Raw genomic sequence first — 72,089 nt, forward strand, 5'->3', positions numbered from 1 at the left:
ACAAAGTAACCAAGCCAATCCCAAAATGGGTGATGCAATGTATAGTAAATGCAATGTGATGGGTAAAGGTATAGAAAGGAAAAGTTTTTCTGTGTAACTTTGGATGTGTGGTACGCCCTATACCCACTCCCTATGCTTGAGTCTGATCAACTCATTGTGGCTTTCCCGTGTACCAAATATAGATACCTGTGTGACAAAATCTGGAGTCGAACTGAATTCTTGGGAAGCCGAGTGGAAAGGGATCTTGGAGGGAATCCCAACATAGTGTGCCAGGACTTGGATCCATTCATCTGGAACAGGTAACGCATGGTTTATTATATGTGTAGCTTTGCTAGCAAGCAGCTTAGCAATGGTATTAGAAGGGTTCAAATCTGAGGAGGTTTCCAGGGTACCGGAGGAGTGGGTTAGATCTAAAGGAAGTCCCTGTGGACTCGCTGGGAATGATAGGGGGAGACTGGGACTGGATGGAAAAGGAACTCCAACAAATAGTATTAGACAAAAAATGGGGGGTGGGTGGAGAAGCATGTGATTAAACTGTAGTATAGAATTATTTCCTGAAGAGAAGTTCAGTAACATAAAGGGAATAGAGGAAGGTACTTTGGATCTCTATGTAAAAGAATGCTTGGCAAAGCACAACAAAGGTCTGTTAAATGTACTAAAACTTTAAAGAATAAGACCCATGGGCACCCATGGAGAGAACAGCAATTGTAACTAAAGAATGAGTGCAAAAAAAAAATAAACCAATACCCACAGCACACAACCCACAAAGATAAGCTCAGAGTCGCCAAGAGAAATCAGCCGAGAAATGTGTCACTTTGGGAGATAAGTAAGTGATTTAAGGAAAGAGAGTGAGGAGTTCAAGGGAGCATTTGTGAAGACATTAAAAACTTTACAGAGCACTGAAAGGATTAAGCAGGCTGGTGTAGTAAAGGTATTGGTGGTAACATTAAATAAAAAGGGAAAAAAGAATGCTTGGTTTGATGATAAAACCTGGTTATGGCAGTATAACTCAGAGTAGTCTCACCTGGTGAAACCCTGGTAGTCAAACACATTTTGCAAGGAGAAGTCAGATGGTGACGACCTATGAGCACTATGCTTTTATCCCCAGAATCCTTTACAGCCATTCTGAAGGAAAATGGGCCCCTTTCCCAAAGGAATGGTCTGTAAATAATCAATTGTAAATGACTGCTGTAGGCAGAGACAATCTGATTTGAATCATTTGACTATGGACAATTTAGTCAAAATCACTACAAGGAAATAAGGGATTTCCATTTGAACTTGGATGCTTCTGAATTTACAAGTAATGAATGTAGCCTAGGTTTAGTTATGTAAAAAGTAGTTAGAGAAACACCATGGGTACGAGCAAAATATTAAAAGAAACGCAAAATACATTTGTGTAATTATACAAGGTTTTAAGGAGTGTGACAGACCCAGACCAGTGGGGTACAGGAGTCTAGTAGAGGGCAAATCTACTGGTCACTGGATGAGTAGTTTTCTGTTCCCTGAGTGACCAGAGCAGGGGCTGCACTAGAGTAATCAGGAACCTGCTAGAACCAGTTCAGGCAGGCAGGCTAATTAGGACACCTGGAGCCAATTAAGAAGAAGCTGCTAGAATCAATTAAGGCAGGCTAATCAGGGCACCTGGGTTTTAAAAAGGAGCTCACTTCAATTTGTGGTGCGAGTGTGAGGAGCTGGGAGTAAGAGGCGCAAGGAGCTGAGAGTGAGAGCTGCTGGAGGACTGAGGGGCACAAGCGTTATCAGACACCAGGAGGAAGGTCCTGTGGTGAGAATAAGGAAGGTGTTTGGAGGAGGCCATGGGGAAGTAGCCCAGGGTGTTGTAGCTGTCATGCAGCTGTTACAGGAGGCACTATAGACAGCTGCAGTCCACAGGGCCCTGGGCTGGAACCCAGAGTAGAGTGTGGGTCCGGGTTCCCCCCAAACCTCCCAACTGACCTGGACTGTGGGTTCTCCCAGAGGGGAAGGTCTCTGGGCTGTTCCCCAACCCACATGGTGAATCTCTGAGGCAAGAAAATCTGCCAATAAGCGCAGGATCCACCAAGATAGAGGAGGAACTTTGTCACACTGGTGTCAAGAGTGGGATCTTGGGGTGCACAGCGTGGTGGAAGAAGGAGGGTGATTTAAACAAAAAAAAGAGACTAATTGCCTGCTGATGGTCCAGGCTGCTCAAGACCGAGCTATGTTGCGGGAACTGGTAAACCAGGTAAAGTCCTTTACAGAGCTGAATTGTGGCCATGATGGGACGCGGCTCATATGGGCCAGCCATTGGCTGCAGAAAATGACATGGGAGGATGATGTAGAGGCATACCTTCTGGCCTTTGAGAGGACAGCCCTACGGGAGGCCTGGCCTCGAGATCAGTGGTCTGGCATCCTTGCCTCATTCCTGTGTGGGGAGGCCCAGAAGACCTACCATGATCTGCCTGAAGAGGCTGCAGCAGACTACCCCCAGCTGAAAGCAGAGATCCTGGCCAGATCTGGGGTAACGACAGCAGTGCAGGCTCAGCAGTATCACGGTTGGCGGTATCAGGAAGACAAAACCCCGCGGTCCCAATTGTATGACCTCATCCATCTCGCACGAAAGTGGTTGCAAACAGAGTCCTGGAGTCCAGAAGAGATACTAGCGGTTCTGGTCATTGACCGATACGTGAGGGGACTACCACCAGACCTTCGTGCCTGGGTAAGCCAGAACGAACCCTCCACCTATGATGAGGTTGTCGCCCTGGTAGACAGGCGAAGGACAGCGAGGGAGCTGACCCGACCAGTTAAGGAAGAGGCACCCCGGCTTAAACTAGCAGCACCAAGCCCTAAAGTTCGAGTGACTGGGCCTCCAGGAGGGCCCAGGTGGAAAAAGAGAGAGGCTGAAGGCCCATCAGAGGCCACAAAGTGTTGGAGCACTGAGAGAGAAGAGGATCATGATGTTAGACTGCCCAAACTAAGAGACCGGGGAACGCCTAGGGCTCCATACAGATGTTATGCCTGCGGGGAATGGGGACACATAGCTGCACAGTGTCCCAATGCTGAGGAGCCTATGCAGTGTAACCTGGAGAACTGGGCAGATCCATGCTCCCTAATCCACCTTGTGGGGGTCTCACTGACCCCACATATATATACCAGACCAGTGAAACTAAATGGGGTAGGGACCACGGCACTGGTTGATTCGGGGAGTGCTATCACGCTTATCTCAGGGAAGCTCATGAAGTGTAGTCAGCTGCTGCAGGCTAAACATACGGGGATAACATGTGTCCATGGGACAGTTAGTTACTAACCCACCATCCCAGTAAAAATCGAGATCCAAGGGAACACTACTGAGGTAGCAGCAGGTGTAGTCCCTAAACTCCCATACCCGGTGCTCCCTGGAAGGGAGGGACTTCCCAGGGTTTGGAAACTTACTGCCAGTAGGGACTGGAGGAAGATGGGGACCCTAAAATTGATGAGGCATCCACAGCAGACTGTCAACCCTCAATCTTCTCTGAAATATCCCCAGATTTGTTCTCCACTCCCAGACAGGGTAGAAAGACAAAAAGGGAAAGAAGGGGAGCTAAGGCCTTGGGAACCCAAATACTGACCCAAAGCCAGAGGATCGCTCTTGTAGGTAGGCAGACCCGCGCAGCTGAAAAGGAGGTCACGCAGGAGGGAGAAGCACCTGAGTCTGACCCCCACCCTAATGCTTCTGAACCAGTAGAGGCAACAGAGACTGGGCCCCTAGATCTTGGGTAGATTAGCCCTGGGAGAGGAAATTTTGGACGGGACCAGGCAGAAGACCCAAGGTATGACAACATTAGGAAGGAGGTGACTGAAATAGATGGGGTCCCTGTGGAAGGAAAAACCCAGGGACCAGGACCCTACTTCATAATGAAGAAGGATCTCTTATACCAGGTTGCACCAGTACAGGGGCAGAAGGTACAGCAGATCCTAGTACCTCAAAAACACCAGAACGCTGTATTAAGTCTTGCTCATAGTCATCTTTTTGGGGGGCATTTGGGGGTAGAGAAGACCCTGGCACAAGTCCTACGACAATTCTTCTGGCCTGGAGTACATGAAGAAGTGCGGAGGTACTGTGCCTCCTGCCCGGAGTGTCAGCTGCACAGTCCCCATCCCGACTTCGGGGCACCTTTAGTACCCCTTCCCATCATAGAGGTCCCCTTCGAGGGAATAGCCATGGACCTAGCGGGACCCCTGGAGAAGACGGCTCGGGGCCACCAATATATACTTGTTGTTTTGGACTATGCTACTCGCTACCCAGAAGCCGTCCCCCTGCGGAACATGGCCTCTAAAACTATAGCCAAAGAGCTGGTGGGGATCTTTGCCCGAATGGGGCTACCGAAGGAGATATTAACCGACCAAGGAACCCCATTTATGTCAAAGCTAATAAAGGACCCCTGTACGCTTCTCCGTATACATACCCTGAGAACTTCGGTTTACCATCCGCAGACTGATGGGTTGGTAGAAAGGTTTAACCGAACCCTCAAGGCTATGATAAGGAAGGTGGTAAATCAGGATGGGAAGGATTGGGGCACCCTACTACCCTACTTTATGTTCGCTATCCGGGAGGTACCACAGGCCTCAACTGGGTTTTCCCCCTTCGAGTTATTATACGGGCGTCACATACTAGTGGCATACTAGATATCGCCAAAGAGATCTAGGAAGAGGAACCCAATGAGGGGAGAAATATAATAGAGCATGTAATGCAGATGCGAGACCGGATAGCCCGGGTTACCCCAATTGTACGTAGGGTGACCAGATGTCCCGATTTTATAGGGACAGTCCTGATTTGGGGGCTTTTTCTTATATAGGCGCCTATTACCCCCCCACCCCTTGTCCTGATTTTTTACACTTACTGTCTGGTCACCCTAATTGTACGGGAACATTTGGAGAAGGCACAAGAGGCCCAGCGAACCCATTACAATCGCCAAGCAAAAGTGCGACTGTTCCAACCAGGGGATCGGATTATGGTGTTGGTACCCATGGCAGAAAGCAAGCTTCTGGTCAAATGGCAGGGGCCCTATGAGGTGGTTGAACCCATGGGGGAAGTAACCTACAAGGTGCGGCAGCCAGGACGCAGAAAACAAGAACAGATTTATCACGTTAACCTTCTGAAACCCTGGCATGCAGAAGAGGCATGCACAACGGTCCAAAAAGACCTAACCCAGGACAACAAGCCTTCCAAAAAGGTGAGAGTGTCTCCCGATTTAACACCAGACCAGAAGAATGAGGTGTCTGAGATGATCTTCCGGAACCAAGATGTGTTCTCGACAAAACCGGGTGGAACAACCGAGACATATCACCACATTGTCATGAACCCTGGGGCCAGAGTAACAATGAGGCCCTATCAGTTGCCAGCGGCAAAAAGGGAGGAAATAAAAGCAGAAGTAAAAAAAATGCTGGAGTTGGGGATCATCGAAGAATCCCACAGTTAGTGGTCCAGCCCAATCGTGCTGGTGCCCAAACCTGATGGCACCACAAGATTTTGCAACGACTTCCGGCGACTAAACGAAGTATCCCAGTTCGACGCATACCCCATACCTCGCATAGATGAGCTAGTGGACCGTCTGGGTAATGCCCGGTACTTGACTACCTTAGACTTGACAAAGGGGTACTGACAGATTCCCCTTGCGGAAGACGCAAAGGAAAAGACTGTGTTCTCTACACCACAGGGTCTTTTTCAATATGCTGTCCTCCCTTTTGGACTACACGGGGCCCCAGCTACCTTCCAGCGCCTCATGGACAAGCTATTACGCCCGCATAACAGTTATGCTGCTACCTACTTGGATGATGTGGTCATTCATACCCCAGACTGGGAAACCCATCTGGAGAAGGTGGAGGCAGTCCTCAATACCTTCAGGCGAGCTGGCCTTACAGCAAACCCTGCCAAGTGCGCTGTAGGGTTTACAGAGGCCAAATATCTTGGCAACATTGTGGGAAAAGATCTGGTAAAACCCCAAGTGAACAAGTGAGAGGCCATCCAAAATTGGCCCTGACCAAGTCGCAAGAAACAAGTCCGGGCATTCCTCGCTGTGTTGGGGTATTACCGACGATTTATCCCTCACTTTGCTACAAGGGCAAGCTCCCTGACAGACCTAGTGAAAGCCCGTGGACCTGATCTGGTGAGATGGTCTGACGCAGCAGGGGAAGCATTCACAGACCTACGGACTGCCCTCTGCAATAACCCCGTACTGATAGCCCCTGATTTCACCAAGGAGTTTATCCTGCAGACGGATGCATCGGAAGTAGGGTTGGGGGCTGTTCTATCACAGATGGTCGGGGAGGAGGAACACCCAATTCTATACCTCAGTCGGAAACTCCTTCCAAGGGAACAAAAATATGCAGTGATGGAGAGAGAATGCCTCGCTGTAAAATGGGCCATGGAAACATTGCGCTACTACCTGCTCGGGCGCAGATTTGTCCTCGTGACCGACCATGCCCCTCTTCAATGGATGCAGCGGAACAAGGAGAAGAACACAAGGGTGACCAGATGGTTCTTATCCCTCCAACCTTTCCAGTTCTGTGTGCAACACAGAGCAGGGAGCCGTCATGGCAACGCCGATGGCTTGTCACGTGTGCACTGTCTGGCGTCCCAAGCTGCCCAACCCCTTGGCGTTGAGCAGGGGGGAGGGATATGTGACAGACCCAGACCAGTGGGGTACAGGAGTCTGGTAGAGGGCAAATCTACTGGTCACTGGATGAGTAGTTTTCTGTTCCCTGAGTGACAGGAACAGGGGCTGCACTAGAGTAATCAGGAACCTGCTAGAACCAGTTCAGGCAGGCAGGCTAATTAGGACACCTGGAGCCAATTAAGAAGAAACTGCTAGAATCAATTAAGGCAGGCTAATCAGGGCACCTGGGTTTTTAAAAAGGAGCTCACTTCAGTTTGTGGTGGGAGTGTGAGGAGCTGGGAGCAAGAGGCGCAAGGAGCTGAGAGTGAGAGGGTGTGCTGCTGGAGGACGGAGGAGCACAAGCGTTATCAGACTCCAGGAGGTGAGAATAAGGTAGGTGTTTGGAGGAGGCCATGGGGAAGTAGCCCAGGGAGTTGTAGCTGTCATGCAGCTATTACAGGAGGCACTATAGACAGCTGCAGTCCACAGGGCCCTGGGCTGGAACCCGGAGTAGAGGGCAGGCCTGGGTTCCCCCCAAACCTCCCAATTGACCTGGACTGTGGGTTCTCCCAGAGGGGAAGGTCTCTGGGCTGTTCCCCAACCCACATGGTGAATCTCTGAGGCAAGAAAATCCGCCAATAAGCTCAGGACCCACCAAGATAGAGGAGGAACTTTGTCACAGGAGATAAACAAACACTCCTGGCTTGTAAAACCTAATTTTGTATGTTTAAAATTAATTGGCTTTTAAAAGATTCCAGCAAAAATCCATTTGAATTTTTCAGTCAAAGTTGCAAAAACTGACAGACACTTTTTGAGCAGCTGCTAATGTTTCCCCAGCAGTCTTTGCTAAATTCTTGTTCTCGCTCCCCCCCTCCCCCTTCTCAAGCCAAACACAAGTAGTTGGTGTTATCTGGCTTTGTTATTCAGCATTTAGCCATTTGGGTACCTTAATACTTTTATGAAGTTCAACATCTTTAAAATAAGGACCAGAGGACATGGCTGTGGCGGGGGAAGGGAGACGTGTCACAAGAGTAGCAATAAAAAAAACGAGGAGTCCTTGTTGCACCTTAGAGACTAACAACTTTATTTGGGCATAAATTTCATGGGCTATAACCTACTTCATCAGATGCATGAAGTGAAAAATACAGGAGCGGGTATAAATACATGAAAGGATGAGGGTTGCTTTACCAAGTGTGAGGTCAGTCTAATGAGATAAATCAATTAACAGCAGGATACCAAGGGAGGAAAAATAACTTTTGAAGTGGTAAGAGAGTGGCCCATTACAGACAGTTGACAAGAAGGTGTGAGTAACTGTAGGGAGAAATTAGTATTGGGGAAATTAAGTTTAGGTTTTGTAATGACCCAATCACTCCCAGTCTTTAATCTGATGGTATCCAGTTTACAAATTAATTCCAGTTCTGCAGCTTCACATTGGAGTCTGTTTTTGAAGTTTTTTTGTTGTTGAAGGATTGCCACTTTTAGGTCTGTTATTGAATGACCAGAGATATCTCCTCATTTTTTTTGCTGATACAGACTAACACAGCTACCACTCTGAAAAGAGTAGCAATGTTAGGTACACTGAGCCTTATGGAAGCTCTGAGTAATTAGACAATCACTTTGATGGGGGTACATGGAAACTCTTTAAGCACTAAACAAACAGTTAGCCATATTCATTTTCACATGAAGTTTAACACAATTTCATGGCAAATAAAGGGTAAGGGTTGCACTAGGGAAGGAAGATACATTCCCATGAAAACAGGTAGTGTATATTGTAAAAAGAATAAAACAGATGTAAATAAGACATACTTTTTAATTAAGTATTATAGAGGCTCCAAAGAGGAGCCACAATAGATTGTTTCCTTTTTCACGTCTGTCCATTTGGAAGCAGAAACCAACACAGCACCAAGAAAGATCAGTGAATATTAGAAACGGAGCTTAACCATTAACAATCTTATTCAAAAGTAATGTTTAACTGTGATGTAAAATAAATGTTATTAGGAAGTAAAAACGTAGATGGTAGCATTTTGTAAATGGAAAAAGAATAATTGCATTAAAATTATGCAATTGTATAAAAGATTGAAATGCCCTAGATTGGAAACAAATCAACTAATCGCTTAAGGTTAAATCTATTACAAAAATATTGTTTAATAATATTAATGAGCAAGTGTTGCAGCCAGAATTAGCATCTAGAGTGTTGTACTTTGAAAATCAACAAAGCAAAGAATTCACTGATAAAGAGCTTTTAACTGTTTTATGTGTGAGGTTGTAAATGTTTTTTTTTTTAAATGTACAAGATCAAGTTAATATCCTATCATGAAAGGTACAAGGCAAAAAAAATGACATTTGCAGTATATGGGAAATATACTGGGGGGAGGGATAGCTCAGTGGTTTGAGCATTGGCCTGCTAAACCCAGGTTGTGAGCTCAATCCCTGAGGGGGCCACTTAGGGATGTGGCAGGGCTGGTGCAAGGAAGTGTCACACCCTATGCGAAACTTGCACGCCCCCCAGCCCTGTGGCAGCTTCCCTGCGCCCCCCCTGCAACATCTTCCCCCTCTCCCTCCCCCCCCCGGGGAGCCATGCGGCAGCTCTTCACCCCAGCTCACCTCTGCTCCACCTCCTCCCCGAGCACACCACCCCCACTCTAATTCTCCTCTTAGATTTGTGATGCCAAACAGCTGATTGGCACTGCAAGCCTGGGAAGCGGGAGAAATGGAGTGGCAACCGTATGCTCGGGGAGGAACACTGTAAAAAAAAAAAAAATTGGGGGCACCACTTTTTGGTGCCCCCAAATCTTGGTGCCCTAGGAACCGCCTAGTTCATCTTAATGGTAGCACTAGCCCTGGATGTGGGGCAAAATCAGTACTTGGTCCTGCTAGTGAAGGCAGGGGGCTGGTCTCAATGACCCTTCAGGGTCCCTTCCAGTTCTGAGATAGGTATATCTCCATATATTATATGCTATATAAAGTCAAAGAGGCTTTAAGTGACATAAAACAAGGAAAGTTGCCCTCTTTTATCTCCACAGAAAAGTTAAAAATTTGGTACAAGGGAAGTAATGCTAATTAGTACAGGGTATGAAAATTAACAAGGGTCCAACACCATGAAGTTCGTGGGGGGGAAAAAACCCCAAACCCGACCTTGGTCAGTGTGTTACCAGTGAAAGCACTAGAAAGCACTACAACTTATGGTATGGAAGACATTTGTTTTCTCTCCTCAGATACTGTTGCAAGAGAATGCAAGGTCTGGAAAGCTCCAGACTTGTACTGCTCTTTGCATTTGGGGACACTTACATGGACAGGTGTAATGTCTTACAGACAGAGTTGCCGACATATGCACTCTGGGGGAACAGTCTCCAAATTACACACTACAGGATGTTGGTAAAGTAAAAACTGACAGATATTGTGTGATGGATGAAAAGGACCACTTCTGGTATGGACTCGGGGAATGTTATTTTAATTGACCTATGTTCTGTGTCACACCTAAATTGGTAATAAATTGAAAGAGTTTTAGATTTTGTGCCAATTTTTCATAATATACTTAAAATAAAAGCAGAGTTAAAATGACAGACGATTGCTTTAAAGCTCATAATGTGGTATTACACTCTGGTGGACTATGCCAGAGGAAAACAACAAGGAGTCCGGTGGCACTTTAAAGACTAACAGATTTATTTGGGCATAAGCTTTCGTGGGTAAAAAACCCACTTCTTCAGATGCATCTGAAGTGCTCCTAAATTCCTTAGCTCCTAGCAAAATTCCAGCTCAAGTGACTTGGGAGAGGCAGAAATTGTTTGGGCCTCATCCCATGCAGAGGTTTAAACTTGATTGTAGAAATAAAATGCTTTAAAAATCTCTTGGCATCCACTGTGCATTTGTTCTGACACAGACGGGTTTCTGTCTCCTGAACCTGCAAAGTACAGTAATTAATAACACCTGGAACAGGCCTTGTTAAAGATTTAGGGAGGATTAAGTCTCCTGTGGAAATGAATAAGAGAGAAAAGAGAATCCCCATGGGGAAATAAGCAGTCAGGGGGATGTCTGCCTCTTCCTGGTGAATGAACATCATTTGCTTTTCATGTCCAAACCAGAAGCTTCCAAAGAATGATGGAAAGCAATTGTTGACATGCAAGAAGAAATATGGATTAAGTTTATAACTGTGTTTAGAGCATCAGGGGATGAATTAGCCTAATTGGTGTATTAGTCTCAGTTACACATAGTAATCACCACAGGCTGCTTCTGTTTTCATTAGAAATTTAATTAAGTTTATCAATGTTTGGCTTCTCCACCCCCATTTTCCAGCATCTCCACAAGCATTCTTTTGTTTAATCAATATTTTTTTAGGGAGGTGGGGAGGAAGCTCTTTTGACTATATTCCGTTTTTAAATTTTTTTCTTGGCGTGGTTCTGTACTTCAATCTCTGCTTATCTAAAATCCGTTGCAAAGTTGCTGCTCCAAACTCCAAAGTAAGCCTGTTGTTCCAGTCTGCACTTCTTGCTGGAGAAGGAATTGATGGTTTATGGAATGGAGAACAGAGCAGGTTGGGATATGTCACTACAGTCACCAGCTGACTCGGGCTCATGGGGCTTGGGTTGTTGGCCATAAAATTGTGGTGTAGACATTCAGGCTGAAGCCCAGGCTCTGGGACCTTCTCCCCATGGTTTTCCCATCATATCCATTTAGCTGGAAAGGACTTTGAGCTAGGGGCTGTCTCTCACTAGGTGTATATATATCATCTAGCCCAATGGGGCCTTGGTCTCAGTTGGTGCAACCATAATACAAATATTAAACTAAAATGGCCTCTTCCAATTGACCTATAGGAATGTGTGTTCAAGCTGAAACCAAAATGGGATACTTGTGTTAGAAATATGTCTCATAGCTCTGGCAGTGCCAGGTGTCCTCGAAGTGGGCATATATTACATTTATACTTACTTTAAGGCCCCTTTACATTGCCCTAGGGTGCAAAGAAGCCCCAGTGTGAATAAGCATCAGGACCATTGTGTGCATGCCCCTAGTTCTGGAATAGTCCAGCATATGCTTAGCACAGATCTGCAGGAGTGCATGGGTTTAAATCCTCAGATGGTTTAAATCCAAATCACTGGAGCTACACTGATTTACAGCAGCTAAGGAACTAGCTCATTTCCCCTCTCTTTTTGGGTGTTTTTAATGGAGTTACAGTGGCAGTGATGAATCAGGCTGTCTCCATTTTCATCCAGAAACTGGAAAGTCTCCATTGCTTAGAGTTATTCCTGGCTAATGGAAGGGCGCGCTCCATAAATGTTGCTTCCAAGTGTCACCGATGATATTTGTCTTTGCGCAGAGTCTGCAATGTGATGCAATTAAAAACAAACATCCCCCTATTTAGGAATCAGAGCACATGATGGATGGGCCCACGGCTCAGTGTTGCTCTGTAGAGGACTGGTAGCAGACTTAAGCTGGGTGATAGCGAGCTGCTGTCAGCTGGAGTACGCCATGCAACACTTAAAGTTACATCTTTCCATTCTCTGGAATCCAGTTTTGCCACATGCTGATGTTCAAAGATGGACCTTCCTCCAACGCAATCAGTGGGGACGTTAGCATCCCTGATATTTGTCTTGTTATCTCACCACTCTACCAATCTCATCTTACTTTATCAGCACAACTAAAAAAGAACACAAATATTCAGCATTGCTTAGTATTTGTCATTAGTGCAAGAGGCTACAACTTGCCCTGCTGCATTGTCTAAATTAATCCACTGAGGGATATTGAATCACTTAATCATGGCGGAAACGTACTGCTTTGGAAAGGCACGCTTTCCCTTCATTAGATTTAATATATTTCTCATTATACAAATCTGCCACTGCGACAATAAGTCTTGTTCATAAATCAGTTTGCCCTTTTGCTTTGCAGTCGCGGAGAACTTTCATCAAAGAAGACATAAATGGAACCTGTAAGACAGGAGGTCAGAGCAGTGCTAACCAGATATTAATATCTATTCATTAAGCTTATTTTAATAGCACATTTTAATAGCCTCTGTAAAACAATTATGGTCCCCTTCTTTTCTTCCCCCGTCTTCATGTTGGCATTTTCACACTGTAAAAAGAGAGAGAAAATAATTACATGGTTATTATTTATTGTTTGTTTTATGGTAGTGTCTAGAAGCCCCACTGTGCTAGGTGCTGTACATTAGAGATAGTCAATTTTTTTATTTTTCAGAATTTCATTAATGTTTCTTTATTAAACATTTGTGGAAATGTTTCAAAAATTAAAAAAAAAAAAATCAACGCAAACTTTTCAGCAGTTTCTGACCGGTTCTTCTCCAGATGTGCATATACAAATAAAATTGAAATTTGCTCATCACTTTTCCAGTGGGTTGTGTCTCTAGGTCTTTTGTTTTAAGACCACGAATCAGTTATTTACACAACATTGAGGGTCAATAGACTATGAATCAATGCACAATAAAATCACAAGCTGAAGCACCATGTTAGCATATGCAGTATTTACCTCCGAGATTATTCTGCCCTGGATAGTGCAAGGCTTTTAAAATTTTTAAGAAGCTGAGAAATTAATTTCTGACAAACACTGCAAAATACTTTGGGCAAAATAAGGGGATAAGCTCTGTCCTAAGTTATACCTATGCTGCTGCCGCCTCCTCTTTCTTCATTAAATTAGCATCCAGGAGCTCCTACAAAACATCAGGGCACTAGTGTACTAGGCCTGGTACACACACTTAGGCCTTGGCTACACTTACCAGCTAGTTCGACGGCTGGAAATCGAAGTTCTGGGTTCGACTTATCGCGTCTAGTCTGGACGCGATAAGTCGAACCCGGAAGTGCTTGCCGTCGACTGCGGTACTCCAGCTCGGCGAGAGGAGTACCGCGGAGTCGACGGGGGAGCCTGCCTGCCGCGTGTGGACCAAGGTAAGTTCGAACTAAGGTACTTCGACTTCAGCTACGTTATTCACGTAGCTGAAGTTGCGTACCTTAGTTCGAATTGGGGGGGGTAGTGTAGACCAAGCCTTAGTGTATACCTAGACTGCCACCACATCCAGAGAGGCCATCCTGCCTCCCTTCTCCTTGTCTTGCATTTCTCCTGAAGAAAATATATCTCATTATTTATCTCAACCTAGCTCTGTTATGCATGAGCAAAGATCTGGGCTGTCTCCTTTTTTTGTGACTCTTATTTCTAGATTTACTACACAGCTTCATCCATTCTCTCTCTCCCACACTCAGTACGGAGCATGTTTCCTTTTCAAGAGGGCTACACTCTAAGCCTGTACGGTGTTTGTATGTCTGACGAATTGCTCTGTTCCTCTGACGCAATCTCCTGTGTTATATCATTAGCCAATTAAGATGTAAGGGTTCAGAAAAACTCACTTCAGTGGGTGAATAGTCTCTGATTTTAATTATTTGGAGCGGCTTTGGTGGAGCTACACCTATGTTCCCCTTATTTTTCCCTCTTCTCCATAGGTTCCTGCATTAGGAACTTAGGAACTGCCAAAATGCATCAGACCAGGGATCCATTTAGTTCAGTACACTGCCTTTGACAGCTGCCAGCACTCCCTTAGTTAGAGCAAGGAATGCTGTCAGAAACATGGGATTCTCCTCCTGTTTCTGCTGCTGGCTCACGGTATGACTTTAAAGATTCATAGATTTTTAAAGGCCAGAAAGGATCATTGTGATGGCCAAGTTCTCCTATTGCAGCACACAGGCCAGAAAACTTTCTTTCATTAATTCCTGTTTCATGTTCAATAGCTGGGCTTGAACTAGAGCAGATCTTTTAGAAAAACATCCAATATTGATTTAAAAATTGCCAGTGATGGAGAGGCCAACACAACCCTTGGTAAGTTGTTTAACTGATTAATTACCCTCTCTGTTAAAAATGTATGCCTTCTTTCTAGTCTAAATTTGTCTAGCTTCAATGATCCAGCGACTGATTCTTGTTATACCTTTTCCTGCTAGACTGAAGAGCTCTCTATTATCAAATTTTTATTCCATATGTAAATACTTATAGACTGTGATGAAGTTGCACCTTAATCTTCTATTTGATGAGCTAAAGAGATTGAGCTCCTTGAAATTAATCTTCCCTGTGCCTTAGTTTCCAAGGGTAAGTGTCTAAGTGATTTAAGAGCCTAAATCCTATTTTTTTAATGGGATTTAAGCTCCTAACTTTCTTAGGTGCTTTCAGAAATGTTACCTCCAATAGGAATAATAATATTCATGCACCTCCCAAGGTGGGTTATCAAGTGTAATTAATTGTGAGCCACTCTGCAGTCCTTGGATGAAAGCTGCTTAGTAAATGCCCAAAAGTCATATAATTACAATGACTTATTTCCAGAAGACATCACAAACCAGATGTCCATTGCAGGTCAATGCAATACATTTATGACCATGTCTCTAGAGAGTCTTTGCACTGAGGGTATTTCTTAGGTACCAGTGGACAGACCTGAAATGATGACTCCTGGGAACAACCCAGAAGTCTAGCTACCTTATGTTTTTATACTGACACCCAACTCCATGGTATAGAAAATGCCAAATTACTTCTCCTAAGAGTCCTGGACAAGGGTGTATAATTGTGTTTGTGGCTGCGTTTTGATGTCCTACTATCATAGCTATTTTTGTCCTTTACAAATGTGGCAGCAATTTAGCAATCTATTAACTAGACTTTTTTTCTCATAACTATGTTGGCTGTTGGACGCATAATTCAAATTCACATATAAACCATGAGCTGTTTGCTTTAGCAAGAGCTATAATTTAAGCGTAACCTCAGTAGAAAGCCATTCAATGCCATATCCCTGTAAAGTGTAATTTAGTCTGGCTATGCAATCTTCCTCAGCACCATTCTAATATGGGAGCTTGTTTGCTAAATAATTCTCACAGAGTTTTGCTCTGAGCACTAGTTTTATGCAGAGTCGTCATCTTTCCCCCTCCCCGCTTCTCCCTGAAACACATAAACGTTGCCAAGGTAAATGAGCGCTCTTTGGAAAGCTATTACTGCCATGTAGTTTTCATTTGAAAATGTCACAATAAAGCAATGTTCTTTGATGCTGAGAAGTGTGCCAAGTTAGAGCATGATAAAAACAGCAAATAAAATAAAATAATACATCAGAAGAACTTGAAGGAGAAAAAAAATGACAATTTTTTTTAAGTCCAAGCTTCTTTCTTCTGTGCATGAGTCTGTCATTTGAGATCAGCCAGTTTTCTTCACTTCTACAACATGAGATGGGTCCAAGTGGTGAAATTTAGATTCTCAGTCAGATGCAACATCCCTAGAGTTTGGGGCAGTCCATTAGAAAGATAAACCCTGGGCTGTGAAGCTCATCTTTTAATCTGGATTCAAGGGCATTTGGGCCTGGTGGTCTGGATCAGTCCACTAGAGAGGGAGATCCTAGTTGTGAAACTCACATCCAAACCCACTTCCTGATATGAACTTCTGCATAATTTTGGAGAGGGGGGTTTAATCTGGTGTTCCAGTTCCAACTGTCTCTATAATTATAATCCCCATATTCCAACCATCTCTAATTATAATCCCCGGAGCCAGGATGTTTTCTGGGGAGCATCCCTGATTCTCTAACCTGCTCAGAATAGAAGGGAGATAAACTCTCATACTGAAGAGCATAATCCAACCTTTAACTGAGGGGCTTAAGGAGACGCTTTCCCTATCGGCTGGTTATTCCATAATTGCCCATTAGGGAGTTCCTTGAGTAGCTGATGTGGGTCACTGTTGGAGGCAGGATACGGTCTAAAATGGACCGTTGGTCTGATTCAATATGGAAATCTTGTGTTTCTGTGGTTACCTGTCCATCCAGAAACTAATTATGCTGACTTTCAGAGCATGGTGGGTGGCTCATCTATTGACCCAAACTTTAAATAACTACTGTTAATAATAAATAATAATTAATAACCCATAAATAAAGTTTAAGATGTAGCAAAGGAGAACACAGGTGTGTCTGTCACAAAAAGTTTATTTGTGCAAAGTAAAAGGGTAGTGAATTTGTATTTTTACTGAGTGGCAATTATGATTTCTGGTTGAGGAGCAGGGAAACCTTCAAAATGAATGAGATTGGGAATGTAGTTTGCTACAAACCATTGCCAAGAGAGGCATTACAACATTTTTTGCAGAAGGAATCTTCTTTTTAGCGTATGCACAATGTGTCTCAGGTGGCATGTGACCAGGATTCATCACCAAATTTGGTCCGCATCATTAGCTGCCCTGGCCTGGGCTGGGTATTGACGGGGAGCGCAACGTGAATGCCGATCAGGATGAATAGAAAACATCCATCACATGTGAGAAGAGATGTTAGTAATGTTGATTTATGCACTAATGGAAGATTAGATATTGTAGTGAGGAGAGTGGTATAAGAACCTGTTTAGAATAGAATAGAAAGTCTTAAAAGTGGAATTTAGAGCTAGATCATGAGCTGATGTAAATCTATGTAGCCTCGAGGAAATCAATGTAGCTACATCAAGTTACACTAGCTGGGGATATGGCCTTTAGAAAGGGGAAACGGCTCAGTAACTTGGATAAAACTGTGGAGCGAAGGGATGGGCAGATAAAGCAAGAGAATTTCCAACTCTAGAGTCAGTGAAAGGGATAGAAAGGAGGCCAGGCTGGAGATGTGGACTGAGCCCCAGCAGAGTAATCATAGCTGGCTCACCTTATTGAGGTGTTTTTAATTTAATTAATTAATTGGCTTTCATATAGGAAATCTGTTGTCTTGGTGCAATAGTCCCAGGGATGTATCATGCAGGTATCATCAGCGAACAATTACTGGCTCAGGGAGTGTTCAGGGAAATGATTTAATGAACCCTCACTGGTTCAGAGATTTAAGGAAAATGTAAGATACACCAGGTACCAAGAGAAAAGACAGTCTTCAAACGCTATTACAAGGAAGGTTTCAAATCAGTTGGTTCTGGAGCAACAGTACTCCGGTGCCTTAGGGCTAAAGCTATTTAGTCTTGGAGTGTCTCTACTCTTCTGGTCATATTAAACACCTTGAGATTGATGAAGAGCATTATATAAAAACTAGTTATTATTTATTATTATTTTATTATTACTGCTGTTGAAAGCCAAAGCTGAGGTGGCTCTTTGTAAGAGATGACCCTTATGTTCAAAATAAGTCTTGATCTATTCTTTTCTTGCGTAAGTGGGAAATTAATCAAAAGAAAGGGAACTATTTTTTTCACCTTTAATACTGAGGAAGCAACAAGGACTGCTCTATTCTCCCAGTTTCTGTAGATTGCACACTGTTACTCACAATCTGTTAGCAGTAGGTATAAGTCTGCAAAAAAGACTAGAGGGAACAACCTTGAAAATCTACTGCCAGTAGAAAGGGGAATGCAACTTAATGAAAGTACATCTGGGATTTAGAGCTGCTCACATATCTAGGCTGCCTGTTGAAAAGCATGGCATACCAAAGATCGCAGGAGCATGTTATCTTTTCCCCCAGTGCCCTGGGAAATCTGAGGATCATAAGAGCCCATTTTTACATCTGATGGCTCATGACCCTCGAAGATCTTTGCTCCCTGCTGTACACTGACACCAAAGATCCATAAAAGACCTGAACAATTCCTCAGGACAGATAGGGTAGTTCACTGCCTCTGAATCAAGCACTGTATGAGTTTCATCTGATGCTGCAAAATGGCTCAAAGCCTAACTTTGTGTCTCAGTTTTGCCTACCTACTTTTAGGTATAACTAGCCTCCACTGGCCCAGACTCTGTTATGGACATTTCAAATGGAAATAGGCATATTTGATCACTGTCCCTTCTTACCTTCCCAGCCAATGCACAAGTCATTAAAGCAGCACAATCTGCTCATCTCCAGTAGAGTTGGCTAGGGAATGCTTTTTTCCCCCCATGAAAATGAAAATGTTCTTCAAAATTTTCAGCAAAAAGTAGCTTTCCACTAAAATATTTGGGTTTTCATCAAAAAGAACTGGAAACTTTGGTTGTGAACAGAATTGTTGGTAAAAAGAACAGGATACAGACTAACACAGCTGCTACTCTGAGAATTGTTGGTGTTGTTTGACATATCTTCATGGAGAACAAATTTCCTTAATGAAAAATTTCTTTTTTGACAAAACTCCCACTTGCAGTGATAAAACTAGAGCAGTGTTGAGGATGGACGTTCTTTCATGAAGGATTTCATGGATTTGAGATAAAATGGAATCATTGCCTACTCATCCTATGCTCGGGAGACGGATCTGATGGATCAAATTGCAGACAAGGTATTAAAGACTTCATTCTCACATTCCTCATCTCTTTCCTATACACACAAGAATGTGTGTGTTTGGTGGTGGGGGGTGTCTTGTGAGGTCTGTGCCTAGGAATGAAGGTTATAATATGTGGATTCTGATTTTGGTGTTGCTCAGTTTTCCTAACAGTAAAAATGGGTGTCAATAGGACTTTGTGGTGATAGCAGTGGCACGTTGTGTGGCTTTGTTAATTAATGTTTTAAGCCCTTTGAGATCCTTGGATGGATGGAACTATACAAGTGCTAACTATCATTATGAGGTAGGAGGAAACAATAATAATATAAATTCCATTGGAAATTTATTCTACAGTTTACTGAATTGATGCAAAAAATAAGTTTGCGTATTTTCTATGAGCCTGTACTACCTTTCCAGTCTCCTGCCCACATTAAGTGACACCCATTTATATAACTCTCTGTCTCCATTCTGCTATGACAATGGGCAGGCGATTTTTGGATTACATATTCTTTAATGCCAAGGTGCGTAAATTATCTCATAGAGAGAGAGCAAAAATGCAAGGTTCTTTTGTTGGCTTGTTAATAGAAATATTAGACTTGATTGCCAGTTCTAAGCAGCTCATTGTGTTGAGATGAGAGTCTGTGTTCTTTTTCTTTGAGCCTATAGAGAAATTGCTCTCTCTTTCTCTGTGATTGGTTCTTGATTTGTCCTAGAGTTACAACTGGCTTGTTCCTTTAGCATTATGGTAGGTTTCCAGCTGTGCAGTTTAAGCAATCCATGGGATTTATCATCGTTAGAGACAGTTTTATATTTCTTCAATGCAGTTAGCTGTTCAGATGCTGGTGGTGCCATTTGTCTTATTTAATAGGGTTTTAGTCATGTGCATGAAACGTATATTTACCTCTAGTACAACACTTATTGGTGTTTCATGCTCCTCGCCATAGTTGTTGTGGTTGACTAGTTAGGATTTAATGCCAACCAATGCCAATATCTTAAAACTAAACTAAGGAATGATGCTGAGATAACTGTTGTGTCTCCAGATGGCATGATGGCTAGTAATGGCATCCATTATCATCACGGACATTAGGATAATGGTAGCGAATGAATATTTTACCTTGGCATTATTGGTAGTGAGTGATAATAAACTGTAGCAGGCAGAATATTTGGGTCCTGCTGATAAACTCATCTATCTTTTGTTTGTAGTGTTGTTGTAGCTGTGTTGGTCCCAGGATATTAGGGAGACAAGGTGGGGAAGGTAATATCTTTTATTGGACCAACTTCTGTTGGTGAAAGAGACAAGCTTTTGAGCTTACACAGAGTTCGTCGTCTTCTTCTTCTTCATCATGAGTTGATCCTGTCTGTTTTAGTTCATTCTAGCTATGTCTTCCCCCATGCCCCAGACACAAATACGCATGTGTATATAGAAAGGATCTAATTCTAATCTATTTTACACTGTCTTTTCACCAGTGTAACTGCACTGATGTCAATGGAGCGATCCTTGATTTACATTATTATAACAGCACGAATCTCATTAGAATTACTCCTTGTTCACATGGATGTAACTGATCTGGCCTCAAAGGATTTACACTTTGTGAGAGAAGAAAGGTCCAAAGAATGTCAGGACGTTATTTTTAAATGAGTCTCAACTCAGTCTCTTAGTGAGGCACAGCTCATAGCTTCAAGACATCTAACTGGCTTCCAAACCTTGGACACAATTGCTGGGGGCTGGGAAATTGGCATTATTAGTCTGTGTAAGCAATATGTCAATAGGACTTTGTGTGCAGTTCCGTCTTGGAGGTGAACTGGGAGGAGTGCCGAAGGGGGTGATAGTATGAAACCCAGACTTTCCTGACGACCACCATCAATTAAAAATCTCTAGGGTCATTAGGAGACCATGTGTTAAGTGAGAATGCAAGCAATCAGTATCTTGCTGAGGCACTAAGGAGCTTTCCCAGCAGTGACAAGGGATTCATTTGTGTGAAGCCCCATCAGTTCTAACTCCAGAAAGAAATAATTCTGCTGCTGAAATGTACTGAAGATGCAACATAGGTGGCTGGAGAACGGTCTTCATTTGTCACATTTATTTGTTAAAAGAAGGGGACATACTGACAGCACCCCCATTAAAGCAGTTCCTCTTATTTATTAGCCCTGCCAGCATCTTTGACTGAAAGCTTTGGGGCCTTTTTTTAAAGAACTTGTCTTTCCAAAGAAGACTAACAACAAATTGGTTTTGTTTGTTATTTGGCATATGAAAATTGGTTCTTTTGTTATAACTTGTCCAGCTTCATTGCCTGCTCACAAGACTGTTGTCTTGATTACCATTATTAATTTGTATGAAAGCAAAATCTAGAGGCCCCAACTGGGATTAATGCTGCATTGTGCCAGGTGCTGTGTGTACATGCAATAAGAGACAGTCACTGTCCGGAAGAGATGACCACTTACACAGACTATAGGTCGCGATGAGGGAGAACCATTATCCCTATTTCACAGAGGGAGAACTGAGGCACAGAGCGAATAAGGGTTTGTCTACATGGCGCAGCAACATGCACTAAAGGGTGTCATTTCTCAAGCTCACCAACATGTTGTGCGCTAAGTGACCCATTGGACCCTGCTTGCCTGCACTAAAGTTCCCTAGTGAGCATTAATGCAGGCCTGTATCACACAGCACTGTTACCACGCACCGGGGACCTTTTAGTGTGCACCAGCAGGGTCTACACAGGGAAGTAGTGCACAACATAGTGGTATGCTTTAGAAATCATACCCCTCTAGTGCACATTGCTGTTATGTGTAAACAAGCCCCAAGTGATTTGCCCAAGGTCACACAGAAAGTTTGTGGTAGAAATGGGAGCTGAACCTCTGTCTCTTCCATCCCCATTTGGGGCTTTAATTACAAGACCATAGTTCATAACTATGTATATTTCCTGTTAATTTGCATACAATGTTCTGTCAGAGCCCAGATTTCTGGCCTGGCATGGACAAATGTGCAGAGCAAGATGTGGGATACTGAGAGAACTTTTGTGAAACTGTCACTACATCAAGTGATTAGATTAGGATTGGATCAACGGTTCTGGGGAATCTCTTTCTGGCTGTTCTGTTAAATGTCAAATCACTTTACCACATCTGGTCCCTGTTTCCCCATCTATCCCCCATCTATCTGGGGTAGCGGGGCCGCGGGACTTGCCACACTCCGGCCGGGGTAGCGGGGCCGCGGGACTTGCTGCGCTCTGGCTGGGCGCGGGGCCCTCTAAGGCGCGGGCCCGATTTGGGGGAATCGGCCTAAAGCCAGCCCTGCTAAGGCATGTGTCTATTGAGTATATGTGTGAGCATGCATATAAGGACATGTATTCATGTAAGTGTGTAAGAGTAAGACCATTTGCAAGAGCAGGGTTGGTAACCATTCATGTGTTTGTATATGTGTTTGTATGGTACATATGTATGTACACAGGTGTGCTTGTGAGTATGTATGCAAATTAAGATGGGTGAGAGGGAAGTGCAGTAATTTAATTTATTCCACTGACATTTTTATGCCTCTAGACAGAAGAATGGATGTCAGATCGAAACAGTCTGGAAGTCTCAATAGCTGGTTATTGATCTTAAATTTCTTCTTGGTAAAAATAGGAATCAGCACATAATTGATAAAACAAACATACCCTGGGCAGCAAACAGCTTATTGATGATCTGCCTCTGATAAAGTCATGGAGATGACCTCATCGCCCTATTTCCCTGACTTGGGGGATTTCTCTGCTGCTGCCCTCGCTCGCTGAGAGCAGCGATACATTCATTTTGTGCTGGGGGGAGAATGCTCCAGTTGTGGGAGTTACCTGTTCAGCTCCATATATCTCTGTCATGTTACCTCTGCTAATTACCACAAGAGCCTTCTTGACAGCTATTATTACAGGCAATTTTATCCACACTGACATGGGAGACTGAAGCCTTATAAGCATTTAGGAGGAATTTTAGAAAATAGGTCATTTTGGGCTGTGCTTTAACTGGGTTCCCTGGGTACATGATCAGAGAGCAATTAGTGCTTTTAGAAAAATTAGCCTGAGAACTTTCACCTAGCCAGGTACCTGGAAGGAAAGTTCAATAGGAGACAACTTCAATTAGCAGTTGACCTAAGCCATGTTCTCATTCTCTTGTACAAATGGCAAAGTCTTATCCCATCCCTTTGCTGTATACAGGGCTTTGGACAACCAAATCCCATTAAAATGAATGGGAATTGACTGTCTAGATCTGCTTAGCCCTGTGTTCTGAAGGATCAGTGATCATGGTACTTTCTTGCTAGACCTGTTTCACAGAGCATCATACAGAAGACATATGCAAATACCCACCTGTTATTATTGAGCATATGAGTGTGCTCAGCAAGGTGCATTGGCAGGAAAAAAATGTGTAATATCCACCGCAGAAAGACATGAGATATTTCCATAGGGAATGTGATGCCTCCATGGTTTCTTTAGTCAGGTCCATTGTCAGTCCCCAGAGACAGGAAGTTGTAGAATCCATTGCAAGATATCTAGGAGTACTGAAAACCGAGGCAGTTTGTTCTAATGAATGCAATCCTGCTGTAGAGTCCCAGAAAGGGATTATCTCAAACCAAGAGCTACTGGCCACATTTCCAAAAACCTTTTGGGTTCTGGTCCATTCAAAGAAATCTGCAATGACTTGCTCTCCCTGCCTCTTCATTGGTTGTTGTATCCAGCTGTTGTCTATAGGCTTAGGGCTAGAGTACACTGGAAGCTCTACAGTGGTGCAGCTGCGCTGCTGTAGCGCGTGTGATGAAGGCGCTTTATGCCGATGGGAGAGAGCTCTCCCGTCGGTGTAATAAAACCACCTCTGCGAGAGGCGGTAGCTGTGTTGGTGGGAGAAGCTCTCCTGCCAATGTAGCGCTCTCCACACTTGTATGTAGGTCGGTGCAACTTACGTCACTCCGGGGGGTGGCTTATTCACATACCGACATAATCTGTAGTATAGACAAGCCCGCATTCTTCGATTGTTAGCTCTTCAAAGCCAGGACGTTGTGTCTGTCTGTTAGCAGTTTCTACTGCACCTAGAACAAAGGCACTACTGTAACAATACTAATACTAATGCTAATACTTCAATATTTCACTTCAATGAAACTTTGTTTGCACCATAAGCTATGCAAATGTTGTCAAAGTGTAAAAATGAACTAGACCCCCTCAGGTGTCTGTCAGAGGATGCTAAGATCCACCCAGGGCAGGGCTACTTGCTGCATTTGGAGTCTGATCCTCTCTGTCCATTTCTTAGCAGTGTGCTTTCCAGACATGGAGGCTGGTTGCTACATAGCCTGGTGCCATCTCAGCCATCTCTCTCTTTAGCCTCAGTGTTAAAAACAGCATATGGAAGGGGCATTTCGGCCTCTGGCTCTTCATAGTCAAACAAACAATGGATATATTGCTTCCACTCAACCCTCTCTTATTCTGGCTGCAGGTTTTATGTCAGGTCACATTTAATTTCTGATAATGTGGTAGGTTTATGTCTCATATCAGGGAGAGAGCAAAACAAACAACCCCCTCCCCCCCCCCCCAAAACACACAACTTTTTAAGATCTGTTGCCATCCTGATGGAAAATGACAAGCCCTAGAAAATATTTTCCAAGTGCCAATTACTCAAAGGACATGTAGATGCCACTACCATTAAGGTTAATAGCACTTGCGATGCTCCCGGACATTGTGGAACAATGCACTCCATGCTCTTCAATAAAACAATTAGTACCACCAAGCCAAGGTTGTATCCTCTGCTAAAGGATTAGGTCATTAACCTTCACAATGTCAATGTGTTCTCACTTTCAGATTCAACTTAATTAGTGTCCAAGGTAATATTTAAGAGCACACTTCACATCTCATTCTTTGTATGAATGTATTAGCTGATCATAAACTGAGCAGCCCTTAGAGGCTCTAAGGAATAAGAAAGCAGGGAGATGAAACATGCAGAAGGAGAGAGACACACAACAGTCTGAGCTAGGACAAGACACAGACACTTAAAGGTGTCCCTACAGATGAACAAGGGGAAGAGAGAAAATGGTGTATCAAAATCTACTCCCACTTGCAGTGGTATAAAATAGGAGTGAACTATTGACACCTATAGAGTTACACTATTAAAAAAGTCAGTGTAAGTAAGATCAAAATCAGGCCCAGAGTGTTATCACTTTAATATTAATAACACTTTGTTCAGCTGTAATATTGTCCACTAAAGGTTCTGCGAGCTCTCCATAAAACAGGAGAGAGGAAGGATGATCTTGTTCTGAAAGGACTGGCCAGACAGTAAGGTCATCTGAAGTCAATTCCTGGTTTGGCCATAGACTGCCTGGGTAACCTTGGGCAAGTCACTGAATAGTTCTGAGCCTCAGTTCCCCACCAGTAAAATGGAGATAATAATCCTTCACTTTACTCATCTTTTGTGTGTTTAGACTGTAAACTCTTTGGGGCAGACGTGGTGTACTTTGTGTTTCTACAGTGTCTAGCACAAAGTGGCCCTCATCTCAGTTCGGGCCTCTAGACACTTGTGCTATAATACTAATAGCTATTGATTAAGCCTCCCAAGACCTAGGCAGAGTAAATGAACAATATCCACCCTGTGGATGTGTTTAAGATGCCTGGTACTATAAATAATGTCAGGTATTTAGTCATTATCCCCCCCACCCCAGCATGTTCATAAATCTATTTTATAGCCCTTTAAAATGCCGGTGATACAAAATTCCATAGTGAAGCACCACCCCATATATGTCAGATGTGTTGGACTATGGGACATCACTCCAGTTTTACATTGCTGTAACTCTTGGTTTCATTGTGGTGATTCCGGTTTGCAGGTGGTGATGATCCCCAAGTAGACTCTAAAGGCCTGATTTTCATTTACACGAAGATTTGTTTACACTGCTCTGGCACATTAAAGTGGCCTTTACATGCATAAAAATTACATTTACACTCACTTTAAAACACTTTTACACTGCCAGAGAGGTGTAAAGGGGCCTTAATGTTAATGAGAATCAGGCCCTATATATCCAGAAATCAAACACTGGCATATCTCTGTGTACGAGTCCCCGCCTGGATAGAATTATGGAGCACATTCATGTTCAGAGCACTGTGCCAATATGATGTAGCTCATCCTGCCAGGGGGATGTTATCCACATTTTACAGAGAGGGAAACTTACGCAGAGACTCTAGGCCAGATCTTTGGCTGGTGTAAATCAGCATACCTCCATTACATAAATGGATTTAATCATAGAATAGAATCCTAGAATATCAGAGTTGGAAGGGACCTCAAGAGGTCATCTAGTCCAACCCTCTGCTCAAAGCAGGACCAATTCCCAGCTAAATCATCCCAGCCAGGGCTTTGTCAAGCCAGGCCTTAAAAACCTCCAAGGAAGGAGACTCCACCACCTCCCTAGGTAATTCATTCCAGTGTTTCACCACCCTCCCAGTGAAATAGTTTTTCCTGATATCCAACCTGGACCTCCCTGACTGCAACTTGAGACCATTGCTCCTTGTTCTGTCATCTGCCACCACTGAGAACAGCCGAGCTCCATCCTCTTTGGAACCCCCCTTCAGGTAGTTGAAGGCTGCTATCAAATCCCCCCTCATTCTTCTCTTCTGGAGACTAAACAATCCCAGTTCCCTCAGCCTCTCCTCATAAGTCATGTGCTCCAGACCCCTAAGCATTTTTGTTGCCCTCCGCTGGACTCTTTCCAATTTTTCCACATCCTTCTTGTAGTGTGGGGCCCAAAACTGGACACAGTATTCCAGATGAGGCCTCACCAATGTCGAATAAAGGGGAACGATCACATTCCTCGATCTGCTGGCAATGCCCCTACTTATACAGCCCAAAATGCCGTTAGCTTTCTTGGCAACAAGAGCACACTGTTGACTCATATCCAGCTTCTCGTCCACTGTGACCCCTACGTCCTTTTCTGCAGAACTGCTACCTAGCCATTCGGTCCCTAGTCTGTAGCAGTGCATGGGATTCTTCCGTCCTAAGTGCAGGACTCTGCACTTGTCCTTGTTGAACCTCATCAGGTTTTTTTCGGCCCAATCCTCTAATTTGTCTAGCTCCCTCTGTATCCGATCCCTACCCTCTAGTGTATCTACCACGCTTCCTAGTTTAGTGTCATCTGCAAACTTGCTGAGAGTGCAGTCCACATCATCCTCCAGATCATTAATAAAGATATTAAACAAAACCGGCCCCAGGACCGACCCTTGGGGCACTCCGCTTGAAACCGGCTGCCAACTAGACATGGAGCCATTGATCACTACCCGTTGAGCCCGATGATCTAGCCAGCTTTCTATCCACTGTACAGTCCATTCATCCAGCCCATACTTCTTTAACTTGGCGGCAAGAATACTGTGGGAGACCGTATCAAAAGCTTTGCTAAAGTCAAGGAATAACACATCCACTGCTTTCCCCTCATCCACAGAGCCAGTTATCTCATCATAGAAGGCAATTAGGTTAGTCAGGCACGACTTCCCCTTGGTGAATCCATGCTGACTGTTCCTGATCACTTTCCTCTCCTCTAAATGTTTCATAATTGATTCCTTGAGGACCTGCTCCATGATTTTTCCAGGGACTGAGGTGAAGCTGACTGGCCTGTAGTTCCCCGGATCCTCCTTCTTCCCTTTTTTAAAAATGGGCACTACATTAGCCTTTTTCCAGTCATCTGGGACCTCCCCTGATCGCCATGAGTTTTCAAAAATAATGGCTAATGGCTCTGCAATCTCACTCGCCAACTCCTTTAGCACCCTCGGATGCAGCGCATCCGGCCCCATGGACTTGTGCACGTCCAGTTTTTCTAAATCGTCCCGAACCACTTCTTTCTCCACAGAGGGCTGGTCACCTTCTCCCCATGCTGTACTGCCCAGTGCAGCAATCTGGGAGCTGACCTTGTGCGTGAAGATTTAGGGTGATTCAAACCAGGTAGGGAGCTAGCCCAGTGTGGTAAAAGCCAAAGGACCTGATTATCAGAGATGCTAAGCAGCAGGGCCGGCTCCAGGCACCAGCTTGGTAAGCAGGTGCTTGGGACGGCCACTCCGGAGAGGGACGGCAGGTCCAGCTATTCGGCGGCAATTTGGCGGACGGTCCCTCACTCCCGCTTGGAGCGAAGGACCTTCCGCCGAATTGCCGCCGCAGATCGCGATCGCAACTTTTTTTATTTTTTATTTATTTATTTATTTTGTTGGTTGCTTGGGGCGGCCAAAACCCTGGAGCCGGCCCTGCTAAGCAGCCAGAAGTGCAGCTGACTTCTATGGAAGGTAAGGGGAGTTCAATGCTTCTGAAAATTGGGCCACATTTCTTTAGATGCCTAAGCTAAGGTACGTCTAAAAATTGTTAACTTAAAGAACTTGTCCAAGGCTACCCAGGAGGCCTGATTCTCTGCTGCTTTGTACCTGGTGTCACCATTTATGCCTATGCAAAGTGAGTTTAAAATGCCACCACATAAGGTTTTGAACCCACTTTGCTCAGGTGGAAATGACTACAGAAAGTTCTAGGTAATATAGAAGGAAGTCGAGGGAGACCGTTTCTGGTCTGGGATTAGCAGTCAATTGTTCTGGCACCCAGTCTTTTGCTGAAGCTACTAGATCGTGCCTCTCAAATTCTCTTACTTGAACTACCAAGTGAAAGACTCTTTTCAAAATTCTAGTATAATCCTGATTTATTTTTTCCCTTAAAGGTAGACCTGAATAAAAAAATTGGATACTATCTCTTGGGATGCTATGAGTGCAAATTTGTGATAGAGGAGTCTACGTCCTGGGCGATGCAACTCATTGGAGCCCATGATGCTGGCAGTCAGGCAGACTTCACATCACACATCCACATCCAGTGTCCTATCCCTTTCCCCTTAATTGCCAGTCTTTCATTGTATGTGTCAAAATCACAAGTCTTCTCTTCGGCAGACAAGTACAATGCAGGCTGTGGTTTTATTTGTGTGTGTGTGTTTCCATAATACCCTCAGCAAAAGACATCTCATCAATCACAGCAGACAGAAACAAAGAAGAAAAATTGTCTATAATTTAGCACAGCAGAAAGATTAGAGATGATTTTACCAGGGTTTTCATTTTGTAATATCTCAGATAGATAGATTTCCAGCAACTTTTCATTTTCAGCATTGATTATTAATAGATATGCTTCCATGTTCTAATTCTGTATTTGTAGGTGTATTTAGGTTTGTTTGTCATGTTTTTTTAAAATGTCTCTAGCAACCACTGATGGGCTTGAGATGGTGGGTTATTAATTATTATTATTATTATTATTTTCTTTTTTACTATGACTACTACTGTTACTAGAGTAGCACCTTGAGGTCCCAACTAGGTATTGTAGAAACACCCTAGCAAGAGAGAGTCCCTGCTCCAGAGAGTCACAATCTAATGAATATACACAATTAGAAAGGAATTACTGTATTACCTACCCAGTCTTCTCACTGAATTTGATTTCCTGGATGACAGAAATACTATGAAGAGGGCAGATCGTGACCATGCTTATTAAGCTAGAATGTGAGTGTTTCCCTGTCCACATTCCCCCCACTGTACCACAAACACACTAAAAACCATTCAAATATAAACACAAATTCAAATGTCAAGATAGTCAGGTGCCTTTGGTAGTAGGAGGTGTCTCAGTGGAAAAGATCTATTAAATCGCATCAGGACCAGAGAAGGATTCCCACAATCTATCCTCCTCCACTCCCATTTTACATGTCCTGTTTACAGTGGGCATCTGGAGAGACTATTCCTCAGGTTAATAGAAACTCTCACTGGCAGGAAAAATTCCTTGAAATTCATTCTAAATCTTCCTTAGCTCAGTTACCCTCCTATAATGCCATTCCCCCTCCTACCCTCAGAGTTCCTTATCTCATGTTACCATATCAAAGTCACAGCTTTATTTCATGGTGAAATATTGTGAAGCAGCTTTATGATAAACATTGGCCAAGCCAAGCTTCTAACTGGTAAATTGGAACAAATCTGGTCCCAGGGTTAATGGGTATTTAGGCTGCTGGTGTGCTGAGACCACTGTCTATCACATTGACCTATATTATCTCATTGTTTCCTTGTACTCCCCTGTCTGTCTCCATCTGTTGTCTCTTGTTTTATACTTAGACTGTAAATTCTTTGGGACAGGGACCATCTTTTTGCCCTGTGTTTGTACAGTGCTTAACGAGTTTGTACAGGTTCAAAGAGATGCTTCAAAGCTTGCAGGCCCCGCAGCTCACAATTCATTGTTGGCTAATTCACACTTTCTCACACTGGTTAACTAGCAGCCAGAGCCTAATTTAGGCCACTGGGTGGCACCTGGAGAAGTAATAGGCCTAATTGGTGATCAAGCCCAGCTGTGTCCTTAGAAAGGAAAGTGCAGAGGGTAGTAGGGAAAAAAAAGCCAAGCAGGTGGAAGTTTCTTCTGTTGGACTGATGTGTGAGAGAAACCTGAGCTAGAGAATATTGAGTCTGATCCCTGGCAAGAAGCCTTGAGGGTGGAGGGTATGGGACCTAATTAGAGAACCTAGGAAGCTGAGGGTGTCAGGGAAGGCTCCTGGAGGCAGTGAAACCCTGGGTACAGATAGTGAAAGGGTGAGGGCTACAGGAAACTGTGATTCTCACTGTAGTGGAACTGAAAGGGGTTCAATCTGCAGCAGAGGGGGAGGGGGACAAGGGGTTCTCACCAGGGTGAGCCTGAGACAGGATTGGGGGAGTACTAGGAGCAGAGCAAGGATTTCTTTGAATGGTCTACATTGAAGGGTGATAACTGCTGGTCTTAACTCTCAGGCGGAGGGGCTGAACAGTCTGGAGCTTTAGGTCTTGTTTTATGTTGCAGTGAGACTGGAGTACCCTGAAAAGGGTGTAGAATTAAATCATGACCTGGCCAAGTTGCAAGAAGACCTAGGCCACCTGAGGGCTGGAGTCACTGTCAGCAGGAGGTGCTACAGAAAGAGAGCTGCCACATCTAGCCATGAGGGGGACACACCTGTGGTGAGTCTAATATTCTACACCCATATTCTCTCCTGATTTAGCACCTGTGACTGAAGCAGTCAGTAGGGTTCCATAGGCTATACCAGTAAGTCAAGGAAAAACTTCTCTTTGAGGCCTATGTGCTCAAAAGCCTCTGCTAATTTTGGTTTCCTCCATTGTTGGATGTCCAGCTTGATCTGTGTATCTACCCTGCTCAAATGCAACAAAATGTCTGTAGCTGTGAAATCTGGTGGCCTCACCTTCCTCTGTGTTGGAGACCCAGATTGTATTTATGTAGCCTTATGCCCTTAGAAGTCCTTCACTCTACTCTGATTTTTTTTTTTTTAAAGTGTCAAGCTGCTTGATCTCTCCTTGGGAGCAGGGTGCTCTGGCCTTTTTAATCGCCAGGGAGCAACCTGGTCCTCTTCTGGAGGGAAGCCGAGTGGGCAGGTACTGGGAATCAGCTGGCCCAGCTAAACAGCAGCTATTGATAGGGTCTGATTCTCTGCTGGTGGATATAGAAGGAGGGCCCTACCTGGTGGTGGGAAAAGCAGGTGAGAACTGAAAGTACTTCTGTGGCTGCACAGAACTGCAAGCCAAAGGGCCCCACAATCTCAGCGAAGAACAGGGCACTTGCAATTTATTCTACATTTCCTTTTGGCTTCTGTTTGAGAATTGAGCCCTGAGGAAAGGGACTATAAATGGAATGCGGCTTGGCTGACTGCTTGTTCCAGGCTGGTGGTCAAATCCACCAGCCTACAATTACCTTGCAAGGTATACTGTTTGATTTATTGTGTCTCCTGGGTCATGATATGCTTATGATGCAATATGTCACTCAAGATTTCATCCTGAATACAAGGGAATGGAAAGTCTCTTAAGGAGAAAAAGGTTGGGGCAAATCATCCCTGAATTTCTTATGCAATGTTTTAACAACATCCCCAAACTCCTGTTTCCCAGCCACGTGACAAAATCAGGCTTGCATGCACATCTGCCCTTTACTGTTTCTCCTGGGGTAATTAACCATTTTCCCACCAGCCCACTGAAATGGGCAGACCACTCCTTGGTCCATTGCTGGCCCAAGTCCCTGTTAAGGAGCAGGGGGGCAATGTTCTAATGTTGCAATGGAATTATCATGTAATTATATTGTGGTTTTGCTTTGGGTTGTATTAATTACCTTTTTGAATTCCTATAATTGGAACCTTGTGTATATGGTGTATTTTGAAACTAGCTGAAAGTGTGAGGGATTTCCTGGCCCTGCTTGCAAACCAGGGGACTCTGAGGGAAGCCCTGCGACGTAGGTCATCTACACTGTTTTAAAACCTGCAATAGTGAGTCTTAAAGCCCAGGTCTATAGAAATGGGCTTGCACTGTGGTATTAAACAGATGTGTGAACCCTCAGGCTTGGGCTCAGGGGGCTGGGTTTCGAAGCTGAAGCTCTGATCTGAGCCCAAACATCTAGACAGCTGTTTTCAGTGTCATAGAGTGAGCCTGACTCTGGAGACCTGTGATTTGAGACTTGCTGCTGTGGGGTTTAAAAGGCAATGTGGACCTACACTGAGTCAGCAGACAACCAGTCTGGAAAGAGCCAGCTTCAAGCAAGGTGGGGTGAGTTCTGCCTTAGGGAGAAACCAGGTTTTTCAATATGGTGGTTCTCTTTCTGAATTCTAAGAAATAAACTAGTGTGATACTGTGACTTTCCAGCAAGAGTATTCATGGTTTTATTTAACGTCTGTATGTATTCTGTGAACCTAACAAAGTACATGACTGATTTACTTATTACCCCCTTGCTGTTTGTAATTCACTGCTGGAATCCAAGTATAGTAATGACTCATTATTGAACTAATAATGATGTAACAAGGAGTCCGGTGGCACCTTAAAGACTAACTGGTTTATTTGGGCATAAGCTTTCATGGGTAAAAAACCACTTCTTATGCCCAAATAAATCTGTTAGCCTTTAAGGTGCCACTGGACTCGTTGTTTTTGTGGATACAGACTAACACAGCTACCCCCTAATAATCTAGTGAACTTCCTGCTTATGATGCTTAAAAATGGTATTAAAGCATGACTGCAGTTACAATTGCACTGTAACTTCAATGTAATCACAGTATCCTTGTTAAAGAAGGTCAAATTAATCCTTGGAATAACTCCTTTCTTAAATGGTGGTGTACCATAGATATCTGGCCTTGGGAGGTTCTTCTACAATGATTGGTAGCTCTGGAGATTCCTGGGTGTTGAGGGATGCTCAGTTCTCTGCCTTCTGAGGCATGCTGCCAGTTCGTTGTGTGTGTTTCTCTCTTTCTCCCCCCCCCCCCCTGTGATGCTTTAGGTCACAGTTGGTTTGTCCTCACCTTGCTTATATGGTCTGATCATGTCAGCTGGCTCCTGCCTGCTGTTCATCTCGGCAGCAATCAGCAGAGTGTCTGCATTCACTGACAACACACAAGCAAGCCTCTATTATGCTGCTTCATCTACTGTTTCTAGGAACAATTCCTTGCAGCACTGAGGATAGGGATTTATCTTCTGTTCTTTCCATTTCGGGTATAATGCATGGATCTTTTCATTGTGTTTTATAGCTGAAGATCCATATCAATAGAAGGATAGGGGGAGAGAACATGCAGAAAAGTGACTTGAACAGATTAAAAACCACAGGGCTCCTAATGTGTTACACCAGTTCCAGTTACGCTGACTTTGCTCTTATGCCCCCAAGTTAAAGGCCTCATTATTACCTGAAACAAGATTTCAATGGCTAATCAATAGTCCCAGGGGGCAGCAGCAACAGTTACAACTTTACCAGGGGGGAAAATGGAGCCAGATTCTCTGCTCGTATATCAGTTTAGCTTCATTGAAGCCAATAGAACTAAGCTGACTTATATCAGCTGAGGATCTGGTCCCTAGTATATAGATAAATAAATTTAGAGTCATTTGAGTGCAAGAAGAAAACAGCATGAACTGAGTGAGTCTGGGAGGGCGTGAGTAAATTCAGCAGAGCTGGCCAATCGGTTTCTATTGGCATAAATTGTAAAGAACAACCACCGCAATAACAAAACTCTCCACTATAAATCTGCTCCTTATTGCTTACAGCTTTAGGCTGACTTAAAATCAACTTTTATTAGCTCCATATTAGGGGATTGTTTCCTTTATAATTTGATTATTAGAATGGATCTTTGAAATCTGCATTTCCATATAGATAGAACTGCTTCTTATAACCCTGCCGCATTTCTAAAGAGGCGAAAGAATTCACGGGGGCTGATTGCTTCTGAAGGGGGACTGGCAGCAGCAGGGGATGGGTTGGAAGTAGAGGTACTTCTACCCTGGCATCAGGGCTACACAACAGACTGCATAATAAAATCATGGTAGAATTCATGAGGATATTGCTCATTCAGTTTTACTACTCTTTGCATTTCGCTAGTGTCTAGGTGCCCAAACTGAAATCAGCCCCCTTCTGCTAGGTGCTGTCTGCACACAGGTTGTAAGCTCTTTGGAGCAGAGACTTAACAGACAAGTCAGGAATAGGATGGGGAGAAAGGAAGTGGTGTCACCCCCAACAGAGAAAGACAGATGAAGTGATTTGCCCAAGCTCATAATGGAATCTAGCATTTCTAGTTCAGTGCTTCAAGCATAAGATCAACCTTTCCTTTCGAATGTGCTGTCGATGCTAATTAGAAACAATTGTGGTGCGAGTTTTGTCATGTAGGCACCTTACCCCGTGGGACCTGGAGAAGGACCATTCACTTGTTTTGAGTATAGAATAGCCATAGAACTAACAAGTTCTAGACACTGCTGACCTGAGCAGGCTCAAACCAATACCCCGGTGGGAAAATGTTCCGTAGCCCTTAGAGTACTACGAAACAGCACAGATTAAAGGATTCATGGTTCTGAAACACAGGCATGTTAGGATTTCACATGACCAGGGAAGGTGAAAGGCTGTATGTGCTGGGCAAGTGACAATTAACACTGGGTATTGAATGTCTGTGCTGGAAACTGGGGCTTCACTTGGTCAATGGGAACCTCAAGTTCAATCAGTCTGTGTTGAGATTCTTGGGATGAAAGCTCCTCCGTAGGAGGCCTGTGGCTATAGGGTAAGCAGAATATCAGTTTCCAGAAATACCTTGTAGATTCAAAAGTTTGGAATTTTGCCCTTAATTTGCACCAGTCTGGAAATCCAGTGACTTGTCTGTGAGAATGTGATGTGACTTGTGCAAAGAGTGCTGCACTGGGACTTATGAGACATGGGTTCAATTCCTAGTTCTGCCACAGGCCTGTGGGGTGACCTTGTCTCAGTTTCTTTATCTGTACAATGGTGATAATGGTACTGATTCACCTATTGTAAAATGCTGTGAGACGTGTTGCTGAAAAGCACCATGTAAGAGCTCGGCGTTGTGCCCTGGCTTTGGGGAGGATCACTTTCTTCCTATGGAGTCATAGCTACAAACATCTACCTTGAGAGCTTCAGTGTGATAAGTGGAAAATTTCTCCATTAGCAGAACAAAGGGAATCCCTTCCAGCCCTGATTTTTTTTTTTTTTTTTTATGGCCATGAAAACTTTGAATTGAATATGCAATAACAAGTAGGAAAAAATGGAGAAAATATAATCACATAAGAGTAGAATTACTCCAAATTTATTTTCCCCCAGCCTCTTCTTGCACTAATTTTGTATCTATTTGATGTTAGAGTGAATGGGTTTCAGGACAGAAGTTAATCCCAGGAAAATAAATCCACACAGTCAAAAATTGAAATTCAACTGAAAAAGGAAGTACATATATAAATGGAGTTGTGGTCCTGCATCTGTTCTCTTCAGGAATAAAATTTACTCCCTGTGCAGAGAGTCTAGGCAATGCTAACATTCCTCATAACTCTTGCTGAAGCCTTCAAAACATTTTGTGTGTGTGTGTGGGGGGGTGCTTAAGACTTTAGGACATCTGTCCAGGGGTAAATTTCACCTGGTGAATATTTAATGTACTAAGCACACATCTGCCTACTGTGTGGATGGGTTCTAATATAGACCCCCAAAGAGGGCAGGCCCTGCTCTGGAAAGTGCACAATATACAGGTCACACAGGTAGATGAACTGCTGTACTCTGTGCTGGTTAGGCCTCAGCTGGAGTACGTTGTCCAATTTTGGTCACTGCTGTATAGAAAGGAGGTGGAGAAACTGGAAAGGACCCAGAGGCGAGTGACACAAATGACCAAAGGGCTGGCATGCAAGTCATAGGAGCAAAGGCTGAAGAAATTTTAGTTTGTTGAATGTGGAAAAAAGGAGATTAAGGGGGGGGACATGATAGTGGTCTTCAAATACTTGAAAGGTTGCCATAATAAAGGTGGAGAAAAGTTGTTCTCTCTGCGAACAGAGGACAGGTCAAGGAGCAATGGAATCAAACTACAGCACAGCAGATTTAGATTAAATCTCAGAAAAAATGTCCCAACAGTAGGACAATGGAACAGACTGCCTAAGGAGATTGTAGATGCTTCTTCACTGGAGGCTTTCAAAAGGAGGCTGGATAGACATGTGTCTTGGATGGTTTAGACAGAACAAATCCTGCAACTTGTCTTCTGTCAAAGGGCAACCCTTGCCCTTTGCAATCTCTTCTAACCCTGTGAGTCTATGAAACAGACAAGAAGATATGAGGTAGTAAAGAGAGCAGCAGAACCATGGCACAGGAATGCAGTGGAAGCGGGATCACTATATCTGTGCTCACACAGCATGCATTTGTCATGCTGTCACTGATGCCCACTAATTACATACCTGGTACATGAGGAAGCCAGGCTGTTGTGTATGTTGCAGACTCAGGGGTATTCATAGATGTTGTTGATACAAATCCAATTTGAGACATTAGGCTCCAAGAGGTGTAAACAAGATGATGGGCTGTGCTAACAGCACAGGGACACCAAGGCTGCACCCCTGGCTTCGCTGGGTCAGAGACTGGAAGTGCTACCGAATCACAGGCTTGACTCTAGAAGGTTTCAGGACATCTTGCTATTCTCCTGCTTGCAGCTCATCTCCCCTCTGCGCGCCGCCCCTCACCTACGTTGTGGATGTCTGACAAAATACCCTGCATTATATACTCCCAGTGGAGTACTTGTAGTTGAAACATGCCTCACATTGACTTTTCATGTGCAATGGGAGTCTTGCGGTGCTGACACTTCACTGCATTGTAGCATCTAATATTCATTCCAGGTCTGCCGTTTGATTAAGATAGTGTGATTCAATGAGACATTATGTTGCTGCAAGCCATTGCAACCACAGGGCCATCTAAGAGGAGACCACAGCTAAATGGAACACTGGTCTGAAGAAACTGTTTGCAGGCTAGGCTGGAATAAATAGAAGTGTTGGAATAGACCAAGAGGGGACCAATTCATGTGAAAAATACGGAATTTGGCTCTCAGATGTAAAAATCTCAGCACCCTTATCTGTAAGAAAAGACAACTGAATCTGCAATAAAAACAGACTGCATAATAAACAGACCTATAGAACCCATACACAAACTGTTGGCTGCACAGCAGACTGCATGATAAAATGGTATAGGTATATTATCCTGGATTATTGCAGGTATAGCAGACGGTAATGTACAAGTATATTACATTCTCCCATGACTTGATCCTGGTAGTTGGGTCTCATAGTGGGTTACTGTGAAATGGATTGGATTTGATGCTTTCCTCCAATACTAGGTAGTGAAAGAATATTCAACTTCATGCCATCCCCAGCAGAAAGCTCTTAGCTCATCTAAGGGTCTGTTTCTAGCAAAGGCACTTTTTCTATTCAAAGCATCCCCATTTCCCCATCTTTGTGGCAAACAGACAAGTTTTATGTAGTTGCCTTCTCTGTGTTAAAGGGAATATTTTCCTCCAGGTCAAATGTCTGGGGGGTGTGGGGGGTGGAATAACTTTTTTTTTTTTTTGGTTACTTTAAAGCATGACATGAATATGGTGCATTGTGTGGATGCAGACCCCTGACCATACACAAGGAGAAGCAGAGAAATATTAATAGCCAATGATGGCAGATATTGTCCTATAAAAGGAAGCTGTGTTGGCAAGTGGATGTGCTGTAATAGATATCAGAGCAGGAAACTGGGAGTCAGGCCTCCTGGGCTCTATTCCCAGAATTGGAAGGCCAGTGGTTGGACCAGGGGATTCGGAGTCAGACTTCTGGGTTAGGGTCCTGGCTTTGGGAGTGAGTATTAGTGTTTAAAACAGGGGATTGAGAGTGAGGGCTCCTATTCTTGTATTCCTGGTTCTGGGAGTGAGTTGCCAAGCCTCCAGGATTGTCCTGGAATCTCCAGGAATTAAAGATTAACCTTTAATTAAAGATTGTCATGTGATATATCTCCATGAATTCATCCAACCAAAGTTGGCAACCCTAGGAGTGAGTGAAGTCCAGTGCTTATAGCAGCAGGTTTCAGGACTGAGCATCCAGGGTTCTAAATTCTGTACTGAATCTGCACTCTGTTCTGCACCTCATCACTGATTTGCTCTGTGATCAAGTCACTTTCTCTGTGTGTGCCTCATTTTTTCCATTTGTGAAATGGGTCTGATAATACTCCTCACCTTTCTTAGCATGTTATGAGACTTGTTCATTAATGATTGTAAAGCTACAGAAGTTGTTGCATTTTCAGAGGTGCTAAGCAACCCACAATGAAGTCGGGGAGTTGCAGGTATTGATCTCCTTCAAAAATCAGGCCAGCAATGTATTATTATGGTTGCAGCTTACCATATAGGGCAGGGGTTGGGGGTCACAAGGTTATTACATGTGGGAGGTGACACGAGCTATTAATCTCCACCCCAAACCCCGCTTTGCCTCCAGCATTTATAATGGTGTTAAATATATAAAAAAAGTGGTGTGTGGTGGTTTTTTTTTTTTTTTTTTTTTAAATTTATAAAGGGGGGTTGCACTCAGAGCCTTGCTATGTGAAAGGAGTCACCAGTACAGAAGTTTGAGAGCCACTGATATAGGGAGTGCCTATAGCAATGATGGTGAATACAGATCCAATCCTACCCTGCTGATGTCAATGGGGAGCAGGGTTGAGCCTTGACAGGCTGCAGTGACCCAGTTTGAGCAGGGTTGACTGAAAAATAGAGAGGAAACTAGCCTTTATCTCCTTTTTTCCTTAAGAACAGAGGCCTGATGGCCTCATTAGGCCATGAAATAGCTTAGCCTGTAACCCTAAACACCTAGGTTCAATTTCTAGTTTGGACCTTTGTTTCAGATCCTAAATACTATACTGATCTATTCTTGTTTATATACAGAATAGATTTCAAGTGAGAAGCTTTTCTTTGGCTGGGAGCTACACTGAAGCAGGAAAAATATTCTTTCAGATACTCAGCTGGTAACAATCCCCTGCAGAAACCGGATTTCTACTTGTGCTAGATCCAAAGGATTTCCGATCAGGAGATCACAGGAGAAAACAGAACAGCAATGACAGGGATAAGCCACAAGACTTTTATTCATTTGCAGCAAGGTTAGTGGCCCTAAGGCAAACATTACAAAAAAAACAGAGCACAAAGACAACACCAAGTGTTCTAGTCTCCTGTGTATTTCTGACAGGTTTGGCTAAACTTGAAGGGGGAACAATCCATACAAACGGGAAAGTGGAGGAGCTCAAAGAGAACAGGGCCCACTTCTGTTCTCGCATTCCCTTTTCCCCCAATAAATCAGCACTAGCTCCACTGAATTTAGTGGATTTATACCACTAAGTGAAACGAGTCTGGCTGGCGTATTGTCAGTTTGAAGGAGTACATATGTTTAGCTGTGTATTTTTATTTATTTTTTATTTTTTTACTCATCCCTGTAGTTGAAGGTACCAAGGCGTAGGGCATAACGAATTCTGATGTGTTCATACAACTATTGGTCCTGACTGGCATTCAGTTTAGGCATGTTATTTTGGAACCCAGTTGCTGTGCACAATATCTACCTACCCAGTAAAAACAAGGATGAGATTCTGGCTGGAGTTCCTAACCTGAAACGAGAGATAGTGTGGTGAGTCTTAAAATGCCAACACTCGGCCTGAGGGAGATAAAACAATCTAAACAGTCATAAAAGGCTATAGTGTTTAAGTCCTTCTTCTTTCCTCCCACTGCTCCCCCACAAGCCCATCATCTCCATGTACTGCCTGAATAGAATCTTATTTCCTTTGGGGCTCTGGCTGCAAAGAAAGCAAAACACTTAAGTGTGATATACTTGGAAACTTAAAATATACAAGTACCACCATCAGGCATTTTCAAAGCCGTGTAATTCTTATTACAGTGGCAATGGGGATTAGGTGACCTTAGCATTCATAAAACAGGAGAACAGTGCTGCTTGGCATTGTTGATAAATTATATAGCCAATTGCTTGACCACACTTTTGTTTCATTATGAAATGTACTTGAGACCAAATAACCACAGTCAGTCACGTTTATTAATATGGTACAGGGGAGAGGTTCTTCATAATACCAGTCTCCAAAGAACAGTCCCATGCAGCAATGTTACATTCACCTTTTGAAGGTGTGCTCCCCAAATTAAACACTTCAGCTGGTATTTATCATTTTACAAGTTACACATTTACATGTCATTAAAAATCCAACCTATCAGTTTGTTCAAGTTCGGTAACTTGTTCTGTTCCTTATCTTGGTTTTGGATACTATCATTCCAGGTAATAATCCATGAAGGTACTTCCCAAGATTGTACTAAGACAGGAAACTTGTTAAAAAAACAAAATTCATTCTATCTGCTTGTGCCAAATGCTTGCTTCAGCAAATGCAGTGATACTTCACATAAGTGAACAGGGTTGTGGTATAGGCCAGTTTAGACTGTATCACTGTTACAATAGTTGTTCTTAATGCACACTAACAACATTAAGCACCAATATGTATATGGTGCAAATATATCATGTGATATATTTGTCAACAGCAGAATCATTGATCCTGAGACCGGCTACCTTTTAGACTTAATTTTTACCAGTATCAAAACCTTCTGGTCTGCCCACCTGTCAGTGGGAAAGGCAAATGGTTAGATAGACCATCCAGAAAAGGGAGCAAAGCTATTGCTTGGAGGCTTTGGCTAGTAGTCCAATACTGTGTGTGTTAAACTATTAAGTGCTTAAAATTTCCCAAGAGGCATAGTCATTTTCTGCAGGAAGGGATTTGGGCAGGAACAGAGGGTGAGATGGTGCACTTGTCTGCTGGTATTTAGTGATCATGACTTACACTTGTCCTTGAAGGGATTCCAAAGTGAGAGAAGTGGTATCAGCTGTAACATTGCTGGCACTTTCTAAGTTTTAAGGACAATAAAAAGGAGGAGGGGTATTACTATCTAGGAACAAAAAAATACTGATAACACTGGTCTACAATTTTTGAGAAGTCGTCTGCTTCAGAGATAAAATGTGCTATTTATTTATTTTGATGTGCTGAATTCAAATATGGCAATTAAAACTGGCTACTGTTTCTAAGATATTTAAGATTTTACATTTTATGTCTATGTATATTGTGTAGATAGCAGAGTTTTAATCATAAACTGTAAACCTAGATCTTTTCATGTGTTTATGGTTGCTTTGCATGATATTTCACCTGTCCTGTTTATGTAACACTTTAAAAATCAGCAAAAGGGTTATATAAATAAAATTTATTATGAAACAAAAGGCAAAAAACTATTACGTACATAGTTTAGTCGTATTCAGTGTCTACTCGGCGCTTCTTGGCTTGTCTCTTGTATTCATTAAATGGAGCATCTCTTGTCACTGTCCAGCAATAGTCTGCAAGCATTGATGGGCTCCATTTGCCCTGATAGCATTTCTCCATTGTTGAAATGTCCTGGTGAAATCGCTCGCTGTGCTCATCGCTCACTGCTCCGCAGTTTGGTGGAAAAAATCTAGATGAGAGTGCAAAATATGTATCTTTAGTGACATGTTGCAACCAAGGCTTTTGTATGCCTTGAGGTTTTCCACCAACAACCTGTAGTTGTCTGCCTTGTTGTTTCTGAGAGAACTTATTGCCACTAACTGGAAGGCTTTCCATGCCGTCTTTTCCTTGCCACGCAGTGCCTGGTCAAATGCATCATCTTGAAGTTCACGAATCTGAGGACCAACAAAGACACCTCCCTTTATCTTAGCTTCACTTAACCTTGGAAATTTTCCACGGAGGTACTTGAAAGCTGCTTGTGTTTTGTCAATGGCCTTGACAAAGTTCTTCATCAGACCCAGCTTGATGTGTAAGGGTGGTAACAATCTTCCTTGATTCAACAAGTGGTGGCTGCTGAACACTTTTCCTCCCAGGCTCCAATGACTGTCGGAGGGGCCAATCTTTCTTGATGTAGTGGGAATCTCTTGCACGACTATCCCATTTGCAGAGAAAACAGCAGTACTTTGTGTATCCAGTCTGCAGACCAAGCAAGAGAGCAACAACCTTCAAATCGCCACAAAGCTGCCACTGATGTTGGTCATAGTTTATGCACCTCAAAAGTTGTTTCATGTTGTCATAGGTTTCCTTCATATGGACTGCATGACCAACTGGAATTGATGGCAAAACATTGCCATTATGCAGTAAAACAGCTTTAAGATTAGTCTTCGATGAATCAATGAACAGTCTCCACTCATCTGCATCGTGAACGATGTTGAGGGCTGCCATCACACCATCGATGTTGTTGCAGGCTACAAGATCACCTTCCATGAAGAAGAAGAATGGGACAAGATCCTTTTGACAGTCACGGAACATGGAAACCCTAACTTCACCTGCCAGGAGATTCCACTGCTGTAGTCTGGAGCCCAACAGCTCTGCCTTACTCTTGGGTAGTTCCAAATCCCTGACAAGGTCAATCAGTTCACCTTGTGTTATGAGGTGTGGTTCAGAGGAGGAGGATGGGAGAAAATGTGGGTCCTGTGACATTGATGGTTCAGGACCAGAAGTTTCATCCTCTTCCTCGTCTGACTCAAGTGAGAGTGATTCTGGTGCATCAGGAACCGTCAGTCCTTCTCCATGGGGTACTGGGCGTATAGCTGATGGAATGTTTGGATAATGCACAGTCCACTTTTTCTTCTTTGATACATCTTTCCCAACTGGAGGCACCATGCAGTAGCAATTGCTGGTATGATCAATTGGCGCTCTCCAAATCATTGGCACTGCAAAAGGCATAGATTTCCTTTTCCTGTTCAAGCACTGGCGAAGATTTGTTGCACAAGTGTTGCAGCATATGTGTGGGGCCCACCTCTTGTCCTGATCTCCAATTTTGCAGCCAAAATAAAGGTGATAGGCTTTCTTAACCATAGTGGTTATACTGCGCTCTTGGGATGCAAAAGTCACTTCACCACAAACATAGCAGAAGTTATCTGCACTGTTCATACAAGTCCGAGGCATCTTTGCTCACTTTGGCTAAACAGAAATGTCTCCCTTTGCAAAATCAAGCACTGACAAATAAGAGAGCACGACACTGTATGATTTCTAGAGCTGATATAGGGCAATTTGTTCAGCAGAGTGATGTGAGCTTCATTATGATTGCATCATCCATGACTTCTAGGAATAACATGATGCAATTCATATCATGTATGATGCAATACTAGCTTCAGATTGCATCATTCCTTGTTTTGCCTAAAAAGCAAGTACTGTCCAAACCCAGTCATAGATTTATTCATAGATCCAGTCAAAGATGTATTTTAGTCATTTCTGGTTTAAATTGAGATCCCTTCCCTTTATAACTCACTTATCCTCCGCCATTCCCAAGTCAAGGGTCGTATATACTGACCCAATAGCATATCTTGAAAACTAGAGCAAATCAACAATTTTAAGCATCATTTTTGTTCAGTGACCCAGAATTAGTAAAGTTTGACTACATTTATTTCAGAAGCATTTTGGCTGTAGAGCAGTGCAATGGCATTAGTCCATTACTAGATGGAAATGATAGAATTATCAATAATGCATAAAAGGCAGAAGTGTTCAATAAATATTTCTGTTCTGGAGGGGGAATAACATTCTCATATTATAACATTCCACTAGTGTCTTGGGAGGATGTTAAACTGAAGCTACTAAAGTAAGATTTTTAAAAATCAACAGGTCCACATAACTTGCAAGAGTTTTAGAAGAGTTGGCTGAAGAACTCACTGGATCTCTCCAAATGAGACTAGCTATGTCAACAGAAGTGCTCTTACGTCAGCATCTCTGTCTTCATTAGGAGTTTTGATGGCATAGTTATGTTGACTAGGGTGTGGTTCCCCTCCCCCCCCCCAATGCATGGCCGACATTGCTACGCTGACAACATTGTTTAATGTAGACAGAGCCTTCCACTCTTGTCACTGCATTGATTTTTAGTAGAATTTTCTCCTGTTTTGCTTCAGTGCAAAGACTTGTTGCTTGTAGAGTTGCACCGATTTAAGGCACACAGGTTTTGTATCAATTTAACTATGGTGGTTAGGGGTGTGATTTTCTATGAAATAGTTAAATTGGTACAATCTCTAAGTGTGGGCACAGTTATATGGGTATACAGCTCCCTGGTACTGGTACAGCTCATTCTTCTTCCTGTACAGGAATTGCTATACTGGTATAACTTTGCATCCACACTAGGAGGGGTTGTACCACTTCAACTATACTGGTACAATTTGCATGTGTAGACAAACCTTTAAGGTTTGATTTTGAAATTAATTTACTCAAACCAGTTCAAAAGGCTATGTGGCCACTCATTTCAGCTTAAGACAGGCTTTTAAAACAACTGATTAGGAACAAGCTTAAGGTAAACTGAAAGTTATACCACTTTAACTATGCCATTAAAGTGATATTGATTCCTCCTACTGTAGATGCAGATATATTGGTACAGTTTAGTCTTGTATGGAAAGGGAAACATGCTATATGTTATAAGGAATTTTTATTCTGGTATAACTGCATCCACAGGAGGGTTACTCTGGTATAACTATTCTGATTAAAAACCATCACACTCCTGATAGATATTCTGGTTTGGGAGGGTGGGGGGACGATGGACAGTAATATGTTTAGATCAGTCCCACCTGTTCACATAAACAAGTGCAAATACCTAACCTGGGGCATGTTGTATGTAGAGATGGTCTCAATGAGAGGCGAATCAGATCCTTTGATTCTTAGAATGTCAGTTCCACTGCTTAATGCTAGCTAATTTTAATCCAGAAGCTGCACCATTAATGCCCTTCAGAGATTTCAATGGTTCTGGCTGTCACCATAAACTATTCTTCAGCCACTATTGTCTCCTTCATTTGAAATTAATTCTTGTAATTATCTCAGCTTTTTCCCTTGGACTTCAGACCATGAGGACTCTCTCTGCAATTAGCTCCCCAATTAGAGGAGAGAGAAGTGTACTGGCTGACAGTCTGGATTATTATTTTTTTATGTACATCACTGTTTCATGACTGGAAATCACTTTAAGTAAAATGCCCTAAATACACTTAACCTTGTTTCATTTCAACTTAATAGGATAGTTTATTTTGTGCTTTAAACCTTTCACTAATGGAGTATTACTAATACCACAATTTTTGGAGGTTTGATGATTAATAAAAAGGATTTATCTTGGGAGAGCCTTTTGCATTTCACTCAGCGTGATTTAATTAATATTTGAACACAATTAGATACTGCTCTCAAAAAATCTTGTTATTCTAACCCCTAGACTAGAACAGGTCAAAAATCTAAGGGTTTTTCTTTTTTTTTTTTTTCCCCCTCAGGAAAAAAAAGTTTCCATTCTACAGGTTTTCAACATGAACAAGTGTTTTGGTTTTCAAGTGGTCATTGAACATTTTTAATTTTGGTGGTTTTTTCCACTTTTCCTTCCCCATTTTACCCTGGAAAACTGATACATATTTTTTTCTCCTCCAATCAAAACCAAATACAAAAATTGTGTGTGTGTGGGATATAAAACTAGAAACATCTTTAAAATAGATTTAAAAATTGCTTTCAAAAGTGGAGTGTAGCACACACTCAAAAGTCACTCCTGCTGTGCTTCTCCACTGCAATGTACAATACAGTCAGAGCCATTTGACATTTGGTGTATATAAAGCCCTCAGTGCAAGAGGCTTTAGATCAGGCCCAGTCAATGGAGAGACTCCCACAGACTTTGGATCAAGCCCTGTCTTCATAAGTCCCATCTTCCTCTAGCCAGGGTGTGAGTAGTTCCTGTGTGTTATCTAGCTCAGGTACTTGTATGGTTCCCATTGGCCCCATCTAAACACGTCACACCACCCTGCGAGGGCAATGCTATTATCCCCATTTTACAGATAGAGAATGAAGGCACAGAGGGATGTATACATGGCAAAAACCATAAAACCCACAGCAGCAATTCCCAGAAGCTGGCTTACAGACTTGAGCTCATGCTATAGCACTAATATGTTCTAGCTCAGGCTGAAATCTATGGAGAGGGGGACGGTTTCAGAACCCAACCTTTAGCCTCTGTGACTCTCTGCCACAGGGCTTCTTTTTGCATCATGTAGATGTACCCAGAGAAACTCTGACCTACCTTAGGTCGTGCAGGGAGCTGGGAATTGAATATGGTTGTCTTCTACCTTGCAAGGTGCCCTGACAACTAGATCAGTCTTGTCTGTTTTGCGTTCAGATCCATGATGCTGTTAGTACATGAGACGGGGTGGGGGGAAAGTCTGGAGCCAATTCTCCCTCCCCGTACAACCATTCTGATTTGGTAGCATTCTCCACCCACTTGGCCCCAGTGTGAATGGCTGTGTAAGGTGCAGAGCAACAGGGAACCTAGATGTCTGTAAAGAAGAATGGCCTGCTTGTTAGGGTGCCAGCTGTAGACTTACCGTTCAATTCCCTGCTCTGTCGCAGACTCCCTTTGTGATCTTGAGCAAGTCATTATACAGATGGAGAACTGAGACTATGAATACAATAGTACTTCCCTATCCATACATATTTGCGGGGGGGGAGGGGGGAGAATAAACAGAAGGCGGCACTCAGATACTACTGTAACGAGGGCCTTATAAAGATGGGGGGAAAACAATATGCCTCAGAAGTATGGGGCTGGCTAGAAGGTGCTGCTGACCTATTCCTCCCTGACATCTCTTCAGACACCAGATGTGATAAACTGTTCAATCCTACTCGATGCCCTTCTTCAGCCTTACACCATGGGAGGTTGAACTGGATACACTGAGCAGGGAGGACATAATGCTGCAGGTATTAGGACTGCAACATGGAGGCAGTCATTTCAGCTGTCAGAAAGAGTTCTCTGTACTTCTGGCAGGAGGAGATGGCTTCTTAAGCCAAAAATCCAACAATTAAGAACAAAGCAGAATGTTTCCACCTTCTCCAGCATAAATGACAGCCCTACAACTTCTTAACCCTCACAGAGTTGGATATTATGCACGGCACTATTCAACCTTTGACATGTCTGTTAAGACCGTCACCAAAAGTGTCAGGTGGTTGCAGTGGTGGTTTGTATGTTGTGGACTTTTGTCCTCCTAGGTACTAGAGGGAGATCTCTCTCCCCACAGCACTTTCTTCGCTGCAGGCCTCCAGAAAGCTCATCAGATGGTAATAAAACTCTTAATCACTAATGCTGTAGTCCAGAATCATTCATCTAGAGCTGAAAAGTTCTATATCCCAAGCCCCATTCTGTCCCCAAGATGTTCAATATTGCACATTTAATCGGTATGTGCGAAAAGCACATCTGAACAAATTCAAATACCTATTGGGTATTTATGGACCATTGTTAACTGCCAATCACAGAAACCCAGGGACCTACACGGGATGCTTCTCTGGGTTGTAGTATTCACACAGTTCAAAGCTGGTTTCTGAAAAAATTTGAGGGGGAGAAAAGGATTGGGGGAGGGGGCACGCTGATCCTTCAGAAGTGTCAGCTGTATTGACAATAGTTTGTCTGCTTCAGTGAATCATAACTTTTAAAGGTGTCTATTTCATGCCCAAAGGTGACTATACATTTTCTAATAAACAGGGCCGGCTCCAGGGTTTTGGCCGCCCTAAGCAGCCCAAAAAAAAAAAAGCCGCGGTCGCGATCTGCAGTGACAATTCGGCAGTAGGTCCTTCGCTCCCAATGGGAGTGAAGGACCGTCTGCTGCATTGCCGCCGAATAGCTGGACTTGCCGCCCCTCTCCCGAGCAGCCGCCCCGAGCACCTGCTTGCCAAGCTGGTGCCTGGAGTCGGCCCTGCTAATAAAAGCCACAGCCCTGTACTGAAGTTGTTCTACTAGGCACAGAGGAACATATGCTCAGCTGGCCTCTGAGTTTCAGAGCTCCATTGAAGTCAAAGGAAGTATTCCTATTTACACCAGCTGCAGATCTGGCCCCAAGTGACTAGAGGATGGGGTGGTCCTCCAGAAGCTCCAAGTTCTTTTTACTCTGTTAGAAAATTTGCGCCCAATTATTGCGAGTCCTAGTTCTGGGTTTTAAAAAGACCATCCTTTACCTGCAAGGATGGGATAGCAAGAGGGAGAAGGAGGGTATTTAGGATAGCAGATTCTGCACAGAAGAAGGCTCAGTAATACACATTGGAAAACAGTCTTAACTTTACATATAAAATGATAGGGTCTAAATTGGCTGTTACCACTCAAGAAAGATGTTGGAGTCATTGTGAATAGTTCTCTGAAAACATCCACTCACTATGCAGCGGCAGTCAAAGTGAACAGAACATTGAGAATCCTTAAGAAAGGGATAGAGAAGACAGAAAATATATTGCCTCTATATAAAATCCATGGTACTGCATGAAGATGTGGTTGCCCCATCTCAAAAAAGATGTATTGGAAAAGGCTTAGAAAAGGGCAACCAAAACGATTAGGGATATGGAACGGCTGCCATATGAGCAGAGATTAATAAGACTGGGACTTTTCAGCTTGGAAAAGAGATTGAGTTCTATACAATCATGACTGGTGTGGAGAAAGTAAATAAGTATTATTTCCTCCTCCTAACACAAGAACTAGGGGTCACCAAATGTTTTAAACTGGCTGCCTATTGATTTCAAACAAAAGGAAGTATTTTTTCACATAAGGCAGAGTCAACCTGTGGAACTCCCTGCCAGAGGATGTTATGAAGGCCAAGACTATAACAGGGTTAAAAAAATAACTAGATAAGTTCATGGAGGACAGGTCCATCAATGGCTACTAGCCGGGATGGTGTCCCTAGCCTCTGTTTGCCAGAAGCTGGGAATGGGTGATGGGATGGATCACTTGGTGATTATCTGTTCTGTTCATTCCCTTTGGGGCACCTGGCATTGGTCACTGTCAGAAGATAGGATACTGGGCTAGATGGACTTTTGGTCTGACCCAGTGTGGCCGCTCTTACGTTCTCAGATGGGACAAAGGAGGCCAGGGAGTGATGAATGGGCCCAATGGAGAAGGAAGAAAGCAAGACATTAGGTTACAATTTATCAGCAAGGTCTATGTCAAATCATCAGATTTCTTTTTCTGCCTCATCTGACAGAGAGAATAATAAGGAAAATCCTGACTTCAGTGTGGTACAGAGTCTTTGTCAAGCACAGTGCAGATGGAATCAGATCTACAGCATTAAACAAATATTTCCCCCCCCCCACACACACCCACACCCACACCCTACATCCCTCAGATTTTATAAGTAAATCCACCCCCCTCCCCATTTATTAGCCTCAAATAGATTTGAGCTCAGATGCAAAAGAGGCTTCATACTGAGACATGATATATAATTTACATAGTTTTTTTCCTGATGTGACATGGTAATTGTTGCAAAGAGCAGGGTCTGACTTTCAGGATTTATGGGGGAAAAAGTTACCTTCAAATCAAGTAGTTTATTAAATGTTTTAAAGGGGCTGTGGTGACTGCTGGTCTCAGGGAATGTTATGGAGAGACTTTCACCTCCTTGCTACTGGTCCAGATCTGGTATCCATTGCAAAACAGATTGGTGAACTCTCAGCATCAGCCAAATCAGCAAACTGATTTTAATCCTATTTCACGTAGATAGTCATCCAAATCAAAACTGGCACTAACAGCCTCTCTCATTGGCTGCAGCAGTAGTATACCCAGGGACTGAATGAGTCATGGAGACCAAACTCCACCTCTTGCCCTTTCAGGTCAGAGTTAGCATGCAGGGGAACTTCAACATCTCGCTGCCCATGCTGTATCTTTTCTATAGGGAAGAAAAAGAGGACTTCAGGTCACCAAACCTGCTAATCCCTCCCAGCACTAAATTCAGTTTTAAAAATAATTTTAGTAGCAGCAGCATTAGATTAGTGTGTAGAAACCCCACCTGAGATCAGGGCCACCTTGTGCCAGGTGTCACACCCCCAAATAGTAAGGGGCAGTCCATGCCCCACAGAGCTTACTCTAAATAGATAAAACGAAGGATTATGTTCATTTTACAGACTAGGAACTGAGGCAGTTTTTATGCAATTTGCCCAAGACCACAGAGGGATGGGGAGTCTGTGGTCCGAGTCAAAGTTCTTCCCCATCAAAGGCTCTTGCAGGAGACGTGGTTAAGTCACATCAGTGTCATAGCCAATGGTAGCGATGTGGCCAGCATCAAGTCTGACCGCCTTTGACTACCTTAACTCCATGGAGCTGATTTTTTTTTTTGCAGCTGGGTGAACTGGAGATGACCTTTCAGTGTGAGATTGACAGACTCAAGCTCACAGTGTTCAGGATAACACTCCGCCACCGCACCTCCTGGGAATTGAATCCCGATCTCCTGCATACCTGCCCGGTTTCTTAACCATGAGGTCAGCCATCCAGAACTGGAGAGAAGAACAAGAAGCAGGGAGGAGGTTACCGTATTCTCGGGTCCCTTTCTCTTTTGATTGTGCTATGAACATCTTTTAACAAGTGCAAACTCCCATCAGACTCCCTGCGGTCACTCTTCAGTGGAGATGACATCATTTAGATGAAGATCAATATCCCTAAATCCTGTGAAGATGCAGGTTGTAGCCCTTCTATTCTAAGGGAGTGTCTCACTTAAGGCTATGGTGCGTAGCTTGTGGTAAACTTCATCCGAGTCCATTTGGGATTGGGAAATACTAACTAACCAATAACTTTATCTCCAGATAGGGCAGGGGTGGCCAAACCATGTCTTTTTATAGTTAGTGTGGCTCATTCTCCTCCTACCAAATGAGGGGTGGTGAGCTCGGGACCTCTGCCTTGCAGCAGGGTGGTGGGGTAGGAGCTTCTGCCCAGCAGGAAGTGGGGTACTGGGGCTTCAGCCCTGTGGGGCCTGCTTGCCAGGGCTCGGGTTTCAGCAGGAGCGGGACTGAAACCCCAAGCGGCAGCAGGCACCTCCCAAGGGGCTGAAGCCCTGACCCCCAGCAGGTATGCCCCAGCTCAAATTTCTGAATATTGCTGTATGTGGCTCAGTAAGTTTGGTCAACCCAAGATAGGGGACATCCATTCCTCATTGTGATCGGTTGTTCATGTGTGTCCCCTTTAATTGCTTTGAATGAGAACAGCCTGGGCAACACTCGGCCACTTCTGCTGAGTGCCACTGCTTCATTTTTATCCCTATGTCGATGTCATATCGATCAGTTGCCTGAAACAGCGTTGCTCATAAAATCTGGTTCACTAAAGCTATCCTTACTGCAGCTGTTCTGATATTTAAAAAAAAAAAATCTTTCCACCAGTTAGTCAAGCTATGCTATCAATGTTACAGTGGAAATTACAGTCCCCAACCAAGGACCATTGTGTCTGGTGTTGTACAGTGACCATCTCTGTCACTGTTTACAACCCTAGTCCAGCCAGGCACTTAGACCTATGCTATATAGACAAGTCAGAATTATTATCTTGGTTTTCCCAGATGGGGGAACAGAGGGTAAGGGCTTTGCTCAAGGTCGCACAGAGCCAAGAAATGAAACCACATCTCCTGCAGTCCAGTCAGTGCCCTAGCCACGAGACCATCTTCCTTTATATTTATGTAGATTGCTGAATGGATGTGATGTCAACTCTGATTTGAAAGACTCCTGGGGTATGTCTACACAGCAATAAGACCTGCTACATGGTTGGCCAGGGTCAGCCAACTGGGCCTTTGGTTGCTGGGCTATAAGATTGCAGTATAGGGATTGTGGCGTGGGCTTGAGCCCATGTGAGGAGGAAGGGCTCAGATCCCAGCCCATGTCTACACTGCTATTTTCAGCCCGGCAGCCTGCCTCAACTGACCCAGATTCTGAGACTCTACAGCGAGGGTTTTATTGCAGTTTAGACCTACAGCTATTGTTGTCAAGCCACCAGAGGTGAGAGGACAGCAGCTTTCCCCTGCTCGCCCCCCTCCCCCCAAGCAAGGCCAGCGTGATGACATGGCTTAAGCTTTCCATAGCTAGGGGTGACCACGCCAGCCCTCCCAGGGGGCGCTACAAGTTGAAGTTATCAGCCACTCTGAGGATTCCACCCCAGTCAGTCTCAGCAGGTGCCCTAATAAATATTCCGCACTTGTCCAGAATAATTACTTGTGATAAAGGCCAAACATGTGATTCTGACAGGGATGTCCTTACAAGCTTAAGTGGCTTGTAAAACTGTCAGGGCAAATGCCTTTTTATATTTTGATACTTTAAGATGAGCTAACAAGTCAGGTAATCATCAAGGGAATCAGCTTGGATATTTCATTTGACAGCGACTCTGTTCACTGGACTTCCCTTCTCTCTCCCCCCTCCCCATCTTGCCTCTAGAGCAGCTATTTGATTAGGTTCTGGTGAGATTTCTCCAGTAAAACAAAGGGGTGAATGCCAATAGCTCTAGTAAATACAAGAGGTGTCAATTGAGTTCAGAATGAGTGATGTGCCCCTGTGCAGCTCCAGAAAATGCTGCATGGGGGGGGGGGGAGCACAGAAGATTGTGATAGGCAGATTCACCTTAAGTGGTTGTCTTTTTCCTTCTTCTGTAAATTTAGTGCTAGTGAAAGGCACCAGCTTGACAGCCCTTGAGACTGGAGTTTCATTTATTCCCAGAGCTGGGAGAGCACCGGTATCAGAGACAAACTTTCCCCAACACATAGCCTCAACCCTGCCTTGCAGGGGGCTCAACTCTGCAGCTAGGAGAGGCGTTTAGAATCCACCCCCATTGAGTCACTCAACTTCTCTGCTGGTGTGGCTGATAAGGGTTAGTCCCAGTGGGAGTGGTGGTTTTGGCACCACCCATCCCATCAGAAGTACACAGACCTGACAAACTTAGTTCACATTTCAGAGGGGTAGCCGTGTTAGATTGTATCAGCAAAAACAACAAGGAATTCGTGGCACCTTTGACACTAAAATTTATTTGGGCATAAGCTTTCATGGGCTAGATGCATCTGATGAAGTGGGTTCTAGACCATGAAAGCTTATGCCCAAATAAATGTTAGTCTTTAAGGTGCCACAAGGATTCCTCATTGCTTTTGAGTTCACATTGGCCATCAAACAGCTGTCAGAAGGAAACAGCTTCTATGCTGACCTGGGCTGGAACCAGAACTAGCCATACCACTCTTGAATGGGAGTTCTTTAAACCCAGCCAACAAACTATATGGGACTGTCAAGTTCTCTGGAGCAGCTCACAACACACTGAGTATCATCCGCAGTGCACACTGTCAAGAAACGGCACAAACCCCAAATTGATTGGCTGTTCTGTACTTACATTTCACCAACCAAATGTTAACTCCTCAAGCACTGTAACAACCTTAACATGGAATCAGACAGTCCCCAGGGACACAGCGGTTCATCTTGCCACCCAGGCAAGCTTGCCTTTTTTGATAAATGGTCCCTTCTGCCAACCCCGCCCCCCAATACTATTCAGGTTACTCCAGTCCCAAAGGACCAGTCTGTCACTTACCCCAGGTCAACTGCATCCTCGCTCTTTCAAACAATGCTTGTAACCAAAGATTAACTAAGGGCATGTCTACACTAGTGAGTAAACCAATGTGGCTGCACTGCTGTAAGATCACTCACGTAGTTGCTCTACGCTGACGGGAGAGAGCTCTTCTGTCGACATAAAACCACCTTCATGAGCGGCGGGAGAAGCTCTTCTGCTGACATAGCACTGTGCACAATACCACTTACGCTGGCAAAACTTATATTGCTCGGGGGCGGGGGGTGGCGGTGTCTTCCCCCTCCCCAACCCTGAATGACATCCATTTCACTGACATAAGTGATAGCGTAGACATGACCTAAGAAAAGAAATGAGTTATTTTAAGATTAATGCAGGTAGACACATAAACGAGACACTCTTAGGTTCCAAAAGAGAATAGTAGCTGCTCGAATATGCAAGCTGTGTTTTTTAGGGCTAATCGCAGCCGAACAGCTTCAGGATCCTTTGCCTATGCTTAGACGTTCTGCCCTCTGAATTCCAAGCAGGACAATGCTAATTTTCTTCTGCTGAGGCATTTCTCCCCTCCCCCCCGCTCCTTCCCTCAGATTTCAAACTGTGATGAGATGAGGGCTTGTGCATGTACCCTCTTCTTGGGTGTGGGAAAAACCAAAGTCTTTTCTCCATTCGTGTTCCACAATGGCTTGTCTGGTGTCTGTAGGCCTTGTTTTGTGGTGGAGAAGAGGACACGTCTTGTGATAAACTAGCATTTCATACTTGGTAATGCTTCTCCGCTAAAAGTGTAAAACCCTATAGTCAAACATATTCACAGAACAAACGCTTAAATATTTCCTTATAACATGGGATACAGATACTTATAAAATTAATACATGCAGCATCCTACAGGTATTCTATAAAGTCTAAATACTAAAACATTCTTAAACTCTTTTACCAATACTAACACAGGTAAGTCAGACTGGTTTCCAGCTATGCATTTGTCAGTGTTCAGTGAGGCCTACGGGCCTTGGCATAAGCTGGCATCTGGTCATTTGAAATAGGACCTTTTTTTTTTTTTTATTATTAAAGTGGAAAGTTATGCATCCGAAGAAATGGGCAGTAGCCCACGAAAGCTTATGCTCTAATAAATTTGTTAGTCTCTAAGGTGCCACAAGTACTCCTGTTCTTTTTGCGGATACAGACTAACACGGCTGCTACTCTGGAGCCTGTTATTAAAGTGGAGTACATCTTAATACTGAGTGTCACATGAGCAGTTCTTCTCTCATTCACCATTATCTGACCTCCCATTCTCTATCATGGGCCAGTCGCCTCCCATCCTCCACTGGGAAACAGCTCTTTGGCAGCTCTATTAATTGATTGCATGGAAGAGTTATACAGGGAAGTATTGAATATCTACTTTAGCTTCTTCTGTTATTTAGCAGCCAGAGGAAAAAAGGAGGAGTCAGCCCCATGTCATCAGCCTGCTCTGCACACCACCAGCAAGTGCTCTGCAGACTGCAGTTTGAAAACCTCCATTCTAAATTATAACTAAGTCACTGAGATCAGGATTATAACGAACAGGGAATCCGATACATCATGCAGAAATGCTCTGGCCCATGGCTTTATATTCTACCCAGCAACTAGCTCTTGTTATAGCACAGTATAAGACCATGCTAGGAAGCTGGGTTGATAGTGACTTTACTAGCCACAGATTTCTCTTTTATGTCCCTTGGCTTCCCTTATCTGTTTTCCATAGTTCCTAACTTCTGACTTATGTTAATATATAGTAACAATTTCCCCTTTCATTTGTTTTTATATATATATATATATAGATGCCTTCACTTACCCTCTAAATGAGGGTGGTGTTTTTTTTGAAACCAAAACAACAGTTTTCCTCAGTTGTGAGCCATGCTATATAGTGAACATGTTCTGATCCCTTTAAGCAGCCAGAAGTAGGGCAAGATGGGGAGAGACGATTGCTAGTGGAGAGCAAAGGGAAAAGTGTTTTTTGGAGAGACAAGTTCCTGATTCTCACTCTGTCCTGTGCACAGGACAACCATGCCCACCCCTCTGTGGGTCTCCCATACAGCTTTCTCTGTGGTGGAAGTGCCAAAGTCAGATAATCAGCTCAGCGCTAGTTGCACAGAATTGGAGGGAAAGGGGATATTTTTGAAGGAGGATCCTGGGGCACACATTAGACCAGAAATACCAGGGGATCTTGAATGCCCACACAAAATAGAAAGGCTAGGACCTCCATTCTTAGGGCTTGTTTGCAACATCAATCTCTCTGCGTTTTTACTATGTATGGATTTCTCAGGGGAGGAAGGGCTGAGTTGCTCTTTTAGAATTTCATCGGTGATTCCCATGGAGTCCAGAGACTTGGAATTTTTGTTTTTTGCAGGTTTGAGTAAATGTGACTAAGCATCCAAACACTTGAAGGCTTGTTGAAACTTATTCTAATTGATACTGTTCCACTATTTCTTAATGCTCACTGTTGTTGGGCCTATGTGTAAGTAGAATGTGTCCCAGACGGCTACAATCAGATCTGAGCCTGGTTTTGCCCTCCTCAAAGTTAACAGCATTTGAAACCAGGGATTTGATTCTGGCCTGACACTAGCTATAATCTTATAGGCTAGAAGTGAAGGGAAAGGCAAAGAAGAGAAACTGTCTCTAAGTCCAGCCTTAAAGGGAATTTTTCCTCATAGAAGTCCAGTGTCCAAATGTTCAGCACTAGTTGAATATAGCGAATTGAATTGTAAAACTAGTGTAAATCAGATTACATCAATGTAACTGACTTCAGTGGCATTGTTAGAGATTTACCCCAGTACAACTGAGGGTGCAGTTTTGCTCACACACTATCCATTGTGCAGTTAGTTCAGGTGTCTCAGGAATGCTTTCTTCCCACCCCCTGTTCTCACTGTGAGAAACACTAATTTAAATTCATGCTCATATGTCTTATGAACTATGAGTCAGAAGAATAAAAGCATTTAATGAAATTATTGTCTCCCCAAGCGTGGAAAGGGAAAAAGGGAAAAGCATAAAATGTTTTATGGGAAACCCTTTGAAAACGAGTCTCACTGCTGTAGCCACTTCTTTAGTAGAATGTGTAACTCAATATGTTCCTTTCTTGTGCACTGGTTCATAAAGAAGATGATTGCTAATGCTATTGATATTTCTCAGTTGAGCTATTCTGCAGCCATATACCGCCTCAGGCTATGATCTCACAAGCTGAGCAGCGTTGTCTCTTGGTTAGTACTTGGATGGGAGATCTCAAACAATCCCACCAATTCAAGTAAAATCTTCACAAGTACCTGGGTGATTTAGGAGTCTAAGCCCCATTGACTTTCCATAAGAACTGGGCTGCTAAGAGCCCAAGACTCTTGAAAATGGAACGTAGCCTCCTTATGCACTTAAAGATTTTTGCCTTTAGAGATTTAGTAGGTAGCCCTCTTTCTTCTGAAACAACACCGTTGTGATGACTGGAGCTATGCTGTGAGGCTGGAGATGCCAGTTTGTGATTAAGATAAGGACAGATAGGCGCCTACCTGTCAACTCCCCTATGTGCCTTTGAAAATGACCCCTCAAAATTCACTGACTTTAAAGAAATGTTAATATTATCCAGTTGGACTTCTGGAATAACAAAGACCACCGATGTTCACCTGTTAATTCCAGCAGCAGAAAGGCAATAAGCGACAAAGCTATGTTTCTAACCACATTTTGCAAATGTAGGGGTGATAGCCTTTCCGTTCTGGGTGATTACATTCCACACCCTGAAACTTCGTCTGCTGGGAAATATCTTTTATTTCCTGCCCCAGTGTTCTCTAGTGTGCTGCTGGGCATGTTCAGTAGAACCCACATTCCATTCCAGGTGGCTGCATTTGAGCCCGAATGAATTGATACTTGACTATAGAGATTGCAAAGAGTTTGGGGATGCTTCAGGATAAAAGGCACTATGGAAACATAAGGCATTTATTACTTATCCATATTGCCGCCATCATCATTATTACACAGTTTTTAAATTGCCTCTTGAAAATCATTTCTCTCTTCATTCTGCTGGCATATCTGTAAAGATACAAAGCACATAAATACAATAGATATTAGAGAAAACAAGCATCGAGAGACTTCCTCCTCCCTCCCCCCACTAACCAACTGGATTTAGTTTGAACTAAATTAGTCTCAAGAAACCAAAAGAAAGAAGCAAACCAATACCAAATAAGAAATTAAGAATAATTTCTTTAAAATTAATTCAATCTGTAAAGAAACTTAAACTGCAGATCCCAGTTCCCAAAGAAATCCAGAGGGGCTCTCAATATGAATAAGAATGCAGCATTTTCAGCTCCATGTTCTCAGCATATGAGGTGTGTGTGTGGGGAGGGGTTCAGTTAACCGCATTTGTACTTTGGCAATGCACATCATATATCTTTACATAATGCCAACATTTCTGGTGCCAAGGAAGCCCTCTAGGTCCTGTGAATATTTCATCCTGGAAATAAACTGCTTCTCCTGGACCCATTCTCCCTTAGATGGTGCATTCTATTTTGAGTAATACATCATCGGAGCAACTCATTCTGGTGATGAATTACTCGTACATGTTATCAGATGGGCCCGTTCTGATACTCGTGCATCATCTGGAGTACTGGACTAATATGTCAACAGAGTGAACTGTTGCTCTGATTATGCACCTCACACTCGTATATCATCATATGCACATGTTCTGCTAGAAGAGTGCAGTGAAGTCCCACTCCAAAGATTAGAGCCTCTAGCAGAAGAAAGCCAAGCTAGGGTCTGACTCAATACAATTACAGGCTGATATCCCATGTGAAACACTGGGAACAGCAAACTTGGCTTGTGAGGCACCAAGGAGGAACCTTGGGCCACGTTTTCAAAAGGCCTCAGCACCCAGCAGCTCTCATTGTTCTTCAGGATGCTGAGTGCTCTTTTAAATCTGCCTGCTTCATTTTGATGCCTACAGGAGAGCTGAGCTCTTTTGAAAATGTGACCTCTGGTGGCCAGATTTTCAAAAGTGTGCTGCATCCAGCAACTGCCATCTGGGAGCAAAGGAACCTGTATTGTGCTGAGCACCTTTGAAAAATATGCCCACTTGTGTTAAATCTCCGGCATGCTAGAAATACTAGGGCTTGGTGAGGCTTAAAAGTAGAGTTCGGCCTGAGATATTAATTTAATACCCACATCTGAACTTTTGCAGAGTTTGAGAGTGCACAGAGCCAGGTTTTTGGTTTGTCCCATTATGATAATAGCTTGAATTTCATTCAGAACCTTCACTAATCTGACAACTCTTCAGATCTGGAGTTTTCCTCCAGGCCCATCTCTATTTGGATGGTTCAGTTTTGTCATCAAACTGTTACAGACGTGAAGGCTCATGCTCTGCTTCTGGTCTTGCTTAATGATGTAACTATGTAGTTGGATTTGGTTCAGATAAGTATGCAAAATTTCAGTTGCTTCTGCAAAGCATATCTGAACTACCCACACCTCTTGAGTCTGCAAAATTGGTCTACAAATCTGTAAGGACAGACTTTCCCATGAGACTCTTGGCACTTCTGGGACCCAATCCAAGACCTGTTGAAATCAATGGAGACATTTCCAAAGGGCATAAAGTCAGGCACCTGGTCCTGGACAAAAATAGTGCAAGAATAGCTTATCTTGCCAATATTGCAGCACATCAAGTTTTCTTCCTAGCCAGAACCAACCCCCTACCTCCCACGTCCTTCAGAGAGAGAGAGAGAGAGAGCGTGCAATGATTAGCCAAACATTTCAGAATCTCAAGACTGGTTCAGTTTGAATTTGCTTCTGAAACTGGGGACAGCAGGGGGACTTGACTAGTTTGTCCATTCTAACTGTGACTGTAACAGCTTTGTGGATAACTTTAGGGACAATCCCTGTACATTCAGTGCAACCTTTCACAACTGCTGAAGGTGAATTTCAAAATAAGAAAATAGAGTAATATTTAAGGAAAAGAAAATCTGGACTGGAGTTATGCGTAGAAAACTCAAAAGTAAATAACAAGGATTAGCCTGAGGCACTGCACTATAATGCTGTAGGTGATGAAATACAAAAGATAAGATTATGATTGGAGAAGAGTTTCGATGTATTTTTAATAATGTGGAAACATTTGGATGAAGGCAGAGAAGATAGATGAGTTTAGACACTGCTTCCTATAGATGTCTCATAGGTCAAACTGGGGAGCAATCCATGGAAGTGCTGGGCCGTATCTGATGACCCAAGCAGAGGAGGTGCATTAAAAAGGCATCCCTGCCAGACCCTTTCATGTAAAGTTATGAAGGAATTTTGCCGAGATTTCTAATCTGCTGCACGCCAGTCCATCTTCAGGCAGGGGGAGCGGAGAGACAAACAAATGAGGGAAGCTACTGTAATTGTAGACTGAAGGCACAGATGCTGGATATATAAAATACACTCAGGTGCTTCAGAGTGTATACATCTAGGCTAATGCAATGATTTCTGTTGGGAGAGGGTTCTCCTTTGCGGGGTGTCGAACAACAGTGCTGTGTGGCACGTACCTGCTTTTAGCATGAATGCCTGGAGTTCAAATCCAGCAAATAGGTGTAACTGATGTGGAAGCATGAGGGATCCTTTGGTCTCAGCAAAAGGCTGGCAATCCAGAATGATTGAGGAATTCCAGTCCCAATGGAAGATCATCTCCATGTAACCCAGAGCAGATCACTTGATGTCCTTATGCCTCATCCAAATCAGTCTGAAAATTAGGCTAGATGGTTGGAATCTCAGTGAACCAGATGCTTTCCATGTTGTGCTTCCCCTGGGAAATAAATCACATACAAATTATAGGCTTACAGTTTAGTGCGATTATACTTACTCATGGCTGCATGGTATGTCAGGTTTTTTGCAGGCCGTGGCCCCAGCAGACTTTCTGCTCAGCAGCAAGGCTAGAACTCAGGAATTTGGTCCCAAAATAACAAACTCCGTAGTGCCACTTGAACTAAAAACAAACCTTCAGCGTCTGTCCACTTAAAGGGTCACGGGATCATATCCACCTGAGTAGTTCTGACAGTCCATCCAGGAGAGGGCAGCAGGTACACATGCACACTAATGCAGTATAGAGTGCTTTTGTGTATATTCTCACTGCTTTACAAATAGCATTTATAGAGCGAAAGCAGCACTAGTTGCTTTTGGAAGTACTTGCACTTTCTAAAAGGAGATTGCTGTGTGTGGTGTGACTGCCTGTGTGTTTTTTGGGGGAGGGGAGGTGAAGTTGCAAGTCTGTGTGACTGTGCTGGGATGACTGTGTGTGTTTGGGGAGTGAGATTCTGTGTGTGTGTGTGTGTGTGTGTGTGTGTGTGTGAGAGAGAGAGAGAGAGAGAGAGAGAGACTGGGAGGAGTGTGAACAGGAATGTGATTTGTAGAGATGTATATAATTGGGTGTGAGATGTGACTGTGTATGTATGTGTCCCCCTAAGAAGGCAGAAATGAGTCACAAGTGATTAATTTGAACCAAAATGTTGATTCTGACAATATAGAACCTCCATTCCCTTGAAAATGTGGTGCCTGATTATTGCCAACTTTGCTGATGACACGTTTAATGCGTCAGACTGATTTATGAATAAAAGAGTCGTGGAAAGTGCAGGAGCCCAATACATTGCATAGAAAGTTTGACTTCAGTAATTACCAGCCCACTTCTGCTCAAAATGCTTAGAAAAGGAATGTGGCACTCCAAGAGGATGTCACTTTTGTCTAAACATTAATATTTAACCCCAATGTAGTTCAGCTCTTGCCAATTATTCTGCTCCTATAACACTGTGCTGCTCTCTCATCTGGTAATTCTGTTATAATAGTCAAAGAAGCCACATCTGGCAGTGGACTATACCTCAAAACACCATGAAAAGCCAAAGAACCCACACATTAAAATATAAAAGTACTGTGTGTGTGTGTGTGTGTGTGTGTGTGAGAGAGAGAGATATTTCCCTGGTAAAGCTCAGTACTAGCTCAGCCACTCTGATTCCTACTTTTTTGCCTACTTGGACTGTATGTGATCTAAGATGATCTAGTGACTTATCCAGAGGTATGCAGCTAAAATTATCCTTTGGCTGAATTAGGGCTGGAACTCCCAAATCAGTCTGATTTCCCTAGCTCTTTACTGAAATTTCTAGGTCAATCAGGCCTCATGCTATCCCAGAAGTTAGAGACAGAACTAAAAGTGATGTAATCTGTTCTACCCACTGGTGCAGGATTATTCCCTACCATATATTCTCAAGTGCTTTGTCCAGGCAAGTTTTTAAATTACTCACTTCTTCTGGGAGAGTGTTAAATTTTGTAAGTATGGAACAATCTGCTATTTTAATTTTAAAATATGATTGGACCTACCATTAATTTTCTACCTTTTTAATTTCTTTTGGTTTTTGAAAATTTTATTAAAGAAATTTCCCAATTTTAGAAATACAAATGTTACTTTTTGAAAAATTTCAAACTTGAAAAATCCCAAGTCTCACCATGAGACCAAGCTGGCCATCCAAAATCAGCAGTTGGAGGGGAAAAAAACAAAAGCTGTTTGTAAAAAGAGAGAACACCAACAAAACTTAATGGGAAAGAAATACTTCAGGAAAATCTAAATGTTTTTGTGAAATTTCATTCATGAAAAATGGCCAAATATCACCCAGCTATTGAAATGGAAAAAAAAGTCAAGCTTAATTTAGCTCTCAACAGCGATTAGAAATAGGAAACTAATTTTTCCTTAGTTCAGTTTTACTACATTAATTGCTTGTTCAAAACCTCTGGTATCAATGGTGCTAGACAATCTGACTCGCGCCATAGACTGCAGTGGTACTGCCTGAAAACCAAGACAGAAACACATCCTAGTCCTTGATGATATGCCATTTTTTCAGAGGTATTATACAAGGCATATAAAGTTCCCAGAATATTTAATAGAGGACATTAAAAAAAGACCAGAGAGCATTACAAGGAGAATTAACTTGTCTAAATGCATAAACCATTTCCAAAGGCTTTTGAAACAGTGGTTTTATTTTGTACTATAATAATACTTAATACATGTACAGTGGTCTTCATCTAAGTGCTTTGCAAACATTATTTGCTAATTAAGCATAAAAACACCACCTGGAGGTTAGATAAGTAGTATTATCTCCAGTCCACAGATGGGGAAACTGAGGCACTGAGAGGCAGTGACTTGGACAAGGTTGTGGAGGGAGCTGAAATTGGGAACCATGAACTTCTGGAATTCTAGAGCTATTCTCAGACCATCTCTCACATACATTACCCCCTGGGCAGAAGTAAGGTGGATGTATATTTTGTAGGGAGATGTTGGGTGTGAAATGAAAGGGAAGAAGAGAGGAAACAGCCCCAAATCTCTTGGGTTCACCACCTCGTGCTTGGTTTTTCAGTCCTTCTCAGTCAGAAGAAGGGTATCCCTGCTGGGAAAGAACTCTGCTGAAATGAAAAATAAACACTTTGGCAGATTTTGTAAACTTCCCTAAATCTCCCCAAGAGGTCTGTAGTTCCGCTTCAGTTGCAGGCAAAGGTTCATGTCGGGTCTTTATTTCTCTCAACCCTTCCTTAGTCATTACTGCACCCCTGGGAGAGCATGACTCCCCATCCAGGTCTACTTCGATCTTCGTGCACAAAAAGGAAGCTGGTAAAATTGCTCTAATTGCCAGTGGTGTGGAACAGAGGGCCCAAGGGCCTGCAAATTCTTCCTTCTCCTACTCCCTCAACTATAATCAACCTGCAGTCTCCTAGCAGCACACTTATCATTAACTCCCAACCTGCTGATTCCCTGGGAACAAGTACACTGGAAACAGCTCAGCATATCACATGAGCCAAACATCCCAGGCATGCATATGTCAGGGTGTCCCTCCACTTTCACTGCTGTTTGGACAGGTAGAGGAGAGTGAGCTAGGTTCTCCCCTGCCTTGAACTCCAGTAACAGAGATGTATTCTGAATGATGAATCATGATTGCCTCTGAAAATATCAGAGGCAAAAAGAACACAGGATTCTCAGATCCCAGATGGCGTTTAAAGCCGAGATTCCTCAAAGCTGACTAGGAGATGTCAATAAATCCTTGATTTGGCTTTTGAAAATCTCAGCCTAAGTCTCCAGCAGACAGCAAATGCATCTGTGGCTTAGCTTGCAAGCTAAGCCAATGTGATCAGGAAGCACTATGAAATTCACACACAAACTTTTACATACCACTTACATCCGAAGACTTAAACAGGCCTCGTGCTTGTCCTTAGCACAGGTGTGGAATTCACCCTGTGAAAATAAACCTTGTGCTGAACATGGGGTCACGGGGATATTTATCACTATTATCTGTATAGGAGACAGTTGGGGCTAGACTTTTAATGGTATTCAGGTGCCTAACTCCTAGGGTACTTTTGAAAATCCCACTAGGCACCTAAGTATCTTTATAACTCTGCCCCTTGGAGCCTCACAATGGCATTGAGAACAGAACTCAGATCATGCTGTTCCAGAAACCCAGACACGTTTCTAGTACCACATGAGCTAAGGGAGAAGATCCTTTTTTCTGGTCCCTGAGGGCCTATGAGACACAGATGAGCAGTTCTAATTCTGTCTAATGGATAATCTTATCAGAATATGGAACATCACAATACCACTTTTCAGATTAGCACCGACCTTTCAAGTTTAACAAGGTGAAGGGCAGCCGTGGTCTTGTAATGAGGAGAAATGGTCTTATCATTAAGGTACTAGACTGGGACCCAGGAGAGCTGGGTTGGTTCAGTTCCTGGTTCTTCCATAGGTCTCCTCTGCAACCTTGGGCAAGTTATTGAATACCCTTGTGCCTCAGTTCCCCATTTGTAAAACAGGATATTTCCCTTTTCCCCACCCTTTCTGTCTTTTCTATTAGAGTGTAAGTTCTAAGGGGCAAGGAATTCTTATGTCTGTACAGAGCCCAGCATATGGGATGCTACTGTAATACAGTAACACTGTGGACTAGACCCTTTAAGAGGGAATTGGTCCAGCCTACTTGAACCTCTTAACAGGCCCCACCATGAGGCTGTTTACAGGGCAACTGCTCTCCATAAAGAGCTGGAGAGGAAGCAGTGGCAGAGACAGCAGAAGAGCCGGAGGCTCCTGTAGAACACCCTAGACCAGGGGAAAGGGTTTGTATCTAAAAGAACCTCCATCTAAGTCTGGGGCTGTCAGGCAGGACAGAAGCCTGGAGCGAACTGCTGAGAGCAGACTCTTGTCTAGGGGAGAAGGAAAAAACCCTTCTAGGGAGGAAAGGCTGAGAGTGGCCTGCTAAAAACAGGGAACTGAGTTGAACTTTGTAGACTTTATTTTGGGGCTTTGAGCTTTAATCTGAACTTTAATGCTGATAAACCTAGGCCCTAAGGAGGGGTGTTTGAACAAAGAGATGCTAGAATGTTGTGCTTTATTAAGGAGACCTGAAGAAGGGAAACCGAGGCAGGGTGTGGCAGAGCCACTCCAGATGATGGGGGATGGGAGGGAGGGTGGGTATGTAGCAGGCAGCCATCCTGTTACTAACACCATCATGAATGAGCTAACTGGGAATTAGCTGGGAAAGCAGGTAGAACGGTCTGTCTTGTGGTAGAGCAAACCTAAATTGTTGATTAAACATAGTAATTAGAACAAGTTGCCTAAATGAGCTCAAGCTCAGGTGCCACAGGCGCTTTGTACAAGGATGGGGAGCCAAAGAACTTGGGGAGGTTCCGATGAAGTGAAAGAACAGGCTGAAAATTCATGGCTAGGTAGGGCAGGAGGCTTTTCCGTGTCAGAACTCGTTATGTGTGTGCAGTTCATTTTTCAACTGCCAGGTCGAATGAGCTCTGGAAGCTGGTGTTAGCTAGTTTGGACTATCTAGCAGACATGATATATGTCACGCATGATGTCTTTACAGTTTAAAAATAACACGCCTGTTCCAAAGCGTTAACCAGGCAAACATGAGCATCTGACACATATGCAAGTTATTTAAATCTTTCTGGATTTAATCTGACTGGACTCAGCTGGCATGACAATTCACTTTGCATCTCACGCTGAGAACTCTTCCCTCCCCCACTCCTGGGATCCGAAGGGGGACCGGTGTGTGTTAGCAACGCTCTGAGCTTCGCAAAATGTGACTGTGATTCATAATCATCTGCTGCTTTGAGACAAACAAAAACAAAAATTGTGTTTTCATCTTCCTTCGCTGGCACCAGTCGCCTGGGGAGTCGGGTAAGAGCCTGGGAAATAGAAGCCTTGCTGAGAGGTTTAAGGAAGACCAGGTAGATAGAAATGCAATCTTCGTTACTTATATGGATCCTGTTATCTCAAAAATTCTAGGACATTCCAATACTATGGTATTTATCCTCACAACACCCCTTTGAGGGAGGGCAGTGCTATTATCCCCATTTCACAGGTGGAGAACTGAGGCATAGAGAGTAAGGCCCAGATTTTTAAAGGTATTTAGGCACCTAAATACCCTGGAAAGCAATGGAGTTAAGTATCTAATACCTTTTTAAAATCGTGCCATAAAAAAGAGAGACACAAAGCTTTTATCAGTGCAGGAAACGGAATACAGGTCTTGCAAGCCCCAGACTGGTTCACTAAATACTGGACTATCCTTCCTTTCATCCCTAGTGGGGCCCCAGCTTCTTTGTTCTACAGGCTCCTTGGCAAGATAATCCTTCCAAGGAGTCTGTTTCCCTTCCCAGCTCTTCAGTCCCTTCCACTGCTTGCCTTTTGAGGCACTGCATCCTACAGATGACCATGAAGGTTTCCATAGACCACTGGCGATCCCACAGATGACCTGGTGGTTTTTTTTTAACTGACTAGTGATTAGAAGGGCCTCACTTCATGTACCTCAGAGGGGCCTGATTTTCAGAAAGTGCTGAACACTTACCCTCTGAAAATCAGGACTCTTTTAAGTGTCTCAAGTTGGACACCTGCCAACCGAGGCCCTGCACACCACTAATCAGTTTTGAAAATGCAGATCAGAAAACTGCTGCCCTACTGTATCCTCTGTCTCCAGCTTAGATGTGCTGCATGGTTGGGAGGCTGGGTTTATCTTTCTTTATCCATGGGAAGCCTGCGCTCTACACCTTATTGAAAAGACCCTTTCAGCTCCATTCATCATTGCCCTGCAGTCTCTTTATGCCAGCTGAGCTGGTGCAAGGTGGAGACAGGATAATTGCAAACCCCCTTCCCCATGCACTCCGTACAATCTAAATTTCAGACAAGGGGGGTTCAACAGGCTGGGGTGGGGAACACAAGGTAACCGTGAGGCAATTACAATTAGTGTTATAAGCAACTGTCGCTTATTACAAGTGGTCTGGTATTTGAAATTTACTCATTCTCATGAGGCTTTTCAGCCTAGTTTTGCATACCCAAGAGGTTGAGTAGCTTGGAGAAGGGGTGGGTTACCAGACAGGCATGTGGGTGTACACAGAAAGCAAAATCTGGAAGATTCAGAGGCTTGTTCTGCCCTGATATAGTCCCTCTCCCCCAATGATGTCTGTTTTAGCATTCAAGTTCTGTCCTTGTGTTGTCGCCCTTCACAAGGATTATACGCTATGGATAGGCAGGAGGAAGTGGGGGACATGTTTTATTTTCCCGTGAAGCTGGGGAATTGAAAATGTTACACCAACATAACTGGTTGACACTAAGGATGAAAAGTAAAACAATACAGAGCCTTTCCAGGGTTCCCCTATGTGGATAACAGCAGGATTGGTTACGACAGTGTATCACTGACTGAAAAATACAAATAATGACCCGGTGGTACCTAACTGCATTGTTTATGCTGATTTTCATGGGAAACTAACTGCTGATTTGTCTCTTGATCCATTTGCAGTGTTTGCCAGGGGAGGGCTAGTACACTGAGCAGAATTAGTACCTTTGTCCCTGTGAATCAACTGGCTGCCTGGTAGAGACATGAACCCTGAGATGTGCACATAAAAACAGCCTCTTTCTGAGGCTTGCTAGTTTGCCTCCAGTCCTTCAGTTTTCCTCCACTTTAAAAAAACAAAAAAGAAGAGCAGCATTCCTGCCTGGAGGTGGGGTTGGGCGGGGAAGCACTTTTGTTGCTTAGCCAAAGTGGTGGTGACTATCAGACATACAATGGGGGATAGATAGATAGATAGCCAAGGCCCTTGCCTTAAACCAATTTTGGTTCAATTTCCAGATCTACCAGAGAATTCCTGTGTGACCTAGGGCAAGTCACTTAAACTCATGGTTAGTGCCCCATCTGTAAAAATACCAATATTAATACTTTATTTCTCCATTTAGATTGTAAGCGCTTTGGGGCAGGGACTGTCTGTTACCATGTGACTGTACAGCACCTTGCACAATAAGGCTCCCATCTTGGTCGGAGCCCTTAGGTTTAATAATATAGGGTGACATTCACCCCATGCAGAGAGCCAGCATAAGGTCTATATGGTACTTAGTTTATTCTGAAATTCTGCATGGGGTGAATGTCTCTCTTGGGTGAGAGCATTTTGTGGAATTGGAGGAGTGAGGCCAGTAGGATTCGGGAATATTTAGACCATTTTAAGGGCTAGGTTCTCAGCAAGGTGCACAAAATCCAGCTGAAGTTAAGGGGAGCTACATGTGCACTTCCTAGTGCTTGGTATGATATGGCCAGTGCAAGTGATCAGCAAAGACAACTGATCATCTTTGTTTGCTTCAATACATATTTAACAATTCTGTAAAACACCGATTAGTTCCCAGCATGGCTCAGGCTAAAGCGAGGTTGCTACATTCATCAAATTAGAGCAGCAAAGAGTTTATAGACCACTCCACCCTGAACACCGTTTTAAGGCTAGTATATGAACCCTGGCAAGGCAGTGCATATAGTGGAGAATGTCTGTCTGATAGAGCTTTAGTCACAGCAGAGCTGGGTGGTGCTGCTTACTGGCATTCTTATTATGCAAGCTGCGTGCTGCTCAGAGTGAAAGAGAAATGTCAAGTGGATTCAAATCCATAAAAACACAGACTTTATTTGACAAAAAAACATTAAATATTAAGTCTTGCTTCACCTTTAGGTACCTTAAATGGAAGTACCATGGCTGCTGCCTCAATATTAAAGGGAAACTGGCTCAAACTTTATAGCATTTAAAGAAGAAAACTTACTTGGACCTTAATTGTTGGAAAGTAAATGGTGGGAGGCAGTGCAGCCTAGGATGTAAAGGAAGTAAATGTCTGGATTCCAGCTTTCTGTGTGAAAAGATCTCCAACCAGGCAAGCGCCAGAATCTGAAGTTTGGGGTAACGCACCAAAAGCTCCCTTTTATTGCTTCTAAGGGTATGTCTACACTGCAATTGGATGGTGTGATTGCAGGAAGTATAGCTCAAAGCTTGCTTGGTTATGCCTAAATGTGCTGTTCTGACACCTCCCAAATGCAGTGTAGATATAACCTATGCATCTACAATCTGGCATTTACCCATAGTCTCTGTACATCCGGCTTTATTATCCTATAATTCTTACATCTAGGGGCTTCTGTCACCCATTGCTGTAGTATCTGAGCATCTCACAATCCTTAATAAATGTATTCTCACAACAATTATCCCCATTTTACAGAAGGGAAACTGAGGTGCAGAGGTTGAGTGACTTGCCCAAGGCCACACGGAATCTGTGGCAGAGCCACTAGTTACAACCAAGTCACTTGATCTCACTCCGGTTCTTTGACTGCAAGAATATAATTTCATCATGTCATATAACAGCACTACATCTGTTATGCTGGTGCAAATCTAGTAAATCAGTGTTACTCAGTTCAGTCAGCAGTGTAAGCTAGATCAGAATCAGGCCCATTGCTTCTAAGTTAAATTGCTCCTATCTAGCCATCAGGGGGAGCCCAAATCCCTCTTTCTGTTGGACTTGCAGAAATAACTTGTTTTTTCCTCTAATTTTCAGTGACAGAATTGCTTTTTCATTATTATTTAGGAGCTGCAGGATTTTTCCCGTAACTATTTTTAAAAAGTAAATTAGGACATGTTTGGGGGGTCTGAAACCCTTGGCAGTGCTTCTTCCAATAACACCGACAGTTTGCCACATGCCAGCGAAGAGACGCTCAAAGGCATTTTCTCACTTGCTAGCTACAACACCCGAAGCCTAAATTTTCCTCATTAACAATTTATGCCACTTACGCTTCATGCTCCTAATAATGTCATCATTGATTACATTTTTAAATGGTGATATCTAGTAGGCAGAGACAGCCTCCCCATCCAGGAATGTGGGTAGCTTGGCACTGGAGGGGTTCAGTGCATGAAATATTAGCCAAGAGGTAGCAGAACAAAAGGCTCCCAAGATCTTTAGCTGGAAAGTATCTGAATCATTAGTGGGTTGTGAAGAATATTAATAGTTCTTCATGCAGCTTTACAAATGTGGTGATTCCAGGGTGCATCAGTGCTGGGCTTTTCTTGTCACTCTTTGTCCCTATCTGGCGAGGAACATGCACCTGCGCAAGCTAAGTGATCGATCTTTTTCCTTGCTCTGAACGTTCTCCTACAGTCAGTCACAAGGAGAAAGCAGAGCTTCCCACAACCAGCTAGATAAGAAACAAGTGACTGAGAGAAGTCCCACTGTGGCAGGATTGAAGCTGAAAAGGGGTGGGTAGCCACAGCTGGTAGCTTGGGATGACCATATTCCATACTTGTTTCTGATTCAAAGCCTTAATAGTGTAGATGCATGCAGGGGTTGGAGTGCAACAATCCAACAGTCAGGACAGAGCATGGTTTGCTCTCCAGATGTTTTATGTGAGGCTCCGCCAGAGTGAAGATCATACCCAGGGAACAGAACAGTTACCTTTATTTACCAGTCTCTGCATTTTAAGGTGTATCATGCGTAGCGTATACAGCTGACCCACAGTCCCTCTGGCTATTTGATTTTTGGAACCCCACAACATTCTTTCAGGACTCCTCCTTCATCTCCGTAGCCATTTCAGTCCTTCGGCTTTCTTCTGAGACTGCCAATAATGTTGACAGCACCACTGATCTTGGGATGGGGACACCTGTTTTCTTGGTGCTGCATAGAGACTTCTAACTCATCCCATGTGGGCCACTGAACAGGCACCTGATGCCCAATAACAAGTATTTGGCCAATAGTGACCTGGTCTTCATTTGAACCAGTGGCATAAAGGTGAAGTGTTATGCAGCCCATCACCCTGGAGGCCATTCTACTGGCTGTGTATCTTGAACTACAGAATGGTAACACTCAACTGGCACTGCAGATCATCAAAAGAAATCAGCTTCTCCCTTCAGTGAAAACACACACTGATATGCGAAAGAAGCCAATATTTCAGCCAATCCACCCTATCCAGCCCATTCAGATGCCAGCTTTCACTACTGTTCAAAGGAAGTGAAATCTTGCTATAACCTGACAGGCCCTATGGAGGAGGGCTTGTGAGCTTGCATATTTTTTTAACTGTCTCCAATCCTTTGAGTTACTGAATCCCAGTCTGGAGCCATGACCTACTTCACAAACAATTCACCTACATCTCACTGTCCATGTAGCAGAACCCACTGTCAAAGGGTGGGCCTGGGAAAGAGAAAACGACTCAGAACCTGGTTGGAGGAGATTAGCATCAAGCTTCCTGTTGGCATAAAAAGTTAATTTGTGATATGAAATCTCTCTAACTTCCCAACGGTGCTGGCAGCCATTCCTCTGACTGCAAGGTAAAGGTGAACCTTGGGGAAAGAACAATAATGACATTGTAATGAATGCTTTGGAAACTTGGCACCAAGCATTAAATGGCTGTGACTTTTCAAAAGTGGCTTTTTGTTTGCTTAGTAATTTTAAATGGTTTTAATATAGTTTGAAACATTTGTGGCCAGATGCCCAGCTGGTACAAATGAGCATAGCAGCACTGACTTCAATAGGGCTGTGCTGATTATACTGGCTATGGCGCGGGCTTGATTATTATTATTATTTTTTTTAAAGGGGATAACTGGGGGGGAAGTCTTAAAGGAAGGGAACATGATCCCTTCCTTATTCAGTCTGCCTCCATGTTTCAGGGTGGGGTTGTAACCGTGCCTTCTTGGGCCACAACTGAGCGTGCCAAATTCAGGACAAACTGCTGAGAAATAGGACAGATACATCCCAAGACTGGTGGCTAGTGCTCCATAGGATATACCAAACCAGCAAAAAAAGTAACTTCTGTCTCGCCACACTGGCTAACAAGAAGTCATAAAAGCAGGTTCCTTAGGCATTGCAGTCCTCGTATTACTATCGAAAACACTAGACTTAGAGATGAGTGGTTCTTTAAAACCAATCCCTTCAAATAAAAGGTTCTTCTGATCCCAAAGGAGCAGCCACACAGCCTGGTCAATATATAACTTACATTTTACCCAAAAATTATGCTGATGCCAATCCTTTAGTATTTAAAATCTAAAGGTTATTCATAGAAAGAAAGATGAGAGTTAAAATTGGCTAAAGGAATTAAATATATACAGTAATTGCAAAGTTCTTGGTTTAGGCTTGTAGCAGTGATGGAATAAATTGCTGGCTTAAGTCAAGCCTCTGGTTGCTTCCAAATGATTGGAAGGTCCTAAGTTTCTTGGTTAGAGTGCTCCATTAGTATAAGTCCATAGTCCAGAGGTTTGAGCAAGAAAGAGGCAAAATGGAGGTGTTTCCAGGGCTTCTCATACCTTCTGCCATGTGTCAGGAAACCCATTGTTTTAAACAAAGCCCTCAGCACAGCTAATGGAAGATTACAGGTAAAAGATTGGAGTTTGGAATCACATTGG

The sequence above is a fragment of the Trachemys scripta genome, chromosome 2, assembly GCF_013100865.1.
Source record: "Trachemys scripta elegans isolate TJP31775 chromosome 2, CAS_Tse_1.0, whole genome shotgun sequence".
In the NCBI taxonomy this organism is placed as follows: domain Eukaryota; kingdom Metazoa; phylum Chordata; order Testudines; family Emydidae; genus Trachemys; species Trachemys scripta.